The sequence below is a fragment of the Neovison vison genome, chromosome 1 (genome assembly GCF_020171115.1).
Source record: "Neovison vison isolate M4711 chromosome 1, ASM_NN_V1, whole genome shotgun sequence".
Classification (NCBI taxonomy): Eukaryota; Metazoa; Chordata; class Mammalia; order Carnivora; family Mustelidae; genus Neogale; species Neogale vison.
Window position 1 is genome coordinate 130,825,202 of NC_058091.1, and position 72,089 is coordinate 130,897,290.

Sequence of the window (72,089 nt, forward strand, 5' to 3'; positions counted from 1 at the left end):
TTTACCCAAGTTGTCATTAAGCTCTGAGGTGAGATAGGCTGTGTCCTGAAGAGAGGACATCCTTGACCTTGGCTAATTTTTTTTAATGATTTATTTGACAAAAGAGCACAAGCAGGGGGAACAGGAGAGGGAGAAGGAGGCTTCTTACTGAGCAGGGAACCCCACATACATATTCATCTGTGGAGGCACACTGTAGTGAAGCAAATCAAAATTAGTCAAGGTCAAAAGGTGTCTGGGTGGCTCAGTTGGTTAAGCATCTGCCTTTGGCTTGGGTCATTATCCCAGGGTCCTGAGATGGAACCCTGCATCGGGCTCCCTGCTGGGTGTGGAGCCTGTTTCTTCCTCTCCCTCTGCCTGCTGCTCCTCCTGCTTGTGCTCTCTCCCTCTTTCTGTCAAATAAATACACAAAATATTTTTTAAAAAATCAAATCTTTTGATTCCATAATGAACAAGAAAGTGAATGTATGGTAGGGATGCCAGTTAACAAATATAGAAGCCATGACAGTATCAGAGAATCATCAATTATGACCCCTAACGTAACGACAGGTTCACTGAAGGATTGTGAGTTTGTTGGGGACAGGACATTCATATGGCCTCAAAGTATCATCCCTCAGAGGGAAATGGCCTACGATGGAGTGATGTAACCATCTACCTTTACCTAATGATCAAATTTAGCATTACTAATAGGAACATTTTTGATATGTGTTCTGTATGAGGTATAATAAGGTCACACACATCTTGCAAAAATGCTTGAACAAAACCTAGTCCTAAGGGGGAAAATGTTGTAAGTTCAGAAAGAGAAACATTCTACGAGACAACTGGCTGTAGCTCCTGACAAAATTCAGTGACTTAATTTGAAAAGGAGGGTGGGCAGATGTTCTAGGTTAAAAGAGAAAACAGCCCATTACAGCTCATGGGTTGAAAAAACTCATAAAGAAATGGATATAAAAGGAACTCAGGGGACAACTGGGGAAATTTGAGTATAAATTGAACATTGGATGATATGAAACTATTAGTTCTCTCAGATTTGACCATGTATGGCAGTTACGTAGGACAATGTCCTTATTCTTATGAGATGCATGCAGACGTATTTGGGGGTTGAAGCAGCTGCAACTGACTTTCAAATTCTGGAAAAATAGTATGTGGGGCTGTGGTTTGTGGAGAGAGAGAAAGAGAGAGAACGCAAACGTGGGCAAATGTTAACAATTAATGAGCTGGAGGATGGCCATGCAAATACTCTTTAAACTTTTCTGTAGATACAAACCATTTTTTTTTTAAAGCTCTGCTTTTTATTGAACCTGTTTAAAGACGTTTAGTCAAAAAGACCAAAGCCCATGTCATCATGAGACTCATTGGGTTCTTCTTTCTTTGCTTCCCGTTTTTTCTCAGCAGCGCCAGACACTGGTGGACAGGGCAGGGCCTTGGCTGGTGCAGCGTGAGCCACTGGGGCAGGTCCACCAGCCCCTACATTGAGATGAGGCTCCCAATGCGACCATCGGCCAGGGCCTTTCCAAAGAAGCCTGGCCGGAAAGGTTCAGCATTTAATGAGAGCATTGATCTTATCCTCCGTGACCGCCACCTCATCCTCGTGCAGCAGGAGGGCCAAAGAGATGCAGGCGAGCTCCGAGGTGGAGGCCACGGTGCGCGGAAAGCGGCCGGCGGGAGCTGCTGCAAGCCGGTGGCTTGTCGCTGTTTGGAATGAAAACCTAATCTCAATTGAAGCGAGTGACTAGCTTCATCGGAAGGACCGAGCATCTTAGCGGCAGCTGAGGCAAGGGCGATGTAAACCATTTCTTAAAAGTTCTGGGGGCGGGAGGGAATGCATTTCAGGGAAGCCCGGGCTCGAACGCACCGGGGAGCAGTTGCACCAATCGCAACTTCTGGAAGACACGGAAGACCCCTGGGAACACCGCTCCAAATGACAGCTCCGCTCTTCCCGGGCCTCTCCCTATAGGCGGTTCCAATCACGTGGCAGCCTGGTCCCGCCCACAGTTCCCAGAGGCCCGCGCGCGGCGCCGGCAGTTCGACTGCTTCCTTCTGGCGGGCCGGGTGCGGCCATGGAGGGCGAGCCGCCCCCAGTGGAGGAGCGGCGGCGGCTACAGCAGGAGCTTAGCGCGTTCGTGGAGAGCTGCTGCCGGAGGCTGGAGGAGGTGACGGCGTCCCTGGGCTGGAGCCTGGATCGGCTGGATCCCGGGGAGGAGGCGGCACAGGTGAGGGGGGCTTGAGCCCCGGGTCCTTTGGGGGCCCTCAGCCTGCGGTGTCCTCTGCGGGGGAAGGAATCCGCGTGGGAGCCCCCTCCGGTCCGCAGAGCGGTGGTGGGCGCCCGGGACCGGGCCTGGAGCGCCCTTGACGCCTGCGGGCCTCGGGTGGGGCGCGTGGGCGCCCTCGGAGCGCTCTGCGCGGGTCGCGGGTGCGGCGCTCCTGCGGAACTTCGGTTCTAGGAGACGGTGGAAATGCGGTGGGTGAGGAGGGGTGGCAGGTCTAGGGTTTATCTAGAAAATACGGGAATCGGCCCTCGGAGTGCCGCTAGCGGAGGTGTTGCCCGTTTGCTTTGTCATGTGTCACATGGATGCCGCAGTTGCGCCAGATTTGGGGTCCGGAGAGCTTGGGAGTTCACTTCCCCCTTTTCTGCCTTAAAATTCTGCACTTCTGATGGGACAGCATCGATGCTAGGATTATTAGAGGGTATCACTAAGAGATGGTGGCGAACAACTCTTTTGAACATTAGAATTGCCTTAAAAAATGTAGGTAGGTGTATAAAAGTGAACAATCCTGATTGTTTGTTTCTGTTTTGGGGTGGGAGGAGAAGAAGCGCTTCAGTTTGGGGTCATTCATGATCTCTGATGCTCTTTCTGGGTTCATCACGCTGTAATAATTTCTCCCAGCTTTCAATTACATGACTTATTCCGTAAAGACACCTAAGGCGTGTTTGAACTATACACAGGCAATTCACATTTATTGTATTAAAGGCGTCGTGGAAATTTTAAAAATTTGTTTAGAGTGATGTTTGAAGCTGTGAATTCCGTTGAGTGGGGCCTTCCATGCTCTTACTTAACACTGTTTACTCAGCATCCTACTAGCCTGAAATTTCTTGGATTAACACTTAAATAGCACTTTGCTTATGCCACTTACTGTACCTTAGTTACTTCGTTTAATAGTTATAATTACCCTGTGAGTACTGTTAGCCACATTTTACAGATGAGAAAACAAACCCAGAGAAGTGGTAATTTGTCCAAGGACACACTGCTAGTAAATAGCAATTGGGATTTTGAACCCAGGCATTCTGGCTCCTGAGAATCTCTGTTTAATTGCTATGCTGCCTCTCTAAAACGTCTTTGTAAAATTCCAAAATTATGACAAATAACTCTGAGTGTACATCTAAATGCTACAGAACTAAACGTCTGATATTCAAGAGAGTGACTAGTTTAAAAATCCTGGTAGGTGACATCCATCGTTCCTGGGATAGTCTGCAGAGTTAACGAAGCCTCACTTTTCTGCTGGAGGGTTTTTTTTTTTTTTTTAAGTTTATTTATTTATTTTGACAGAGATCACAAGTAGGCGGAGAAGCAGGCTGAAAGAGAGGAGGAAGCCGGCTCCCCACTGAGCAGAGAGCTCATGCGGGGCTCTATCCCAGGACCCTGGGATCATGACCTGAGCTGCAGGCAGAGGCTTTAACCCACTCAGCCACCCAGGCGCCCCTCTGCTAGAGGGTTTTAATACTGAAGTTTAGCGAAGAGCAGTCGCAGGTTCTATCATAGAGCTTACTGTGTGGTCATAGTGAGGGGAAATCTAGAGAAATCAGCCTACATTACAATGTGATAAAGTCTATGAAGGTGGAATAGCTGTTTATTATAGGCTGCAGTAGGACATTACAGGTTTCCTGGATAAAGTGAATTCTAAGCTGATTGAAGTGTGCAGAATAGCTAGGGAAGCACAGAGAAAGTGTCAGTGGTAGGGAAGTCCAGAGAAAAGGGTGTGACCAGATCAGGAAACCTAAGGTGGTTAAGGATAGCTAAGCATAGACTGTAGAGAAGAATGACGGGTGGGAAGGATCCAGATCTTAAAGGTCCTGTGTCAGCTGTATTAAAGAATCTGGGTTTTTGTTGTTGTTGTTGTTTAAATGAGGGCAGTGGGGAAGCATGGAAGTGTCTTAAGCCAGACAGTACCATATTTGCCTTTTAATAAACTCGTAATTGCTTACATTGGAACACTTGCTATGTACCAGGCCCTGTTTGATTGCTCTATATGTATAAACCCATGTCTAATTTATTTAATCTTCACAATAGCTCTGTGAGAAAAGTTTTTCCCATTTTATAAATGAGGAAACTGAGGCAAAGAAAGGTAAACTACCTTGACCAAGTTCATACAGTTAGTGGCAGACCTGGGATTCAGAGTAGCCACAGTGTGGAGAATGAGAAGGCCAACAGGTCTGGAAGCAGAGCAGTTAGGCAATGGCTGTTGTAATCCAGAACGATGTTGATGTCCTGAAGTGGGGAAGTAACAGTGAGGATGGATTTTGTGGAGGGATTTCAGAGTTACTTAGGGGTGAAAAGGGCTGGGTATTGATTAGATGTCAATGACGAGGAAGAGGAGATGGCTTTCTGCATGAGGAAACTGGGAGACATAAGAGGAATGGGTTTGGGGTTAGGAGACCAGGACTATAATGAATTTATTTTTGTTATATTGAGTTGTTAGTGTTTTTAGTATAAGATACTTAAAAGAGAAACAAGGTCTAAAAATCTAGATTTCGGGAGCCATTACTCTGTAGTGAAAATCAAAGCCATGAGATTTTCCAGTAAGTGTATATCAAATGGCAAAACGTCACTGGTTTGACTTACATGAAACACCAACATTTAAAGGGGTACAGGTAGAACAAGGAAGACCTCTTTAGAGAAGACCAAGTAGAAGAACTAGAGAGGTAGAACATGAAGACTGTATCTGGATGACAGAAATGGGCAATTGGATTATGACCTTCAAAGAGTGCAAATATTGTAAAGAGTCTGACATGTGCTTTGACACATCTTTTTTAGTAAGAAGATTGTTAGTGACCTACTGACTGGTAGTTTGTAAGCAAATCTTTTAAAGTTGGGCTTTGGAGAGGTGGAGAGGGGGCTATAAAGGAGAGAGAGATTGAGGGAAATTTTTTGTTTTTTGTTTTTTTAAATATGCACATACATCACACTGGGTGGGGTTGGGAAAGAAGCCTCCAGAAGAGGAGATAAATGGATAGTACTACTTGATCAAGTAGTAAACATTTAATGATTTAATCATTTGAATATTGTATTCCGATGGGGTGCCTGGGTGGCTCAGTTGGTTAAGTGTCCGACTCTTGGTTTCGCTTCAGGTCAGGATCTCATGGGTTGTGGGATCCAGCCCCACCTGGGTTCAGTGCTCAGCAGGGAGTTCACTTGAGATTCTCTCCCTCAGCCCCACACACGGGCTGTCTTTCTCTCTCTCTCTCTTTATTTCCAATAAATAAGTCTTAAAAAAATGTTGCTTTGTTTCTCTTTTTTATAGGATGAAGTTGTGATATGTCCCTATGATTCCAATCATCACATGCCTAAATCATCTTTAGCAAAGCACATGGTGTCTTGTAGATTGAGGAAACTGGGCTACACCAAAGAAGAAGAGGTACCATATATTTATTATGTATATGTCATGTAATTCATACATGAATAAATTCAGAAGATTTGGTGGGTATAGTGTGAAGTGTTCTGACATAAATACTAGTCACTTGTGGGGTAGAATGGTATTTGCCTAACTGCTAATTTTTGTAAGAAATACTGAAATGATAGTAATCCTCTTGTTTGTTCATGTCAAATCTTAAAATGGGCAATTATTGGTTACAAATACTAACTTCTTTGTTTTTACTGTTTAGGATCAAATGTATAATTCTGATTTTTTCTATGAGAATGTGAAGATACCTTCAATTACTTTGAGTAAGTATTAATTTAATAGATTATATTAAAGATAGTATAAGCATTGATATTTCATTTTTGAATTATCAGAAGAATGGACTCTTTATAAGTATGCTTGTGATTAAGAAGGACATTTCATACTTTAAGAGAATGTAAGATTAATTAATGTGTAGTGAAACTAGTTTGCTTAATCTGGAATTTAGAGACCAGGCTTATATTAATAGGCAGTGAAAACCCTTCAAAGCTTTGTGCAGTAAGACAGATACCTTCCTTCTTGGATATAACAAAAATCTGGCCACACAACACAGTTTGCAAACGGAGGCTGGAAATGTGTTCCAAGTGTTCACAGCATATGGGGGGGTTAAAATTCCAGACTCGAGAATCGAATGCCCTGCTTCAGCTCCTGGTTTTATCACTAGTAGATTTGCGACTTTCAGCAAGTAATTACACCTTTTTGTTGCCTGAATTTCTCCATGAAATGGGATGATGATAATGCACCTTTGTGCTGATTAAATGTTGTAGTATACGTAAAATGCTTAGAATAGTTCCTGACACTTAGCAGGATTCAAAAAATGGTAGCTGTTACTGGTTGCTAAAATTTGCAGCAGCTACTGCAGTATGCTGATGGTAATGTTTTCTAGACTGCCTGAAATCTAGTTGCTTATTGGGTTCTAGCTAGGTCTGAAAAATTTCTGCATTCAAATTACCTACGCAGCAGTGTAGGTTTTTTCACTTTTCCGATTCTGGAGATTTGTCAGTGTGCCCAAAGAGCTTGGATTGGAAACAAGTTAATAATATGATTGTGGACACTGATGATTCATACTGTGTTTATGGGTGCTTTTTTGACAGATAAGGACTCACAATTCCAGATAATTAAACAAGCTAGAACTGCTGTTGGAAAAGATGGTGATGGTTATAATCAAAGTAAGTGGCATCATAGTTTGAGCTAATTAATGATTTAAACTATTTTTGTCCCATAAGCAAATGTTACTAATTTTTAAGAAAAATCTTGTGGAAACAGTTGCATGGGGAAAGTTACATTTTATATTTAATATTATATCAATGTGTTTAGTGTCAGCTTCATTTGGTAGATATTTTCTGCTCAAAACAGCAAAGTATTTAGCTAGTGTCTTAGCTAGGGATTCATGCTTTGGAATCACCTGATAGGTGAGATTACCTTGTAAATAATTTTTATTATGATTACTAGGTAACTAAATTGCATTGAGAGCGTCTTACCCTTAGATTTGCTCTCTCTTGAGAATTAGTCCCTTGTTAAATATAAGAATGTTGAAATGCAGTGTAAAAGGACAGGCTTATGCTAAAAGAGAGCCGTCTTCACAGCTGGCCCTTCAAATAAAGCCCAAACACAAAGTTTTACATAGAGTGTCAGAAAGTTTGTGGATCCCTTCATACACAGCTTTGGAGCTGGGTTAAGAGTTTCTGCCTGGGACTTAACTTCAGCAGAGAACAGGTTAGAATTTTTAAGTATGAGCTTTTAGGAAATGAAAAGAAAAAATAAGCCATTGGAATGTTAATAGCATTAATAGATTTATTAACTAATAGAGTTAATAGATTTAATAGATGAGTAGATAGTGTTAATAGATTTCTGAACCTGGGGATAACATGTAGCCAAAGCATGACTTTACTTGTCTTACAAGGACTTCTGAGTTGTCCTTGGACCTTCTGAAGGTAGCGTTCTCTGGACATCTTACCTTTTTTTCCTCCTCTCGTTATTCTTTCTAGCTGAATTCTATTCATTAAATTAGTCCAGAGTTAGGATTTGTTTCTCCCTTGTTGAAATTCAGTCTTTACCCATTGTTCTAAACCAGTATCTGGACTTCATCTTTTCCCAAGTTGTACTGTGGCTTCAGGAGGAGCTGTCTTACCATTGGTGTGCGTTATAGTGGTTCCATACCACAGACAGAATAATCTTTCCTGTATTTCCTGTTTTAAAGGTCCCATTTTTATGTACTTTGTGCTAAATTCTGGGTTGTTGTTGTTTTCTTTGAGGGAGACATTTGGCTCTTATTTGAAAAGATTACTGAGCTGTGATCAGTCAGTCCTTTTTTGGGTTCCTCTTATTGTTCTGCCCCCTACTCCTGTTTAGTTAATGAGCCAGAAAAATGTAGAAGATTTTTGCTATTGATTTTTGGAGAGGTTAATAGTTCGAGGCCTTTTTTGACCTAACTAGTGAGGTAGATTTACTAGATGTACTTTGTAGTTGAAAGAGAACTGGGAGATCATCTAATCCAGTGTCTTTGTTGAGGAAGCACACCCTATCTGAGAGGAGTAAAAAAGTTCTTGTGTGTTTATTCTGAAGACTATCAATACTTTAGTTTTTTTAAAAGAGATTCTTTATAGTTCTTTCATGTATTCATTTCTCTTTCATAACACACTTACATAGGCTGGTCAACTACTTTCCCCTCCTATTAGGTGAAGAAATAGATTAACACTCCTTTGCTAGATGATCTCAAGGCTTACTAATGGCCGCACTGGATTGAGAACTAAGTTTTGGATTTGGTACATACTCTGAACTGAGTTATTCTGTTTTCTGAGAGGAATTGCATTTAAGTGAAATTTATGGACTAGGAATCAGTGCTCAAATATATTCATTATTTATTATGTCTTATAATTAAGTAGAAGAATACCACAAACTGTAAATCTGTACCTACTCATTGCTTGCTATTCTTAGCACTGTTCTTTGTTTATTCTGGTTTGTGTAAGCCTGCTTTAAAGAAACTAGTTTCTTGGCCTGGTACAAATGACAGCTTTTTTGAGGTTTTGTCTCCTTGTCTCTGGTATGAAACTATCTTGTAGTGTTGTTTAGGGTAATGGAAATAATGAATGCTAAACTAGCCCGGGCTCTAATAATTGGCTGCTTATGTGTAAGCAATTTAATTTCTAAGCACATTAATGTACAGAAAGTGATTTTTTTAGATAATGAAATGGTTGAGAATTTTATATATTTGTGTAGAGAATGTTCTCAAATTTTTTTATTTATAAGACTAAGTAATAAGGTAGTTTTGGACCTTGAGTTGAGTTCTTTACAAAAGCGAAGAATTATTTTGAATAAGTAGTTCCTTCAGTAGAAAGTTAAGAGGAATTTTTGTTTTGGCACTCTCTTAAATTAAGATTTAACTTAAGAATTCTGTTATATGATATGATCCTCTTTTTAAATTTTTTTTTCATATTGTATAGAGTTCTACTGTTTCTCAATAGACCTTATTTTTGTGGCCCACTTGTGTGTTAAGAGATTTTAAAATCTAATAGCCAAGAACAGAATCTCCTAATATCTTGCTAATTTATTTACTTTGAAGGAAGAATGACTAATACGAGCAATTTTACATTTTCCCATTTAATTAATATTTTGTTTGTCACATACTAAATTATATGTTTTTTGATGAGTTATATTTATGTTGCCATTTTATCACTCATACTAGGTCTCCACCAGTGTATAGAATTCTAAGTTCATTTACCTTTGTGAAAGCTTGAAACAACCGTTAGCTCTACTTACTTATTTTCAGATATAATTACCTTTGTTAATTTTATAACCAGGATGCTAATTTTAATCATAAACAGTCATTTTATATTTAGTAGTTTATCTTTTTCCTTCATTATTATTTGCTGTACTTCAGTCTCATGACATATATTTGAATCATGGCCATACTTTGAAGATCATGGCCATGATTTGAAGACGAAGTAGTGCATTATACTAAAAGAACCCTCAAGAGACCTAAGTAACTGATTAGGCCTAATCTGTTCCTACCACTTGTGAGACTTGGGCAAGTCATTTTACTTCTGTGGGCCTTAATTTCTTTTTCTGTGATATTTGGAAATTGACTCTGTATGAATTCTCTGTAAAATTCTGAATTTGTAGCTTTGAACCAGTAATTTTTATGAATATTTAGTATTATATGTCATATGTTTAAGATGCTCTGTCGTGGCAAAGGTGGTAAAACAAGAATTAGAGTTATTAAAAAGCTAGATTAGAGTTTTAGTTTGGGTGATGAAAAAGTTCTGGAGATGGATAGAGGTGATGGTTGCAAAACAGTGTAATGTATTTAATGCCACTAAGCTGTACACTTAAAAATTCTTAAATGGTACATTGTATGTAATGTGTATTTACCACAATTTTTAAAAAAGCTACTACAAAAAAAATAGAGGATCATAGAATTTAATATGGTTACAGCACATTCAGATATACTTCTAAATCTATAGAAGCTTATATTTGAAAATTTACTTTTTATGGAAATGTAAGCTTATTTGTGTTTTCCTTTTTTTTTTTTTTGGTCAGAAATATCTATATGTTCTCAATGATTTGAATGCAGTCTGTTGTTTAACTTTTCCTGTACTTTTTCTTTTTCAGTAATTGGGGTGAGTATAAAGAGGAATTAGGAACCTGAATATACTCCTTATTTAAAGATATGCAGTATCCTTTTTGCAAATGATATCCTTTTAAAAGTATCACTCAAATTTCTAAACTTTATCTTAACCACTGTCACAATATTATAATCTTTGGAATTTTAGTTCAATTTCAAGGAATTTAAGTATCCATCTTCACCATACAGAAATTTCAGATGAATAAAGATGACTCCAGTATATTTTAAGGAGGAAATTATATTTCTTTGTCTAAAAGTAACAGGCAAAGGTTTATGTGGAGCTTGTTTATAATATATCAGTATTTTCTAATCTTTGTATTTTTCTTCCAGTTTTTTATAGCCTATATTCAAAAGAATTAGGCTTATCAAAGCTAAGTCAGTTTTATAGTACAAAGTTAAATGTTTTAACACTTACCTGCATAAAAAGGCTTTTCCAAGTGTCTACCAGAATTAGAGTGAAATTGATCTACTTGAAAGGAAACCCTTCTCCACTAATTCAGAACCCTTTGACTAATACAAATGACCATGTATTGTTATCCATGGCTATTCACAAACTCATATTCAATGTAGCACTCCTCTTAATTTGTAGACACATGTAAAGTCACCTCTTTTTTTGTGTGTTGTAGTTCTTAGTTCATAGTTTGTTCCTATTTTAATTTTTCTTTTGCCTCTTTACTTAGGAAGTCAATGAGGTTAGGCTTTATCAGATAAAAGTACTGGGAAGAGCTACTGATCTTACCTTGTTCTATGAACCAGAGTTATTACTTTAGGGTAACTTGGGAAACATTAGTAGCTCCTGTTCATTGTTTTCATCAGTGATTAATGAAGGCTAGAAAGAATTGTTTTAAAACAATTGCTTTATTTACAGTTATAATTTTTTTATTTCTTTGAGAAAATTTGAATCTCAAAAATTTTCTTCAATGTTTAATACATCATATCAAGGTATTGTATTTACTTTCTTTCATTAATGAACAGATTTTAGAAAGTTCTGTGACTATTGGGGGGACAATCCTGTTAACTTTTTAAAATGAATTTGGTTATGCCAATATGCTTCTTCAGAAAATTAAAAGTTTGGTTTTAGTTTAATCTGTCATTCTCTGGTCTGGGGAAGTTTGGGATTTCTGCTACTTAAGTGATTGTGTTTTGGTTCCTAACTCTGAATCATTGTACAGTTGGGATATATTTTGATTATGGAACACCTAACATGATGCCTCATATAAAAATACATTTTTTACACATTTTTCATACTTCCATAATTTATTTTCAGAAGGACTACAATGTGTACTACATTTTTTCTCTCTCCTTTTATGGGGTAAAGCATATAAACAGAAAGAAGGTTAATATCTACTTTTATAGTATTGGTAGCCTTCTAAAATTGTTACCCAGGAAGTTTTACGAGCAAATTATCACATGGTTATTACTGCCTGCCTTCATGGGATCTGTCCTAGCATTGTTAAAGAGAATAGCAAAGAATCCACATACATCTTTACTGTGGATATAGCATTGAGGATAAAGTTACTATTTACCATTTATCACATAGATGAATATTTTGTATATTAAGGGATTACTATGAAAATAGTTGTGTTAATGTTGCATTATTACAGCGCATGTTTAAAGATAAGGAGTAGATTTTAAGTCCATAACATATTCATGCTTCATGTATTGTTTATTCTTGTGGTTTTATTTTTACTTTAGGGATTTATTCTTCGTTACCTGTTGAAGTTCCTCTGAATCACAAACGGTGTGTTTGTGATCTGACCCAAGCCGATCGTCTTGCCCTCTATGATTTCGTAGTGGAGGAGACGAAGAAAAAGCGCTCTGATTCACAGATTATTGAAAATGACAGTGATCTGTTTGTAGACTTGGCTGCCAAAGTCAATCAAGGTTTGAGATGAATGCCATGTTTTATATTTCTTAATAGTCATTTCATTCTTTGTGTGTTACTAAGATTTAGTTGTCAGACCACTTTGAATAGAAATAGGATGGTTTTGCATTATCTGATATTCACATATATGTTAAGATGTTTACTTAGTGTGTGAAATTTTGCTCTCTGTCTTTTATATTAAGCGTACCTTCCTTCTATAAAATTGTTACAACTGTGCTTGTGCTTTAATCTTTGTACTTTAACGGTCTTAGCTTCAACTAATGGCTAGAGAAAAGGAATAATATAAAACAGCCTATTTCTGTAATATGGAAATTTGGGGGATTTTTTAGATGCATGGAAACATGTTGAAGTATGGGATTATTGTGGTCTTTCTTCCTGCTAATTCATAAGAATTTAAAAGCTTCCAAAGATGTAATTTATTTTCTTCTTTTATTAGATAATAGTCGAAAAAGTCCAAAATCTTACCTTGAAATCCTGGCAGAAGTGAGAGATTATAAAAGAAGACGCCAGTCCTATAGAGCTAAGAATGTTCACATAACCAAGAAATCATATACGGAGGTAAGTTTTACATACTCTTTTAGAGCTTTGTTGAGAACAGAAATTTCCCTTAGATAGTTATGTAAGTCTGCTCTGTGGGTTTCCACAGTTCCTTAGAGGTTCTCGGGAAGAAGGTATCTTCACGGCGGCCACACCTGATTTGTATTTGCTCCATTCCTTTCAGATCCATTGTGCCAGGCAAAGGCTTTTAGGGTACAAAAATCTTACGTGAAGAGGCTGTACAATCTTAAAAAAATACCAACTTTTGAGAAAGTAGCATATCACGATAAAAGCATAGATTTTGGCTTTAGACCTGTGTTAGGAGTTTTGATCCTGCTGTTTATCATTGCCTGTTTGACTTGAACAGCTTATTTGAACATTTTAAGTGTCAGTAATTTTCATTTTAAACATTTTATGTAGACTTTGTAGGGTTGTTACACGAATTGATTGAGAATGCATGTGGACACAGAAATTGGTCAACAAATAGACTTTCTGTTTTCCTTACAGAAATTTTAGCATGCTTTTGTGTACTCTGTTAAGTATTTGGGCTTAAAAAATGTCTGGCATAAATTATTTATACTTTAATCTCTTGATATAGATCTAGACTTATTTTCAGAGTTTCTTTAGTGGATAGAGCTGGTGAATTTTTTGGTACATGACTTACCTTACCCAGACTCTACAAATAATTTCCTCATTGAATCTCTAAATTCTTACCACATTATTTCTTACTTCTTACTTCTATGATTTCTAAGACTGTCCATAAATCTGGCCTCATTTTACTGAATATTTTCTTTTGCTCTAGTCAAGAGTGTCTCTTAAACTGTATCTGATTACACACATTTACTCTTTTCTTTGTAAAGAAAGGATAGCAAGTTGTTTGCTCACCTGAAATGCTCTTTGTTGTTGCTCTTTTAAATCTCGATAAGTTTAAGGTCCACTGTCACCATGAAGTGCTCCTTCCCTGGTTGATTGCTGTTATGCTCTCTGTACCCCATAGCTTGGTATTTAAATCTTCTGCTGTTCCTTTTACAATTAAAATACATGTTCTAGGCTTATCTGTTCCAGTGGATGTCTGGGACCATGTCATACAGCCTAAGTATTCTTACAGTCCCTCAAGTACTTGGTGGTTCATCAGTGTTTCTTCTCCAGTCTCATTACCTTATAATCGAGTGAAAATGTTGTTACTAGTGTTCTTCACAATTGTATATTAACTTTTTGTTATGGAAATACTCAAACATATACTAAAGTGACTGCAATAGTCTTATGAACCCTTTTGTCCCTGTCACTCAGCCTCAACAATTATCAATTTATGACTTTGTCATTTTATTTATATTCTCACTTACTACCTCCCATTCTCTCCTTCCTCCACATTGATAATTTTGGAAGCAGATGTGAAATACCTTTCATCTGTAAAAACTTCAGTGTTTACAAATCTTTCAGTGATTTATCATATTTCCGGTCATGGCTTTGTCAACATTTTACCTCCTAGTTTCATTCATATCATCTAAAATTTTTGTTTGCTTTGGATTAGAACCTAAACTTGGTTAGATTTTAGAAAAAAAAAATTATTGCTGCCTGTACTCAGTATGCATAACACTGCTGTTGGGTAGGTAAAGATAAATGGCACACAGCCCCCAGCCAGCAGAAACTTAGTATAGTTTAACAAGTGAAACTTCTTTCAAAATACAGATTGCATTAAGTGATAAAGTGAGATCAAAGTATGTGGGAGAAAATAGCAATTCTTCTTTTAAAATATTAGATTGGTATACCATCTTTCTATGTTTTCTGAAAATAAGCTGGTATACCAGCTTTATAGAGAAGATAGCAGTTGAAGGAAAGGGAGAAGCAGGAATGGTAAAACATGTCCGTTCATAGGCTCTTTCCTGTGTGGTGAACTTGGAAACTATCCAGTAACGTTCGGGCCTCGTGGAGCTCATGTAGAGCTACTACTCGTCTGGAGTCATGTTGGGCTACTCTGGAAGTGCTAGAGCTGGGAGTGGGAATTTAGGGGTGTGTGTGTGACTCATGTTACATGTCTTAGATTTTCACAAGAGAGTATGGTAGAGGAGGGGAACTCGTGGGTAGGGATATTCCAGGTCAAAGGGCTAGTGTTCCTAAAAACATAAAAGAGCAGGAGTTTTCCAGAGACCCATCAGTAATCCAAGGTGCCTAGAGCTTAGGGTTTCTGAACTATGCAGTAAGAAATAAGGCTGGTTTCAATTACGTGATGTAGTAAAATCATGAAAGGCTTCAGAGGCTCTATTAAGGATTTTGGACATTGTTCCATTTTACTTTGGGAGCCATTGAAAGTTTCTTTAAAGTGGGGAGAAACTTTCCCACTATATAGTGACTATATAGTGTGTGCCTTTGAGATTGCCCATTGTCCCCCGTACCTTCTGTCTGTCTGTCTATCTGTCTGCAAGAGATCATGACCGGCGGTGGGGGTGAGGAAGGGGTAGAAGGAGAAGCCAACTCCCCACTGAGCAGGGACCCTGATACTCAATCCCAGGACCCTGGGATCATGACCTGACTGAAGGCAGATGCTTAACTGACTGAGCTACCCAGGTGTCCCCCCGCCCCTTTTTAAATTTAAATTCAGTTATCCCCTGTACCTTCTTTTTTCCCCCTATACCTTCTTCTTCTTCTCTTTTCTTTTTTTTTTTTTTAAGATTTTATTTATTCATTTGACAGACAGAGATCACAAGTAGGCAGAGAGAGAGGAAGGGAAGCAGGCTCCCTGCCAAGCAGAGAGCCCGACTGGGACTTTGATTCCAGGACTCTGGGATCATGATCTGAGCTGAAGGCAGAGGTTTTAACCCACTGAGTCACCGAGGTGCCCCTCCCCCGTACCTTCTTAAAACACTTCCTCAGTAGGCATGAGGGAAGTGTAAGCTGTTTTAGTTTCATCTGTGCTCCCAGGTGACCAGCCCTATGCTTGTTGTTTGCATGGATAAATGGGAAAGAAGAAACTTGCAAGTTGTTCTGAGAAATTAGGGGTTTATATAGTCTGTTAGGAAAGTATCTGTGAAGTGACTGAGATGTTTTGTATTTTATCGGTCATCTTGATTTAATTATAAAATTTAAAAAAATTTTAATTATAAATAATATCAAATATACAAATAAGTTGCAAAACTAAAAATAGTATAAAGAACTCCTGAATATCCTTTACCTAGATCACCTGTTGTTAACATTTTGTCCTATTTGTTTATCATTTGTACTCTGTACGTTTTTCTCTTTTGATCTCTAACTGTACATTATTTTTTTTCTAAACTATTTGAGAGGAAGTTATCCCATGATCATTTGTCACTAAATACTAAGTATGTACTTCTTTTTTTTTTTTTTTTAAAGGTCTTGTTTATTTATTTGACAGAGATCACTGGTAGGCAGAGAGGCAGGTGAGGGCGGTTGTGGAAAGCAGGCTTCCTACTGAACAGAGAGCCTGATGTGGGGCTTGATCCCAGGGCTCTGGGATCATGACCTGAGCTGAAGGCAGAGGCTTTAACCACTGAGCCACCCAGGCGCCCCTAGTATATACTTCTTAAGAACGGGGATAGTTTTCCTAACATAATCATAATATGTTGGTGGTCAACTAGTGAGTTTATCAATAATTACAGTACTTTCATCTACCATTCATATTCCAATTAGACCATTGACTTTTTTATGTTCTCTAAACTGCTTATGTCCTATAGTCCATTCTGATTATTAATAGTGATTTTTCTAGCTTTGTATAATTTTTTGAAAAATCTTTCTTATCTGAAATTGGGTGCTTCTCTCCCCTCAGGTGATTCGGGACGTCATAAATGTGCACATGGAAGAACTCAGTAGTCATTGGCAAGAAGAGCAAAGAGCGGAGGATGATGCTGAAAAGTATGTCATGGTGTTTACTGGTGAAAATACTCTCTTTTTAATCTGTTACATTATAATTATTTAACTAAATTTTAGCCTTTCCAAGACCATTAATAATAGCACACCATAATTCATTAAAATGCTGAAATTGTTCCATGTTGTCATTGCTCAAGATTATTATACCAGAGTTTTTCTGTTGACATAGCTCTTAGACAGTTTTGGAGAGACAAATATATTAGTGAGATAGAAAAGACATAAAACACAAGGGCTATATTTCTTTGCCCTCTCATATAGAATATAAGGTTATACCTATTTATATTGACTCAATCATTGTTCTGATACAGAATATTCAACTTTAAGCTAGTGGATCTGTGTGTGTTTGGTGGAGACTAGTGGTTAAAACTAACTGTTCTCTGTTTCAGGAATGAAGAAAGACGATCAGCTTCAGTAGATTCCCGGCAGTCTGGTGGAAGTTATTTGGATGCTGAGTATTCACGACATAGAAAGGATCGGAGTAGGAGCCCACATAAACGGAAAAGAAATAAAGATAAGGATAAAAGCTGGGACTCGAGAAGAAGGAAGGACAGGTAAGTCTTAACACTGCATCATCTGATGTTGAATTGTTTACTCTTGAAAGGTAAATAGATCCTTTTGTTGTAGACAACGTTGAAAAAATGAGTTGTAAGAGTAAATTACAGTAAGGAGAGTAAGTTATTTGTGAGAATTCTTATGATTTGATTTTAGTTCAAGTAATCATAGCTCTGGTGGCGTAGTTCTCTATATGCCTGATTCGATATGGGTTTCCCTCTTTTACTCCTTGTTTCCTAGCAAGGACTTAGGGAAGTAATGTCTAGGTAGGAAGGTACGTAGGAGGTTAACTCTATAAATTAGGTGTTTGCCTAGATCTCTTTTTTTTGCTCCTTCCTCCTTTTTCTTGTCATTTCTTTCTCCTGCTAATTCTTGAGTTAAAGGGTCTGTAGGGTCAGAGAGAAGATCCAAGCTTTAATATCAAGTCAGTTTTGTCCTTGTTAATACTGCTGATAGAATTTTGACAGCTGGAAAGTTATGAACTAATGGTAAAATAATAAATTTATATCACTTGCAATCTATTCCAGTAGTCCAGCTGCTTACAGACATCTGCGTGGATCTCAGTGTTAGTCAGAACTCTTTCTCATACTGACCTCTTTCCCCAGCATTCCCTATTCTGGTTAATGGGACAGACATCATCTATTCACCTAAGCCAGAAATCATGGAGTTATTTTAGTTGCTCCTTTTTTAGTCCCGCCATCTGGTTAGTTCCTCATTGCCGTCAATTCTACCTGAAGATGCCTTTACGTGCACCTCCTTATTGCTGTCCACCTGGGAAGTAATAGTTTTCGTAATTGTTCTAACCATTTGTAACCTTGTGCCGTGTGGAGTCATCCCTGCTTTACTGCCTGAGTGAATTTTCACTCTTACAGTTCTTCAGGAGCAAAATCCACATTGTTTAGAATGGCCCACAAGACCACCAGCTTCAGGGCTTTTGGCTACCCATCCTTGTTTTTGCCACTACCCCATGAAATTATGCTTTAGCTAGCCTGAATTGCTTAAATAAGTTTCTCATCTGTACTGTGCCACATTTATGCCTTTCTGTGTCAGGCTCTGCTGCCTAATTTTTATTTTTAAAGCCTGCTTGGTCTTTTAAGACCCAGCTTAGTCATTTCCATGAAATCTCTTATCACTCATTGAGGCAGAGCTAATCTCTCCGATTTTGTCAGCATTCCGCCTACCACGCATTTTTTATTGAACTTAAGTTATTACTCTCCCTAGTAGACTGAGCTCCTTGAAGGCAAGTCCATGTCTGATTTAGTAGTATATGCACAGTATTTGTCTAATAATAGCTTCTCAAATGGTATCTTGTCCCTCTCCAGGGCCACTGGTGATCACGAATTAGTAATGCTTATTGATTTAATAATTTTGTTCATGATACTGTCCTTCAGTTCGTAACCTTAAAGCTGGCTGTGATTTAGTCCTCTTATAAAAATGAAATATTTCCTTAGTAATCCCTTTGATTCATATAATGAATGATATTTTTTAATAATTATATACAGATTAACTTAATTATCAGAGTTATTACGCTCTTTTACTACTTTCTGGTTTGTTAATGCTTCTTCCATTGAAGTAATTTTTGGCATCTCTGAGCAGTTTTTATTGACTTAAATACATTAGCTTCAAATGTAAACATGAAATAATTTGCTTTTAGAGAGGATATATTTAAAGTCTAAATAGTATTAGTGGAAAATACTTCTCAAAAGTACAGGGTTGGTCTTAATGAATGGCGTGGACTTGATAGCAACCAGCATAAGGATATCAGACAATTTTTGAATTCCGTCTATGACTTTATGACTTCAATATTTTATTTGGAATAAATTCTCTGGTCCTCATACATATGTATGTATATATATATATTCAAAGTCAATTTTAAAGCAGAATTCTAAAATGCAGTTTAAAAATAATTCTCATTTTGCCTATCCCCATGTCAATTTTGTCCTTTAGTTTTAATGATCCATTTTCCATATTTACTCTTAAAAGAAATTCCTGTTTAGTGTATCTGTTTGTCTTAGTTGGCAGAGCATGTGACTCTTGATTCCAGGCTCCTGATTTCAAACCCCACAATGAGGTAGAGCTTACTTAGTTAAAAAAAAAGTATTCTTTAGTTCTGACTGTATCTTTTAACTTGTTCTGAAGTACATTACTGGTGAATCACTATTTTAAAATTCTGATATTAAGATGTCCATCATTTGTAATACCTTTTTTTTTTTTTTTTTGTAATACCTTTTTTTTCTACTCCTGTCATTTCAGGGATGGGGAAAGACATCATAGTCATAAAAGGAGAAAGCAAAAAATATAATGAGGTATTGGTGCGTGTATTAATTATGCTTATGTCATGATAACCAGTATGACAGCATTTTAATTGCAATTTCTTTGAGTAGAAGAATGTTTATATGACTTGTTTAGTGCTCAGATCATTAATTTTCAGTAAGTACTTATGTTTCAAACCATGAGTATACTATTATGTCCTTTAACTTTGTTTTGCTTATATTTTAATAGATGATTGCTTCCTATTACAGATTTTGTTTCGTTCTTTGTGGTAATTTATGTATCAGAAAATTCTTTAAAGTCAGTACTTAAACTGTATAAATAATACACGAACACATTCTCATTTTTAAAAATGAGACCTTATAGCTAAGGTTAACATCCCCTTGGAACCACAGTCTATAATTCCTGTGGCCACCTCAGTAACTACGACTTAACCACTGCACCGGTGAAATATAGTAGGGAAAAAAACACCTAAATATCTGTCAGGAGGGGAATGGCCTGGTTAAATAAAATATGGTATAGTCATGTGATAGATTACTCTATTGGATTTAAAAGAAATAAACTTTATAATAACATGGATAGATCTCAGAAGCATAATGCTAAGTGAAAATAGCAAACTGCAGAAAAATATGTACAAGTTATATTTACGTACAATATAATACTGTACATTTTCTGTGACCATGTATGTATGTAAATATATTTTTAAAGCTTCAGAAGGACCAATACCAATCTCATAACAATAATTATTTGTGGAAGGAGGTATGGCTGGGAGAGATATGGAATGAAAACCAGGATTGATAGGGTGGTCAAAGAAAACTTCAGCTTTATCCACAATATGTTAAGTTTTTAAAGGCATTCATCTTTCACTTGTTAATTAAAAGTAGATTTTAATTAAAATTAAAAATATACTGTCATTTTCTTTTATGTAAATCATCTTTATTGAGGTACTGTTTATATGAAATAAAATGCACCCATTTTAAGTGTACGTTTCATTTGATTTTGACCAACTTAGACCCCAGCCGATGAAGTCGTCACTGTGATCAAGATAGAGAACATTTCCATCACGCCCCAAAATTCTCATATACCCCTTTTACCAATTTCTCTAGGCAACCAAGATCTGGTTTTTGTTGCTGTTGATTAGATGTATCTTTTTCAGAATTCATATAAATGGAATACTGTAATATGTACTTTCTTCCACCCCACGTATTTTTGAGATTGACCCATGTTTTGTGTGTCAGTTGTCTCCTTTTTGTTTGTAGTATCTTTTGTTGTATGATAGGTCACTCAGGTGAAAGTTGGCCATTAAATGTTAATTACCTCCTGTCTAGTTAACAATATTTGGAATCTTAAAAACTCAGGGTGAAGATTCCAAGGTGGGTTTCAGATAGAAATGAAACTTAAAATAAGTAACCAACAGTGACAGAAAGGTTGACTGGCTTTAGATCAGAATGGCTCTTGGGCTTTAGGTATAAAAAACAGCTCTCAGATTTATAAGTTGGAAATCAACAGTTTACCTGCCAATACGAAATCTTACTACTGCTATTGTACTTAATTTCTAAATATATGAAAATTCAGATTTAAAAATCTTAAGGACTTTGGTGTTACATAATGGGGAACCATGCGGAATCACTGCTTTTGTAGGTCAAAAGCTATTTGAATTCATCAGCAGTTTTATATGTTGTAACTTAATTTATTGTTTTGTTTTTCAATGTGATTTCAATGATTTTGCTGAGTGGAAGAAACTAAAAAGTGAAAGGCATACTTGGGTTTTCAGTAGAAGAGAGAAATAAGTGGAAAGAAGTATGTTGGTCGACTTAACGAAAAATAAAATAGGTGGGGAAAGGAGATCATCTAACCGGAGTGCTCGCTTCAACAGTATATGCCCCAGAATTGGGAGGGTACAGAGAAGATGAGCATGGCTCCCGCACAAGGAGGAGAAGTAAAATGTAACCAGAGTTCTTTACGGATTTTTAAGTATAATACCAGCTACTGCAAACTATCCAATAAAATAGATTTAGATGGAAGGAGGCTTTGTTTGACACTTGCACATATTAATTTTCCATGCTTATCTATTTGTGTTTTAGATTCCTTCACTGGTTTATGAGCTCTTTGAGAGAAGGTTTTATATCTTTATCAGTATAACCCCCATGCCTAGCACAACAGCTGTCAATTTATCATTTTAAGTTTTGGCAGAAGGATTTGCAAGCCCCTGTCACTTAACATCTAATTTTTGATTCACAAAATACTGATATTTATAAGTACTATAACTGCTGCCCATCTTATCCATATTAAATCCTACCTCAGGTGGCACCTTCATGCGTACATTTATGATCTACTGGCCACAAACAATTTTCTCTGCTGAACTCTTTTAAAAGCACTAAGGATAGTTAACATTCATTGAGCACTTACTATGTAGCAGGCCGAACTTTTTAAAAATATACATATATAAAGTATACATAGCAACATTGACCATTTTAGCTGTTTTTAAGTACATAGTTCAGTGGCATTAGTAATCACATTGTTGTACAGCCATCACCACTATACGTCTCCAGAAGGTTTTCATCATCCCAAACTGAATCTGTCTCTACCCATTAAACAGCAGCTCTCCATTTACCCCTTCCCTCAGCCCTTGGTAATCACCACTCCACTTTCTGTCTCTATGAATTTGACTATTCTAGGGACCTCATAGAAGTGGAATCAGAATTGTGTGTGTGTGTGTGTGCGCGCGCACGTGCACGTGCACGCGCTTGTGTGGCTTATTTTACTTAGTGTTTTCAAGGTTCATCCATCTTGTAGCATGGATCAAAAACTCATTTCTTTTAAGGCTGAATAATACCCCATTGTGTATATATTCCATATCTGTTCGTCCATTCATCTGTCAGTGGGCATTTGGATTATTTCCAACTTTTGGCTGTTGTGAATAACGCTACTGTGAACATGGCTGTACAGAGATCTGTTTGAGTCCCTGTCTTCACTTCTTGTGGATGTATGTCTAGAATTGGAGTCGTTCAGTCATAAGGTAACTCTGGGTTTCATTTTTTGAGAAACCTTCGTAGTGTTTTCCACAGGGCTTACACATTTTACATTTCCACCAGCAGTGCAGCAGGGATACAGTTTCTCTATGTCTCTGGCAATACTTGGTATATTCTGGTGTTTTTTTATGTGTGTTTTTGGTAATAGCCATTCTTATGGGTGTGAAGTGGTATCTCTTTGTGGTTTTCATGAGCTCTTTGTAATAAGCATATTTAGTTGTCAGGAAACACTCTGAGGTGTAAAGACTAGTATTTTCACTAGTATTTTCTTCAATGAAGAAATTGAGGCTCAAGGGACTAAATAACTTGCTCTCGTTCTCGAAGGGAGTCTGGGCACTCTTGGCCCAGGGCTCCTGCTCTTTCAGCAGGTCCCTCTTGTATTATGATTACTTACTCACAATTGCTTGTTTCTCAGCTAGGTTTTAAAATTTTTTGAAAGTAAGATATGTTTATCTGAGTCCCCAAAGTGCTTAGTATGATTCCTTGAATGATCTAGGTGATAAATGTTTATGGATAAGAAAATTCAGGCATAAAAATGCTTAATTATCTTCCCAACGTCCTACAAACAGTGCAAAGATTGAAATTAGAGCCCCTGCTCTTAACAACTATACAGACATTTATTTATTTATTTATTTATTTATTTATAAGGGTGTTTTTGTTTTGTTTTGTTCTTTTGTAAGTAATCTCTACACCTGTCGTGGGTCTCGTACTCACCCCCAAGATCAAGAGCTGCATGTTCACTGACTAAGCTAGCCGGCGCCCCCATACAAACTATTATTAACTGTGGACACGTTTGAATGGACTTATATCGTGGTAGTGTCTACCATTTCATAACAATCTCTGCATTATCCACCAAGTTTTCTGAACTCCTTTATAAAATCTGAAAAAAATGAACATTTCCCACCTATTATTTTGTTAAATTCAAACTGATTCATAAATAAACTTGCCTTATGTCTTGATACCTATTAATTATATACCAGAGTTCATTGCAGTGATCAATTTTACCTTTCACATGAAGACCTAAAAAGCAAAATCTCACAGTACCTTGTGAAAGATTTTATTTATTTATTTATTTATTTGTTTATTTATCAGAGAGAGAGAGAGAGCGTGCAAGTGCACAAGCAGGCAGAGTGGCAGGCAGAGGCCGAGAGAGAAGCAGGCTCCCTGCCGAGCAAAGAGCTGGATTCAGGACTCGATCCCAGGACCCTGGGATCATGACCTGAACTGAAGACAGCGGCTTAACCAACTGAGCCACGCAGGTACCCCCAAATCTCACAGTACCTTCAAAACCAAGAGTGCTTGACAGTTAAATGTGAGGTTTTTGGAAGAATCTTAGCCAACATAAGGAAGTTGGAAGCAGCTGAGGAAAAATTGAAACCTGCTCTGTCCTCCTGCCCACTGCCTCCTCTCTCTCCTACTCTTAAAGAGGATGTGGCTACGGTTTTTTAATCTGCCACAGGAGAACAGCACTTGCGCTGAAGTTTAAGGGAGAGGCATTTGTGAGCAAAAAGAAGTTAAGGCAACTTCTCAAACATTTAGACTGGTCTTGGTTGCTTTAATTTACATGTTGTCAAGGTGGCTACTGTGCAGAGCCCAGGGCACTGATTACATTCAATGGGAAACTGAACCTGTCACTCAGATTTATTAATTAGATCAGTGGGGACGCCTGGGTGGCTCAGTTGGTTAAGCGGCTGCCTTCGGCTCAGGTCATGATCCCAGCGTCCTGGGATCGAGTCCCACATCGGGCTCCTTGCTCGGCGGGGAGCCTGCTTCTCCCTCTGCCTCTGCCTGTGCTTGCTCTCTCTCCCTCTCTCTCTGACAAATAAATAAATAAAATCTTTTAAAAAAAATTTAATTAGATCAGTGATCTCCAAGTCTTTGTCACTGTGGAGTAAGGCTGATGGGGTAATCTTGAGCCTTTTAGTGAAAGTTAGTTGTCAAATGGCAAATTTTACATAAAATGTTTTAAGTTGGCTTCGAAAAAAAATATTAAACACCTATATATTATGTTGCATAGAAAGATTAATACCATGAAAGTGTGTGTAAGGTCTTTACTCCTATCTGAGGACACTTTCTTTTTATGTTTAATGAATTTGTGTAAGTCCAAGAGTTCTGGTGTGAAGCTTTGTTGCATTGAGTGTAAAAAAAATCTATTTGTAGTTTTTGAGTATGTTTATGAGGTTGATTTCTTTTTATGTAGCCTGCTTTTGAGTTGTTATAACTGAGCCGGCAGGTGTGTTAATTTTGAAACTAAATCTCACTTACTACATTTGCGGTTGTACTTCCTACTCTGGTCATAGATTTGGGAGTTTGGTCTCATGGAAAGTCCTCACAGCTTTTGGATATTTGGATTGACACCAGTGATTTCTATTGCTCCTTTTCAGGAAAGAAAAAGTGTAAGATTTGTCAGATTCAAGGGGCTGCAAGTTGGATTCATCTTTACTGAGCAAGTTGAGTCAGTTTCCCATCCAGAAACCCAGTATGGTCACCTAAGAGAAAGGATGCCATCATAAAATAGAATATAAACTTCAAACTTACTTTTAGTCCTTTGGTGTAGTAATAAAAGGCAGGAAGCACTTCCAGTTTAAAAAGTCGCTAGGCGCCTAGGGGGCTCCGATGGTTAAGCGTCTGCCTTCCGCGGAGGTCATGATCTCCAGGTCCTGGGATCTAGCCCTGTGTCAGGCTCCCGGCTCACTGGGGAGTCTGCTTCTCCCTCTCCCTCTGCCTCTCCCCTCGCCTATGCTCTCTCTGTCAGATGAATTAAAAATAAAATAAAATGTTGCTATACCCAGCATCTGGACAATGTTAAATTAAGGAAGACCGCAGGCCCCCGAGAGGCCATGCCTTCTGAGGATCATACTTTGTGGCACCAATTAAGGGATTTGGGGTTGGGTTGCTTGAGTGCTATGTTTATGAGGCTAATTTCCCATAATCATGGAACTTTGGTAACCCCTGTTTTTCCTCCAGCTCCAAGGCATGATTCCTATTCTAGAATGAGAAGGCTAATTAAGGGGAGCTTTCAGGATTCCAGAGAGTTGAAGCATGAGCCTGGGCTTTATTTGCTATTGCTGACACTATTTCACAGAAATGAAACACTTGTGGGTAACAAATTCTTCACATAATGGAAGGAATAGCCTTGATCAAAGGGGGTGCTGGGATGAGTGAGATGGACACAATACAGGTCTGCCTTGCACTGTGGGGGGGAAGGGGTAGGGGGGATGGGGGGGAGTTAATCTTCCCGTGCCTCCTGTTCCTCATCTGCAGATTAGAATAACAATATGCTCCGAAGGGTGGAGGTGAGGTTTAGAGATCATGGATGTGACTTGCCTCACACAGTGTTTGATCGATAGCAAGTACTAAATACCTGCCATTATTATTTATAACACACTTGTGAATATTTTCTTTCTGCTCTGCCTTCTTCATTGTACCAACCTAGATACCTGTCTCATGCCCTCAGAGAATTCCGTCCTGCTGTAATGTTAGCACACAAGCCATACATCCTTGAGGGCTCCGTAGAGAAGCATTTATAGGGAAGTGCTTCACATTCCGTATCTCCAGGGCATGTACACAGCTGCACGCACCTGAATGGCTGACCAGCATAAAAATACTGAAATTCCTCTTAAGCCTGCTGGATAAATAACTGCTGTCCCAAGCCCCACCTCCCATCTCCCCTTCTTTGCCATGGAAATTCCTGACTGTTTCCTAGGCACCACCATGATCCAGCAAAAAGAAAGGGATGATGTCTGGCACAGCTGGAGGCCTTGGAGTACCTAAGGCTGGTTGGTGGCTGATCAACTGGTGACTGTGCAGTCAGCCTGTCCCCAAACAGTGAGATCATTGTTAACACGGATGTATTACTCCATTCCTCACTTTGCCCTATGCAGTGGGCTCTGTGTGCAGGTTGCTATATGGTGGGGATACTGATCGTGGGCGTGGTTACACGCGGTTGAGTCAGCCACAGCTCCCTGTAGACGACAGTAGTACAGGTGTGGAAGGAGGAATCAGAAGTTGTAAGGGTTTCACACTATATATGTATAATATTCGAATATGATTACGGTAAGTGAATATATAAAATAAATGCTAGAGAAGCCTCTAACTAAAACAGGAATAGCTAATAAGCCATAGTAGAGAGGAAACAGAATCATTAAAAACCATCCAAAAGAAGAAGGTAGGAATAAAAAGAGAAGCAAAGAACAGATAAGATAAAAAATAGCAAGAAGGTGGATTTAAACCCACCCATATTGAACTTATTAAGCATTAAATGTAAATGTTCTAAGCGCTCAAAAGGGAGAGATTGTCAAATTAGATAAAAAGGCAAGACCTAGGTGTATGTTGTCTGTAAGAAACCCATTTTTAAATATGAAGATACCAATAGATTAAAAATACAAAGATAGGGAAAATGTGTCGTGCTAACACTAAACGATCAAAGTAGACTTCAGAACAATTAATGTTACCAGAGATAAAGAGGAACATTTCACAACATCACAGAAGTCAGTTCATCAAGAGAACATAACAACCTAAATATATGTGCACCTCATAAGAGGTTCAAAATACCTACAACAAAGGACTGAAGGGACAACAGGGCAAGTTAATTACGGTGGAGATTTCTCCCATCCAAGTACTAACCAGGCCCGACCCTGCTTAGCTTCCGAGATCAGACGAGATCGGGCGCGTTCAGGGTGGTATGGCCGTAGACTACGGTGGAGATTTCAACACTTGTGCCTTATCAATACATAGTGTGAGCAGATAGCACTTCAAGAAAGAAGTGTTGCGCAAGTGACATTTGTAGAACACTCCACCTGGACAACCAGAAGAATATTCTTTTCATACACACTTGTGATAGTGACCAAGTGGGCTATAAAACAGCTTTCGATGCATTGGAGAGGATTGAAATCATACAAAGTATTACTTTGAACACAAAAGAAACTAGAAATCAATAAAAGATATTTGAAGAATCCTTAAATATTGAGAAATTAAACAGCTTACTTCTAAATAACTCATGGGCCAAAAATTATAAGGCGAATTAGAAAATACTCTGAACTGAATCAGAGCAAAAACATATGACAGCATATCAGAATTTGTGGGATGTAGCTAATGCAGTGCTTAGAAGGACATTTACGATATTAAATGCTTGACTAAGAAAAGATGAAAGTGTTAAATTAATGACCTAAGCTCCCATCCTGAAACTGTATAGATAAAGATCAAATTAAGCAGAAGGAAGGAAACAACAGAAATCAATGAAATAGAAAACTGAAAAGCAGTAAAGAAAGCAAACAGAACCAAAGGCAGATTTTTTTGAAAATGTCAAGGGGCATTTGGGTGGCGCAGTCAGTTAAGCATCCACCTCCTGGTTTTGACTCAGGTCACGATTTCAGGGTCCTGGGATAGAGCTCTGCATCAGGCTCTGCACTCACTGCCGAAGTCTGCTAAAGTTCTCTCTCCTCCACTGTGCTCACTCGCTTGCTCACTCTTAACAAATCTTAAAAATTTGTTAAAATGATGAATAAAATCGACCAGCCTCTAGGCAGGTGGATCCAACCAGACTCCAGCCAGGAGGAAAAAGAAAAAAAAAAAAAAAAAAAAAAAGACACAAATGATTGATACCAAGAGTGAACACAAAAAAGAGTGAACATGGACAAGTTGCTATAGGTTCTAGAGACTTTACTTTTTTGTGTTTGTTTTTAAGGTTTTATTTATTTGTCAGAGTGAGCACAGGCAGAGAGGCAGGCAGAGGCAGAGGGAGAAGCAGGCTCCCTGCTGAGCAAGGAGCTCGATGCGGGACTCGATCCCAGGACACTGGGATCATGACCTGAGCCGAAGGCAGACACTTAACCAACTGAGCCACCCAGGCGTCCCTAGATTCTAGAGACTTTAAAATGATAAAAAGGGAATGTTACAATATCATGTCAATAAATCCAACAACTTAGATGAAATGGATAAATTCCTTAAAATACACAAATCACCTAGACCTACTCAAGAAGAAGCAATCTGAGGGGCACCTGGGTGGCTCAGTGGGTTAAAGCCTCTGCTTTCGGCTCTGAGTCATGATCCCAGGGTCCTGGGATCGAGCCCCGCATCGGGCTCTCTGCTCAGTGGGGAGCCTGCTTCCTCCTCCTCTCTCTGTCTCTGCCTGCCTCTCTGCCTACTTGTGATCTCTGTCTGTCAAATAAATAAATAAAATATTTTTTAAAAAGAAGCAATTTGAGATACTCATATCCAATAAATATATTGAATTCAGTTAGAAACTTTCCCACAAGAAAACCAGTCCCAAACAGCTTCACTGGTAAGTTCTACTAAATATGTAGGGAGGACTAATACCAGTTCTAAACAAACCCAGATAATAGAAGAGGGAGGAAACTCCCCGCTGTGCTCTTGATACCAAAACCAAAGATATTATAAGTAAACTTTAGACCAACAGCGTTCATGAACATAGATACCTTAACAAAAATTTGGCAATGTTTTGTGAACAAATCCAACAACACATTAAAAAAAAATGTCTTATGATCATATAAGTTTTATTCCAGGAATTCAAGGATGATATAACATTAAACATCAGGGTAATTCACCATGTCGATGAAGAAAAATCCTGTGATCCTCCACAGATGCAGGAAAAGCATATGATAAAATTCAATACCTATTCATGGTTTAAAAACAAAAACAAAAACAAAATACTCTCAGCATCTAGCAATGGAAGGAAACCTCAACCCGGTAAGGGACATCTACAAAAAATCTGGAGCTAAGATTGTATTTAACAGTGGAAGAATGAATCATTTCTTCTGATTGGGATCAAGGCAAAGACGTCTGCTTTGCCACTTCTGTTCAACATTGTCCTAATTCGTACAATAATGCAATAAAAAGAAAGAAAATGTATACATTGGAAAGTAATACTGTCTTTATTCACAGATGACATAATCATCTGTGTAGAAAATCCTAAGGAATTTACAAAAAATACAATTAGAACTAATAAATTTAGCAAGGCTATAAAACCAATATACAGAAATCTTGTAATTTTTATATGCTAGTAATGAAAATTGGAACTAGCATCAAAGAACATAAAATATATAGGGGAAAATTGAACAAAACATGTGCAGGACCTGTACACTGAACACTATAAACCTTGCTGAGAGAAATTAAAGAAGATTTAAATAAATGAAGAGAGATGTCATACCCACCAATCAGAGAACACTCTTTTTAAGGCACCAATTCTCATTAGATGGAACAACAGATTCTATGCAATTGCAATAAATTACCAGCAGGCCCTCCTAAAAAATGGCACAATATGTTTTTTATTGTAAGATATGCATAACATTGACCATTTTAGCTCTTTTTAGACGTACAAGTCCGTGGCATGAAGTCCATTCACATTGCTGTGCAACCCCCCACCACCATCTACCTCTAGAACTTTTTCATCTCCCCAAACCCATTAAACAACTCCCCATTTCCCCTCTTCTGAGCCCTGGCAACCACCATTTCATTTTCCATGAATTTGGCTACTCCAGGAACCTCGTGTAAGTGGAACCATAAAATATTTGTACTTTTGTGTTTGGCTTATTGCACTTAGCATAATGTCCTGAAGGTTCATCTATGTTGTAGCCACCGGCAGACTGGCTAGTCTGCTTTCTTTGTTTCTTTGTACCTTTCCTTTCCCTACCCCCTTCTCCTTCCCTCCCTTTCTTCCACCCTCCTTCTCTCCCTCCCTTTCTTCCACCTACCCTTCCGTCCGTCCGTCCTTCCTTCCTTTGACAGACTGATTTAAAAATTATATGCAAATGCAGTGGACTTAACCAGAACATTTTAGGAGGAAAAAGAACAAAGTTGGAAGACTTACACTACTTGATTTCCAGACTTACTATGAAGTTACAGTAACCAAGACAGAGTGGTATTAGCAAAAGGATAGACATGTAAATGAGTAAAACAGAAGAACAAATCCAGAAGTAAATGCACAGATGTGTGATCAGTTGATTTTTGACATGCTGCGAGATGATTCAGTGAGGAAAGGGTGGTACTAATATGCTGGAACAACATGATATGGTAAATAAGTACATGGATGGTAAATAAGTACATGAAAAGAAACTCAACAGAATTACTAAGGGAAATGCAAATTAAAACCACAATGAAGTAACACTGCGCATCCCAGAATGGCTGAAAGTGACAGACTGACACTACCAAGTGCTGGTGAGAATGCGGAGCAACCAGAACTCTCGTTTATTGCTGGCACGACTGTATCGTTGTACAACCACTTTAGAAAACTTAAGGGTGTGATTTTTTTCTTTAATTTTAAGGTTTAACATACCGTACAATCCAGCAGCATTTCTCCTAAGCTATTCCTAGATTGCCTCTGTGTTACCAAAGGCAAAAGGAAACATGTCCGCACTCTGACCTGCCCACAGATATTTAAGTGGCTTTATTCATAGTAGCCCCAAAACAGAAACAACTGAAATGCCCATCCGCTGGTGAATGCATAGACAAATTATCTATCCATCCAGTGGGAAACCACTCAGCCATAAAAAGGAGTGAACTATTGAAACATCAATGGATGAATCCCAAAAGCATGTTAAGGGAAAGAAGCCACACATAAAAGACTATATACTGCGTGATTCCACTTACATACAATTGTAGAAAAGGTAAAACCTAGTGACAAATCAGTGGTTGGTAGGGATTGGGGAGTGAGGAGAGGGAGCTATAAAGTAACACAAAGAAGCTTTCTAGGATGATGGAAGTGTTCTTTATCACTATTGAGCTGGTTGCAAGACTGAATACATTTGTTAAAACTTACCAAATCATACACCTAAGATGGGTGAGTTTTATTATAGTAAAATTATACCTCAGCAATGAAAAAAGAACAAAAGGAAAGAGAGAATAAAGAATATGATGGCTTCTTCCCTCCAGGAATTCCTCTATGTAGGGAGTCAAGATAGCCTGGAAAAAAAACTTAAGACGATGAATGATTAGGAGTCTGGTATAATTCACTTGAACATGTTCTATCACACCCGGGATTGGTCGTTGTAAACCCATGCCCTGGGCTGGTGATCACTAATGCTCGGCCATGCCATGGGAATGAGGGAAGCAAGTCCAGCTTCCTTCAAGGAAGGAATTTAAAACAGAGGCTTTCTCCTTAACAAGTCAGCGTGGACCTTCCCATCTTTTATCCATCTGGAAGGACTCTGGATTCTGCCCTGTGTAAGGCAGCTGGGAGCAACTGTCCTTTAACTGGAACACACTGTGTCTAGCCTGGTCTTGGGACTATGAAAGAAACAAGACTTCAGGGTGATCATTGGGAGAATAAAAACCAACACCTGGGAAGTACCGGAAGGTTGAGAGTAAACGGGAATACATAGACTGCAGAGTATTCGTGGACATATCCCTGTGGATCATGGGTTTTGAGAGGCAGATTATTGGAGATGAAGTACTAAACCTAGTGGTTCTGAGAATAATCCTAAAGAAGCAGGAGAAGAACTCAGACCACAAAGGAAAGGGATCGAATTTGAGATAGATGCTGAGTCCTGAAGAGGAGAAAGGAAAGATTTTTCTCCCTCTTACAGAAGATCCATGTGGACAACCTACTTAAACACATAACAGCAACCCCACCTCCCCCAAAAAATACTGCTACAGGCTTAAAGAGTTTGATTTCTTTGGAGAAAAAGTAGAAATTTGGAGTGAAGGAGGCAAAATTGATAGCTTTTTTTTAAATAAAGATTTTATTTATTTATTTGACAGAGAGAGATCACAAGTAGACGGAGAGGCAAGCAGAGAGAGAGAGGGAAGCAGGCTCCCCGCTGAGCAGAGAGCCCAATGCGGGACTCGATCCCAGGACCCTGAGATCATGACCTGAGCCGAAGGCAGCGTCTTAACCCACTGTGCCACCCAGGTGCCCCGCAAAATTGATAGCTTTGTTGAATTATGGTTTCATGAAGCATAGCTACACTTCCCATAATTTTTTTGCCAAGCTAGAGTGTGACTCTATACACAAGGCAAGTTATTCCATGAGATGCATGAAAAAAAGGTTCTGCACCTTAGTTCATTTTATGAGAGTGATCATTAAAGATGATGGTTGGGGGGGGTCAACAGCTGGGGAGGCTGTGCACATGGTGAAGGGGTCGGGGATGTGTAGGAGCTCTGTACCTTCGCTCCAGTTTGCTGTGAGCCAAAAGTGTTCTAAAAAATAAAGTTGGGGTGCCTGGGTGGCTCAGTGGGTTAAGCCTCTGCCTTCAACTCAGGTCATGATCCCAGGGTCCAGGGATCGAGCCCTGCATCGAACTCCCTGCTCAGTGGGGAGCCTGCTTCCCTTCCTCTGTCTCTGCCTGCCTCTCTGCCTACTTGTGATCTCTGTCTGTCAAATAAATAAATAAAATATTTTAAAAAATAAATAAAGTCTATTTTGGGGGCGCCTGGGTGGCTCAGTTGTTAAGTGTCTGCCTTCGGCTCAGGTCATGATATCAGGGTCCTGGAGTTGAGCCCCGCGTCAGATGGGAAGCCTGCTTCTCCCTCTCACTGGCCCTGCTTGTGTACCCTCTCTCACTGTGTCGCTCTCTGACAAATAAATAAATAAATAAAATACTTTTAAAAATAAAGTCTATTTTTTAAAAAAATATTGGAAAATGTGGCTTTGTCTGACAGGGTAAGAATCAAGATTTGGAATTTTCAAAAAATTCTAGGAGGTCAGAGTTTCTGGGTAATACGTGGCAGTGAAAGCGGCAGTGTGCCACATTTTTCTGGCTCCAGACTGGCTACTGTTTGAATGGAAGCACATTCGAAGGCAAAGTGAAGAAGCAAGTCTAGGTTTCAGAGCATCGGCTTTTCTGAATTAGGAAAAGCCGGTGAGTTGGATTCTCTGACGAAGGGAATAGCTGCTCCCATTCCCCTGCCATTCTCGTCCTGCCTTACCTGTCTCGTTGTCAGTGTGGGGCCGGAGGGGGGTGAGCAGCACCAGGCATCATCCGGGTGCCTGAGGGAATTGATGGAGGGACGGGGGCACGGGGGAGTGGACAGCAGCTGACACCCTCTCAGAGAGCAGGCAGGACAGGCAAGCCTCCAGACTTGGCATCCCTTAGAGGGGCGTGCAGGTGTTAACCAGGAAGCTGCAAGGAACTCTTCAGTTCCCCGAAAATTCTCTAGCTGTGGAACATTCCAGAAATGATGTCAGGAACGTCACTGAGACATAACATCTGGACCGGAGGTGGCAGCTGGTCACAGAAGCAATGACACCGCACTCATAACAGCTGTCATTTTCTGGACACCTGAACTGTCCGAGTTCAGTGCACCTGCCACGCATCATTTCACGGCATCTCCACAACACCCAGGTCTTGACCCCAGAGCCCGCGGACTGCACTATTGGCAGCTCAGACTGCATTCTTTGGTAAGAAAGAAAGAGGGAGGGACGCCTGGGTGGCTCAGTCACTTAAGCATCTACCTTTGGCTCAGATCATGATCCCAGAATCCAGGGATCAAGTCCTGCGTGGCTCTCTCTGCTCAGTGGGGAGTCTGCTTCTCCGTCTGCCTGCTGCTCCCTCTGCTTGTGCTCTCTCTCTGACAAATAAATACATAAAATCTTAAAAAGAGAAAAAAAAGTAAGAAAGAAAGAGGGAAATGTGTGTGTCCAGCCCTTGTAAGAATTTTTACCCAGAAATGCAGAACTAGCAAGGACTTCCTGCCACGGTGATGCAGTGGGGGCAGCCAGAGTAGCTGACTGTTCTGCGGTGTCCGCAGTCTATGCCTGTGTTTTCTCTTCTGACCTCATATGTTTGTGAGGTGCTGGAGGATGTAGGCTCAGTCCCCATTTTAGAGGTGAGAACAATGAGGCCAGGGAAGATAGCTCACCGAGAATCCTGCAAAGGCGTGACCTGATGACAGATGTGTCACCTAGTCCCTGCGCTCCCCACATGGATCCCAGTGGAGGCATCTTTTTTTTTTTTTAAACTTTTCTCCAAAGATTTTGTTTTTCAGGAATCTCTACACCCAACATGGGGTTCGAACTTACAACCCTGAGATCAATAGTCCTATGCTCCACCGACAAAGCCAGCCAGGCCTGCATCTCCCAGTGAAGGCTTCTTAGCAGAAGGGTGAGATGTTGTCCCCTTTACCTCTGAGGTGAGTCGGGCAGATGATGCTTAGAGGAACCCCTGGTCTCCTCACCTGCTTGCAGAAACAGATGTCACCAGTCTTGAAATGGTTCATGAGAAGCAAAAGTAAAACATTTCAGAAAAGTTCTGAGATTTCTAGAGCTTTGTTGGCTTAATTAATCATTAAGAAGGGGCAGTGTATTTGCAAGGAAATAAAGCTTTTCAGTGAACCTACTGCAAAAGTCATAAAGGCATCTGTCTTCGTTGAAGGGAGCATTCTTTTACTTTATCCAGGAGTTTCACTTCCTCGGCTGCTTTGCAAACCAACTCCTTCAAAAAAAAAAAAAATCTGTCTTATTGCTGGGTAGATAATAGTGGGAATCATTCTGGTGTGGGGACAAAAGTCACCCAGAAGAAAAGAAACAGGTTAGCGTTCCCATTCTATTTGACTCTTCCCTATGCGAAGAGGGAAGACATGTATCAGTTTGCATTGTGTGTTTCTAGCTGGAAATGTACTGGGCACTTTCTAGGTGACAGGCACAGTGCTGGGCTCTTTAGGGAATTTCCCTGGGATGGATGGGGGGTTGCTCATTCTACTCTCCCAGTTGTTTGTTTTCCTGCACTAAGAGCTGTGCTTCTGGGTCCCAGCAAGGGTTAATGAGGTGGCAGGCAGCCAGTCCAAGGGTCACACGTGAGTGTGGCCTCAGCAGACCTCCCAGGCAGGGAGCAGGGCGTGGATTCTGTAGGGGTGGTTCTTGGGGAGATTTCGTGGTGTTTCCTGAGCCGGGGGCATGCCTGGAGCTTTCTCATCACAAGTCTCCAGATCTTTGTCCCTCAGAAGCCTCCAGACTCCCAGCTCCTGGTTGGGACAGAGGCGCCAGTTTGAAGCGGGCCAGGTCTCAGGTGTTGCTGTGGGATTTGTTCCTGAAAGCCCAGCCTAGGTCCAAGTCCTCCAGCCCTTCCAGTGGTTTTGTGAGCTCCTAATCTCTTAATGAACACACTTTGAGGCTGTTCAGGCTGCAGGAACAGAATATCATAGGCCGGCTGGCTTCTACAACAGACATTTAGTTCTCAGAGTTCTGGAGGCTGGGAAGTCCAAGACCAAGTGCCAGAACGTTTGGTGTCCAGTGAAAGCTTGCTTCCTGGCTCGTAGACAGCTGTCTTCTCACATGGTAGAAGGGGCGAGCAGAATGCACCACTCTCATGACCTAATCACCTCCCAAGGCCCCACCTCCCACTACCATCACATTGGGGGTGAGGTGTAAACATACACACGTCGTAGGGGACACAGACGCTCCATCTACGGCAGGCGTCTTGTGACTGAGGCTTCCTAGACTTGAAATGTGGCAGCTTCCCTCTCTTTGAGTGGCCAAGAGGCCACCTGTTTTTGTTGTCTGTGAACTAAGAATGTTTTTTACATTTTTAAATGGTTGGGAGAGAAATCAAAAGAAGAAGAATATTTCATGACACATGAAAATCATATAAAATTCAAATTTCAGTGTCCATAATGGTTTCTTGGCTCACTGTTGCCCCTGATGGTTTACATATTGTCCACGGCTGCGTGGGAACTAGACTTGCAACCGAGACAGGTGACCCAAAACACTCACTATTTGCCCTTTTTTTGCAGAAAGTTTGCCCACTCCTCCTCAAAAAGGCTGACTTTTGTTCTCTTTTCTAAAAGAATGACTAATCATGTGTGTGTGTGTGTGTGTGTGTGTGTGTGTGTGTGTGTGTGTATGTATCTTTTAAAATAAGCAACGGCATCTTCCAATGTTCCTTCTGACTAGTTTCTGGATGCGTAGTGTATTCCTATAATCCTAACGCTCTTATGGGGTCAGCCTCAGGGATGAGACCCTGAACCCCATGCTCAGAAGGGGAACCTGTGCTTGGGGTTCTATACTCTGTCATTGCCATTCTGAAATTCTTAACAGCTATTTTATCTTTGAGTTTGTGTCTTTTTGTGGGGTTCTTTGGGACCCTGGAGCACGTGATAGGGTTTAGAGCCTTGGTCCCCATGTGGTCTCTGTCACCTCCCGTCTTGCTAGGACAGCCCCTCACGCCCGTCCTGGCCCTGTGGGGGCTTGGATGCATTCACCTCAGTGTTCCTACCACAGTCAGCGCTTGACCTGTGACCATCCTCACTCCTGGAGGAAGCATGACATCGAAAGCAAATAAAAACAACCTTGACAGGTCAAGAAAGAGATCATGAAAGAGGAAAAAATCATTTTTGTTTTCCCACTCTATGGACAAGGAGCTCTGCATTTTTATTTTTCTCAGGGTCTTGCAAATGATGTAGCTGCTCCGCTCTTATGACTTATAGCCTAGTAGTTTTATTAAATATAAGGAACTATTTGTCCAAATTAGAGAATGTTGTAGCACATAAAACAGGAGATAAATTACACTTGTTTTTGCTCTTTTATTTCCATTCCCAATATTAGCATTTTAAAATAATCACTCTTTTGATTTACTAACATTCTTTAATATTTATTTGGCAATGAATAAAGGCATTCATGAGCAAATGAAAGACTAACATCAAAAGTTAGGAATTTTCCTTTGGGTGCAGAGGTCAGTCATATTACAGATACTTAATAAGTGTTTCTTCTTATGGTCTTTCCATTCAATAATGATCAAGTGTTATATGACTTTACTATTTTGAGAAAAAAATGCGGAGAAGTTTAAAAATACTTAGTTTTGATTAAATGAATTATGCATAACTTAAAGGGCAATTTTAAAAAATTTTTAATTATTATTTTTATTTTATTATTCTGTGCCCACCCTGGAGCCCAACTTGGGGCTTGAACTCACAACCCTGAGATCAGGACCTGAACTGAGATTATGAGTTGGACACTTAACTCACTGAGCCACACAGGCACCCTAGCAATTGTTTTTAATAACAATTTTGGTATATTACAGATCAAATAAATGTCCCAAACAGGAGCATAGTGCATTTACACATTTATATAATAATCCTTCAGAATCTCATTGTCACAAAGCCCCCAAAGCAATTCTGATGAAAATTCTGATCATTCACTGGTTCACTGGTTGGCATTGAAGAACTACTGCTCGATCCACAGATCATCGGCCTAAAGCCATCACTGTATTGCTTTTGTTTTTGTTTTTTAAATTTACATATAATATATTATTTGCTTCAGGGGTACAGGTCTGTGGATGGTCAGGCTTACACATTTCAGAACACTCTCCATAGTACATACCCTCCCCAATGTCCATGACCCAGCCACCCCAACCTCCAGCAACCCTTAGTTTGTTTCCTGAGATTGTCTCTTATGGTGTGTCTCCCTTCCGCTCCCATCTTGTTTCATTTTTTCCCTCCCTTCTTCCCGTGACCCTCCACCCTGCCTCTCAAATTCCTCATATCAGGGAGATCATATGATAAGTCTTTCTCTGATTGACTTAATTCGCTCACCATAATACCCTCCAGTTTCATCTACATCATTGCAAATGGCAAGAGTTTATTTCTTTTGATGACTGCATAGTATTCCATTGTATATATGTACCAGATCTTCTTTATCCATTCATCTGTTGGTGAACGTCTAGGATCTTTCCATAGTTTGGCTATTGTGGACATTGCTGCTATGAACATTCAGGTGCAAGTGCCCCTTTGGATCATTACATTTATATCTTTAGGGTAAATACCCAGTAGTGCAATTGCTGGGTCATAGGGTAGCTCTGTTTTCAAATTTTGGGGGAACCTCCATACTGTTTTCCAGAGTGGCTGCACCAGCTTGCATTTCCACCAACAGTGTAAGGAGGGTTCCCCTTTCTCCGCATCCTCGCCAGCATCTGTCGTTTCTTGACTTGTTAATTTTAGCCATTCTGACTGCTGTAAGGTGGTACCTCACTGTGGTTTTGATTTGTATTTCCCTGATGCCGAGTGATGTTGAGCACTTTTTCATGTGTCTGTTGGCCATTTGGATGTCTTCTTTGCAGAAATGTCTGTTCATGTCTTCTGCCCATTTCTGGATTGGATTATTTGTTCTTTGGATGTTGAGTTTGATAAATTCTTTATAGATATTGGATACTAGCCCTTTATCTGATATGTCATTTGCAAATATTTTCTCCCATTCTGCCAGTTGTCTTTTGGTTTTGTTGACTGTTTCCTTTGCTGTGCAAAAGCTTTTGTTCTTGATGAAGTCCCAATAGTTTATTTTTGCCCTTGCTTCCCTTGCCTTTGGTGATGTTTCTAGGAAGAAATTGCTGCAGCTATCGAAGAGGTTGCTGCCTGTGTTCTCCTCAAGGATTTCGATGGATACCTGCCCCACATTGAGATCTTTCATCCATTTTGAGTCTGTTTTTGTGTGTGGTGTAAGGAAATGGTCCAGTTTCATTCTTCTGTATGTGGCTGTCCAATTTCTCCAACATCATTTGTTGAAGAGACTATCTTTTTTCCATTGGACATTCTTTTCTGCTTTGTTGAGACTTGGGGTCCATTTCTGGGCTTTCTATTCTGTTCCATTGATCTGTGTGTCTGTTTTTGTGCCAGTACCACACTGTCTTGATTATTACAGCTTTGTAATAGAGCTTAAAGTCTGGAATTTTGATGCTGCCAACTTTAGTTTTCCTTTTCAACATTCCTCTGGCTATTTGAGGTCTTTCCTGGTTCCATACATATTTTAGGATTATTTGTTCCATTTCTTTGAAAAAAAAAAGTTGATGGTATTTTGATAGGGATTGCATTAACTGTGTATATTGCTTTAGGCAGCATGGACATTTTCACAATATTTGTTCTTCCAATCCATGAACAAGGAATTTTTTTCATTTATTTGTGTCTTCCTCAATTTCTTGCATGAGACTTTATAGTTTTCTTAGTACAGATTCTTTGCCTCTTTGGCTAGGTTTATTCCCCAGCGTCTTATGGTTTTGGGGGCAGTTGTAAATGGGATTGACTCCTTAATTTCTCTTTCTTCTGTCTTATTGTTCTGTATAGAAATGCAACTAATTTCTGTGCATTGATTTTATATCCTGACACTTTACTGAATTACTATATGAGTTCTAGCAGATTTGGAGTGGAGTCTTTTGGGTTTTCCACATAAAATATCATATCATCTGGAAAGAGTGATAGTTTGACTTCTTCTTTGCTGTCTCAGTTGCCTTTTATTTCTTTTTGTTGTCTGATTGCTGTTGGTAGGACTTTAGTACAATGTCAAATAGCAGTGGTAATAGTGAACAGCCCTGCCATGTTCCTTACCTTAGCAGAAAAACTCTCAGTTTTTTCCCATTGAGAATGATATTTGGTGAAAGGTTTTCATAGACGGGCTTTGATTATATTGAGGTATATACCCTCTATCCCTATACTTTGAAGAGTTTTGATCAAGAGGGGATGCTGTACTTTGTCAAATCTTTTTTAGCATCTATTGAGAGTATCATATGGTTCTTGTTCTTTCTTTCATTAATGTATTGTATCACATTGACTTGTGAATGTTGAACCAACCTTGCACCCCCGGAATGAATCCCACTTGGTCGTGTTGAATAATACTTTTACTGTACTGTTGGATCCTATTGGCTAGTATTTTGGTGATAATTTTTGCATCTCTGTTCATTAAGGGTATTGGTCTATATTTCTTTTTTTTGATGGGGTCTTTGTTTGGTTTTCAGATCGAGGTAATGTTGGCTTCGTAAAATGAGTTTGGGAGTTTTCCTTTCATTTCTATTTTTCAGAACAGTTTCAGGAGAATAGGTATTAATTCTTTAAATGTTTGGTTGAATTCCCCTGGGAAGCTGTCTGGCCCTGGGCTCTTGTTTGTTGGGAGATTTTTGATGACTGCTTCAATCTCCTTACTGCTTATGGGTCTGTTCAAGTTTTCTATTTCTTCCTGGTTCAGTTGTGACAGTTTATATGTCTCTAGGAATGCATCCGTTTCTTCCAGATAGTCAAATTTGCTGGCGTGTAGTTGCTCATAATATGTTCTTATAATTGTTTTTATTTCTTTGGTGTTGGTTATGATTTTTCCTCTTTCACTCATGACTTTATTAATTTGGGTCCTTTCTCTTTTCTTTTTGATAAGTCTGGCCAGGGGTTTATCAATCTTATTAATTCTTTCAACGACCAGCTTCTAGTTTCATTGATCTGTTCTATCATTATTTTGGTTTCTATTTCATTGATTTCTGCTCTGATCTTGATCATTTCTCTTCTCCTGGTGGGTTTAGGCTTTATTTGTTGTTCTTTCTCCAGCTCCTTTCGGTGTAGGGTTAGGTTGTATCTTGAGACCTTTCTTGTTTCTTGAGAAAGGCTTGTATTGCTATCTACTTACCCTTCAGGACCGCCTTTGCTGTGTCCCAAAGATTTTGAACAGTTGTGTTTTCATTTTCATTTGTTTCCATGAATTTTTTCAATTCTTGTTTAATGTCCTGGTTGACCCATTCATTCTTTAGAAGGATGCTCTTTAGCCTCCATGTATTTGAGTTCTTTCCAACTTTCCTCTTGTTGTTGAATTATAGTTTCAAAGCACTATGGTCTGCAGGGAATGATCCCAATCTTTTGGTACTAGTTGAAACCTGATTTGTGACCCAGGGTATGACCTATTCTGAAGAATGTTCCATGTGCACTAGAGAAGAATGTGTATTCTGTTGCTTTGGTGTGGAGTGTTCTGAATATATCTGTGATGTCCATCTGGTCCAGTGTGTCCTTTAAGGCCTTTATTTTCTTGTTGCTCTTTTGCTTAGATGATCTGTCCATTTCAGTGAGGGGGGTGTTAAAGTACCCTACTGTTGGTGGGGGACAGATGGCGGGGAAGTAGGAGGAGGCGCCTTTTCAAACTATACCCTAAAGTGAGCTGATTACCTACCAAAGAACTCCGATCACCCATGAAATCAGCCTGAGATCAGAATTATACACGCCTGGATCTCTACATGGGCAGAAGATGCCAGTGGGCAGGTAAAGCGGAATGGGAATGGCGGACTGATATCGGAAGATAAACAAAAGGGGGAGGGAGCCACCAGGGGTGACCGGTTGGAAAGTAATACCCCCAATACGAGCGAGAGTGCCCTGCGTGAAAGGGTCCATGGACAAAAGGACTAGACTGATACAAAGCGAAGGTCAAGCAAAGCTTTATTTCGCGCCAAGCATCGAGAATCAAACTGACCGGCCAGGGCCGTCTCTTGCAAAGAGGCGACCCCTCCCAGGCTCACAGACTAACTTTTATAGATTAAAGGTGATGTGGTTGAGTCTGGCCACACACAGGTGGCCAATTGAATTACAATTCACCCCATGATAGTCATTTAATTCAGCCTATGACCTTGACTGGAATCGGCAACTTTGTCTGGCACCTGATAGGCGGGGCTCACACTCCTTGGTGGGTAATACGTGCGCTTTCCCTTGATTGGACGTTTCTACCTGGCCTGGCTCATCCTTGGCGGATAGGGAGGTGATATGTGCGCTTTTACTGATTGGACGTTTGCACCTGGCCGGACACGTCCTTGTACGTGGGCTACGTTATCAGGGGCTGGTCAGGCATATTTCACCAGTTCTGTTTCTAAGCACTTTCCTCTTGGGGGGAAGGGGCAGGTTCAGTCTAAGTTTATTGCATAAACAACAAAATGTCTCGCTCTGGCTAAGTAGACCCTTACACTGCGTCTGGGGGCCAGCATTAAGTTGGAGACTGGTTGAAAGCACTCCAAAAGAGCAAAGGATCACCGGGGGGGGGGGGATTGTGGGAATCGGGATGGCTAGGGACAGAGGCTTAAGTCCCCAGTCCCAGGACAGCCTCCCCTGGCACTGAGCCAGAGAGAGTGCGGCGGAGAAACCAGGTCTTGGTCCCTAAGCCGCCACCGTCCGGCTCCTGTGAGGGGATGGGAGCCTCGCCAGACGGCAGAGTGCTCAAGCCCTGCTATAGAGCCTGAGATGCGCGCACCCCTCATCCTCCCCTGAAAGAGGTACACAAAGGCCCAGCCGGCGCTCTTTGACCCACGCCATTGTTTCAGAGCTTAAGACGCACGCCCCAAACTCTCCCCTGAGAGAGGTGCGCGAAGGCCCAGCCTGGTGCTTTCGGACCTGCACCCCGTTCTCAGAGTCTGAGATGCGTGCGTGACCCACAGCCTCCCCTGAAATTGGTGCATGCAAGCCAGGCGCTCTTAGACCCAGAAAGACCAGGCAGTCCCAGCCCAGCCCAGCAGGAAAAATCTCAGTGTGCGATTGCTGCTTGGAACCTCTCTGGCAGTCTGGAGCTGCCCAGACAGCTGCCGATGCCATGGTTTTGGGTATAAGCAGGAGATCCTGCATCCCCAGGAACCGTGACTAGGAACCTGCTCTGCCAGCGGCCAAGGGGGAACTTATTTGGACTGTGCAGCCAGACTGAGGCTTCTCTCTGAGAGGGAGGTCAGGGTGTAGTTTGTTTTCCTCTAAAACTACAAAAACCATCAAAAGCAGTCAAGGTGAGAGAAAAAAAAAAGTGAACAAACATAAAAACCTCCAGAGAACAAAATCCTGGAAAAACCAGTTTCCTCAGAGCCCAGCCTCTTGAGGGGGGCTGGAGGACTTAACTCAGGTAACATCTTTGACTGAAAACCCACGTGGCAGGCCCCTCCCCCAGAAAACAAACCAAGAAAGGGAAAAAAAAAAAAAAAGACTACAAGAGAACAACCACCACTACTTCATAGGACAACTTTTATTTTTAGCTCGTTCCCACTATTCTGGTATATTTTTTTTTATATAGATAATTTTTAACCTATTTACTATCACAGTGAGCTGTCCAGTACATCAAATTCCATAATAACCTTCTAACCTGAACTTTTTGATACATACACCTGTGTTTTTCTTTTGCATTTCTATTTTTTGACTTTCTTTTTTGTTGTTGTTTTTTTTGTTTTTTGTTTTTTGTTTTTTTCAATTTATTTATTTTCAGAAAAACATTACTCATTATTTTTTCACCACACCCAGTGCTCCATGCAAGCCGTGCCCTCTATAATACCCACCACCTGGTACCCCAACCTCCCACCCCCCCACCACTTCAAACCCCTCAGACTGTTTTTCAGAGTCCATAGTCTCTCATGGTTCACCTCCCCTTCCAATTTACCCAAATTCCCTTCTCCTCTCTAACGCCCCTTGTCCTCCATGCTATTTGTTATGCTCCACAAATAAGTGAAACCATATGATAATTGACTCTCTCTGCTTGACTTATTTCACTCAGCATAATCTCTTCCAGTCCCGTCCATGTTGCTACAAAAGTTGGGTATTCATCCTTTCTATGGAGGCATAATACTCCATAGTGTATATGGACCACATCTTTCTTATCCATTCATCCGTTGAAGGGCATCTTGGTTCTTTCCATAGTTTGGCGACCGTGGCCATTGCTGCTATAAACATTGGGGTACAGATGGCCCTTCTTTTCACGACATCTGTGTCTTTGGGGTAAATACCCAGGAGTGCAATTGCAGGGTCATAGGGAAGCTCTATTTTTAATTTCTTGAGGAGTCTCCACACTGTTCTCCAAAGAGGCTGCACCAACCTGCATTCCCACCAACAGTGTAAGAGGGTTCCCCTTTCTCCACATCCTCTCCAACACATGTTGTTTCCTGTTTTGTTAATTTTGGCCATTCTAACTGGTGTAAGGTGATATCTCAGGAAGAATCAAAACAACCTTCCTCGGCCACACTGAGAATTTATAACCACTCTCCCATCATTTTCTTCCACAAGTGTTTCTGTGTTTTTGTGTTTGTCCTGATAGTATATAAATCTTACACTTGGGATTCTTTTTGACAAGGTTCTTCCTTTATTTGCATATATATATTTTTCTCTTGTCATATACTTTTATCAGTCTTTTTGTTTGTCTGTTTTTGTTTGTATACTCCATAAATCTTACCTTGGGGTCCATTTGGGCTGAACCTTCTCTTTCATCTTCCCTTTCTTTCCTCTCTCTCTCTCTCTCTTTTTCTTTTTCTTCTTTTGTCTCTCATTTGGGTGGGGAATCCTGATTGCTCAGAAGTGTTCCAGGGTGCATCTTGACTGCACCACGGTCGATACATCCAGCTACATCTGTTCAGTCATCTCTCACCAAAATGACTAGGAGGAGGAATGCCCAATAGAAGAAAAATACAGAGGATGGACCTTCTGCAACAGAGCTAAAGGCTATCAACATAGACAATATGTCAGAAAGAGAATTCAGACTAACAATTATCCAGGCAATAGCTAGGTTGGAGAAAGCCATGGATAACCAAACGGAATTGATTAGGGCTGAGCTGAAAGCGACCAGAGATGATGTTCATAATGTTAGGCAGAGCTAAAAGCTACCAGGTCTGAGGTTCACAATGCTCTCAATGAGTTCCAATCTAATCTAAATTCTCTCAAAGCTAGGGTAACTGAGACAGAAGATAGAATTAGTGATCTGAAGGACAAACAGTTAGAGAGAAAGGATCAGGAGGAAGCCTGGAACAAACAGCTTAGAAACCACAAAACAGAATCAGGGAAATAAATGATGTCATGAAACGTTCCAATGTCAGAATTATTGGAATCTCTGAAGGGGAGGAGAAAGAAAGAAGTCTAGAAGATATAGTGGAACAAGTTCTTCATGAAAATTTTCCCAATCTCGCAAATGGAACCAGTGTTCATGTGCTAGAGGCTGAACGGTCTCCACCCAAGATTATAGATTCCAAAAAAACATCAAGGCACCTGATAGTCAAATTGAGGAATCATAATTGTAGGTATAATCTCTTGAAAGCCACTAGGACAAAGAGGCTCCTTACTTACAGAGAAAAGCTCATCAGAATAATGTCAGACCTGTCCACAGAGACCTGGCAAGCCAGAAAGGGCTGGCAAGATATATTCAGGGCATTAAATGAGAAGACATGCAGCCAAGAATACTTTATCCAGCAAGACTGACATTCAAAATGGATGGAGAGATAAGGAGTTTCCAAGACCGGCAAGGCTTAAAAGACTATGCAACCACCAAGCCGACACTGCAGGAAATATTAAGGGGAGGCTCTATAAAAGAGGAAAAATCCTAAGAATAGCATTGAACAGAAATATAGAGACAATCTACAGAAAGAAAGACTTCAAAGGTAACACGATGTCAATAAAAACGTATCTATCAATAATCACTCTCAATGTGAATGGCCTAAATGTACCCATAAAATGGCACAGGGTTGCAGATTGGATAAAACAACAGGACCCATCCATATGTTGTCTACAAGACATTTTGAACCTAAAGATACACCCAGACTGAAAGTGAAGGGATGAAGAAGCATCTTTCATGCCCATGGGCCTCAAAGAAGGCTGGGATAGTGATTCTCATATAAGATAAATAAGATTTTAAACTAAAGACTGTAGTCAGAGATACAGAAGGAAACTACATCATTCTTAAAGGGACTATCCACCAAGATGATCTAATAATTGTAAATATCTATGCTCCCAATATGGGAGCAGCCAATTACATAAGAAAACTGTTAATCAAGATAAAGAGGCATGTTGATATGAATACATTAATAGTAGGAGATCTTAACATGCCTCTCTCAGAAATAGACAGATCATCGAAGCAGAAAATCAATAAAGAAACAAGAGCATTGAATGACACATTGGACCAGATGGACCTCATAGATATATACAAAACATTCCACCCTAAACCAACAGAATACTCATTCTTCTAAAGTGCACATGGAACCTTCTCAAGAATAGACCACATACTGGGTCACAAATCAGGACTCAACCAATACCAAAAGACTGAGATTATTCCCTGCACATTCTCAGATCACAATGCTTTGAAACTGGAGCTCAATCACAAGGAAAAGTTCCGAAGGAACTCAAACACCTTGAAGCTAAAGACCACCTTGCTTAAGAATGCTTGGATCAACAAGGAGATCAAAGAAGAACTGAAACAATTCATGGAAACCAATGAGAATGAAGACACTTCGGTCCAAAACCTATGGGATAGAGCAAAGGCAGTCCTAAGAGGGAAATACATAGCCATCCAAGCCTCTCTCAAAAAAATTGAAAAATCCAGAACACAGAAGCTATCTCTACACCTTAAAGAAATGGAGAATCTACAACAAATCAAACCAACTCCGCACATAGGAAGGGAAATAATCAAGATTAGAGCTGAGATCAATGAGGTAGAAACCAGAGATACAGTAGAACGTATCAATGAAACTAGAAGCTCGTTTTTTGAAAGAATAAGATTGATAAACCATTGGCCACACTAATCCAAAAGAAAAGAGAGAAATCCCAAATTCATAAAATTATGAATGAAAAGGGAGAGATCACAACTAACACCAAGGAAGTAGAAACAATCATCAGAAGTTATTATCAACAGTTATACGCCAATAAGCTAAGCAACCTAGATGAAATGGATGCATTCCTGGAAAACTATAAACTCCCAAAATTGAACCAGGAAGAAATTGACAACCTGAATAGACCAATATCTAGTAACGAGATTGAAGCAGTGATTAAAAACCTCCCAAAAAACAAGAGCCCAGGACCTGACAGATTCCCTGGGGAATTTTACCAAACTTTCAAAGAAGAAATAACACCTATTCTCCTGAATCTGTTCCAAAAAATTGAAGCAGAAGGAAAACTTCCAGACTCTTTCTATGAAGCCAGCATTACCCTGATCCCCAAACCAGGCAAAGACCCTACCAAAAAGGAGAATTTCAGACCAATATCACTGATGAATATGGATGCTAAGATTCTCAACAAGACCCTAGCAAACAGGATCCAAAAGCACATTAAAAGGATTATCCACCATGACCAGGTGGGATTCATCCCTGGGCTACAAGGATGGTTCAACATTCGCGAATCAATCAATGTGATAGAACAAATTAATATGAGAAGAGAGAAGAACCACATGGTCCTCTCAATCGATGCAGAAAAAGCATTTGACAAAATCCAGCATCCGTTCCTGATTGAAATGCTTTGAAGTATAGGGATAGAGGGAACATTCCTGAACTTCATAAAATCTATCTATGAAAGATCCACAGCAAATATCATCCTCAATGGGAGAAAGTTCACAGCCTTCCCACTGAGATCAGGAACATGACAAGGATGCCCACTCTCACCACTCTTGTTCGACATAGTATTAGAAGTCCTAGCAACAGCAATCAGACAACAAAGAGAAATAAAAGGTATCTAATTGGCAATGAAGAAGTCAAACTCTCTCTCTTCGCAGATGACATGATTCTTTATATGGAAAACCCAAAAGACTCCACCCCCACACTACTAGAACTCATACAGCAATTCAGCAACGTGGCAGGATACAAAGTCAATGTACAGAAATCAGTGGCTTTCTTATACACTAACAATGAAAATACAGAAAGGGAAATTAGAGAATCAATTCCATTTACTATAGCACCAAGAACCATAAGATACCTGGGAATAAACCTAACCAAAGAGGTAAAGGATCTGTATTCGAGGAACTACAGAAGACTCATGAAAGAAATTGAAGAAGACACAAAAAGATGGAAGACCATTCCATGCTCTTGGATCAGAAGAATAAACATTGTTAAAATGTCTATACTGCCTAGAGCAATCTATACTTTTAATGCCATTCCAATCAAAATTCCACTGGTATTCTTCAAAGAGCTGGAGTAAAAAATCCAAAAATTTATATGGAATCAGAAGAGCCCCCGAATTGCTAAGGAAATGTTGAAAAACAAAAATAAAACTGGGGTCATCACGCTACCTGATTTCAAGCTTTATTACAAAGCTGTGATCACCAAGACAGCATGGTACTGGCATAAAAACAGACACATAGACCAGTGGAACAGAGTAGAGAGCCCAGATATGGACCCTCGACTCTATGGGCAAATAATCTTTGACAAAGCAGGAAAAAAATATACAGTGGAAAAAAGACAGTCTTTTCAATAAATGGTGCTGGGAAAACTGGGCAGCTATATGTAGAAGAATGAAACTCAACCATTCTCTTACACCATATACAAAGATAAACTCAAAATGGATAAAAGACCTCAACGTGAGACAGGAATCCATCAGAATCCTAGAGGAGAACATAGGCAGTAATCTCTTCGATATCAGCCACAGCAACTTCTTTCAAGATATGTCTCCAAAGGCAAAGGAAACAAAAGCAAAAATAAACTTTTGGGACTTCACCAAAATCAAAAGCTTCTGCACAGCAAAGGAAACAGTCAAGAAAACAAAGAGGCAACCCACGGAATGGGAGAAGATATTTGCAAATGACAGTACAGACAAAAGGTTGATATCCAGCATCTATAAAGAACTCCTCAAACTCAACACACACAAAGCAGACAATCATATCAAAAAATAGGCAGAAGATATGAACAGACACTTCTCCAATGAAGACATACAAATGGCTATCAGACACATGAAAAAATGTTCATCATCACTAGCCATCAGGGAGATTCAAATTAAAACCACATTGAGATATCGCCTTACACCAGTTAGAATGGCCAAAATTAGCAAGACAGGAAACAACATGTGTTGGAGGGGATGTGGAGAAAGGGGAACCCTCTTCCACTGTTGGTGGGAATGCAAGTTGGTGCAACCTCTTTGGGGAACAGTGTGGAGACTCCTCAAGAAATTAAAAATAGAGCTTCCCTATGACCCTGCAATTGCACTCCTGGGTATTTACCCCAAAGATACAGATGTAGTGAAAAGAAGGGCCATCTGTACCCCAATTTTTATAGCAGCAATGATCACGGTCACCAAACTGTGGAAAGAACCAAGATGCCCTTCAACAGACTAATGGATAAGGAAGATGTGCTCCATATACACTATGGAGTATTATGCCTCCATCAGAAAGGATGCATACCCAACTTTTGTAGCAACATGGACGGACTGGAAGAGATTATGCTGAGTGAAATAAGTCAAGCAGAGAGAGTCAATTATCATATGGTTTCACTTATTTGTGGAGCATAACAAATAGCATGGAGGACATGGGGAGTTAGAGAGGAGAAGGGAGTTGGGGAATATTGGAAGGGGAGGTGAACCATGAGAGACTATGGACTCTGAAAAAAATCTGAGGGGTTTGAAGTGGTGGGGGGGTGGGAGGTTGGGGTACCAGGTGGTGGGTATTATAGAGGGCACGGATTGCATGGAGCACTTGGTGTGGTTCAGAAGTAATGAATACTGTTATGCTGAAAATAAATAAAAAATAAATTTAAAAAAATGTAAAAAAAAAAAGTACCCTACTGTTATTGTATTACTGTCCTTGTGTTTCTTTGATTTTGGTTTATATAATTGGCTGCTCCCTTGTTGGGGCATAGATATTTAAAGTTGTTATATCTTCTTTTTAGACAGACCCTTTAAGTATGATATAGTGTCCTGCTTCATCTCTTATTATAGTCTTGACTTAAAATCTAATTTATCTAATATAAGGATTGCCACCCCAACTTTCTTTTGATGTCTATTAGCATGGTAAATTGTTTTCCACCCCTTTTAAAATCTGCAGGTATCTTTGGGTATAAAATGAGTTTCCTGCAGACAGCATATCAATGAGTCTTGCTTTTTTGTCCATTCTGATTCTCTGTCTTTTGGTTGGGGCATTAAGTCCATTTACATTTAGGGTAACTATTGAAAGATATGAATTTAGTGCCATTGTATTGCCTGTAATGTGACTGTTACTGTATATTGCCTCTGTTCTTTCTGGTCTGTTATTTTTAGGCTCTCTCTTTGCTTAGAGGACCCCTTTCAATATTTCCTGTAGAGCTGGTTTGGTGTTCGCAAATTCTTTTAGTTTTTGTTTGTCCTGGAAACATTTTATCTCTCCTTCTATTTGCAATGAGAGCCTAGCTGGATATACTATTCTTGGCTTCACAGTTTTTTCTCATTTATTGCTCTGAATATATCATGCCAGTCCTTTCTGGCCTCTCTATGCTTAGGTCTTCTGCCAATCTAATACTTCTACCATTGTATGATATAGACCTCTTGTCCTGAGCTGCTTTCAGGATTTTCTCTTTGTCACTGAGACTTGTAAGTTTTACTATTAGATTATGGGTGTTGACCCATTTTTTATTGATTTTGAGAGGGGATTCTCTGTGCCTCCTGATGCTTGTTCCCTTCACCAAATTAGGAAAATTCTCTGCCATAATTTGCTCCAATATACCTTCTGCCTCTCTCTCTCTCTCTCTTCTTCTTCTGGGATCCCAGTTATTCTAAAATTGTTTTGTCTTATGGTATCACTTATCTCTCAAATTCTCCTCTCATGGTGCAGTAGTTGTTTATCCCTCTTTTTTCTCAGCTTCTTTATTCTCCATCATTTGTTCTTCTATATCACTAATTCTCTTTTCTGCTTCATTTATCCTAGCAGTAAGAGCCTTCATTTTTTATTGCACTGCATGAATAGCTTTTTAAATTTCAACTTGGTTAGATTTTCATTCTTTTATTTCTCCAGAAAGGAATTTTATTTCTCCAGAAGGGGATTCTCTGGTATCTTCCATGCTTTTTTGAGCCCAGCTAGCACCTTGATAATCATTATTCGGAACTCTAGTTCTGCCATCTTACTAATGTCTGTATTGATCAGGTCCCTAGCTGTCAGTATTGCCTCTTGTTCTTTTTTTTTTTTTGAGGTGAGTTTTTCCACCTTGTCATTTTATCCAGATAAGAATAGATGAGTGAGAGAACAAGAACTAAAAGGGTAACAATGACCCCAGAAAAATATACACTAACCAAATTGGAAGAGACCTGAAACTGGGAAAGAGAAGAAAGGAGAGAAGGAAAAACAAAACAAACAAATATATATATATATATATATATATATATATATGAATAAGTGTTTATATTTATATATATATTATATATATATATATTACATATTACACATACATATATTAGACTGGTGAATAGAACAGATCCACACACTTGATTTGGGGTATATTTTGGTCTGTTAGGAGAAACTGCCTCCCAAAATGTTAAAGAATGAAAAACTCATATATATACAAAAATAAGAGTAAACACAATGAAGGGACAGAATATGATTATAAAGATGAAAATTTAAAAAGATTCTAAAAAGGGAATTGATAAGAAGTTGGTTGAAAAAATAATAAAAAGAGGAAAAAATGTGACCAGGCTGGAGACTAGGACAAAGCCATGTGCTAGATTCAGGGTATATTTTGATTTGTTAGAAGAAACTGTATCCCAAAATTTTGAAGAAAGAAAAACCTATATGTATACAAAAATATGGTTAAATACAATGAAGGATAGAATATGACTAGAACAATGAAAATCTAAAAAGATTTTTTTTAAATGTATTGATAAGATAAAATAGTTTCAAAAATTTAAATTAGGAAAGAGGAAAAAATTAAAAAAAAATAGAATAAGAGACCAACAAAATTTTTAAAATTTAACTTTTAAAGACTAAAGGATCATGGGGAAAAAGCCATGAATTCTGTGTTGTGTTCCCCTAGCTCTGGAGTTCTGCATTTCTCATTGATTGGTGAACTTGGTCTTGGCTGGATGTTCTTGCTGATCTTCTGGGGGACAGACCTGTTGCTGTGATTCTCAAAGGTCTTTGCCCGAGGCAGAATTGCACTGCCCTTGCCAGAGGCCAGGCTAAGTAATCAGCTTGGGTTCATTCTTGGAGCTTTTGTTCCCTGAACACGTTCTATACAGCTTTGGAGGACAGCAATGAAGATTGCGGCCTCCCAATCTCTGGCCTAGAGGTGCTGAGAGCTCAGGGCGCCCCTCCTCAGTGTACCCTCAGGAAAAAGCAGTCAATCCTTCCCATCTCCCTGGTCTCTGGCTGCACTCCAAGCTCACCCAGCCTGTGATTGAGCATTTCTATCTCTGGCAGATAGCCCCATTTGGAGTCTCCAAACCCAGCAGATTCCTGCCGTGTGATCCCATGCCACTCCCTCTGGTGGAGTAAGGTGAATCTCCCGTATCTGCCACTTGAGGGGACCCTGCTCGAACAGCGGTGGCCCAACTGTGCCTTGGATCACAGTTTAAGGTAACCCTGAGCTGAGAGCTCACTCTTTGGCTCCATCTCTGCTGCACGCTTCTCAGCTTTGATACCAAGGAGCTCTGCCACCCTCAGACACCCCCAGTCTTTCTGTAACCCTGTGGGTCCTGAGACCCCACTGTCCCTGCTAGGACTTCACCCCTGCTTAACCTCTGGAGCAACATCCCTCAGTGGAGCAGACTTCTAAAGTTCCGATTTTGTGCTCACTGCTCCACTGCTTTCTGGGAGTTGGCCCCTCCCCCCGTGGTCTATCTTTCTATTGTTTGGTATTCACTTCTCCGCACATCTTACCTTTGGGAAAGTGGTCGCTTTTCTGTTCCTAGAGTTGCTGCTTTTCTTCTCTTCAATTTCCTGTTGAGTTTGTAGGTATTCAAAATGTTTTGATAACTACCTAGCTCAACTCCTGGGACCTGATGATATTTAGCTCTCCTACTCCTCCACCATCTTCCTCCTCCCCCATGACCAACTTTTAATACAGTTCAGCCTTCTTTAGGGGTCTTAAAAATTATGATCTTTGAGGGTCATCTGGCTGGTTCAGTTCTTGGAGCATACAACTCTTGATCTCAGGGTCATGAGTTTGAGCCCCATGTAGGGTGAGGAGATTACTTAAAAGCAATAAAGTGTTTAAAAAGAAAACTGTGATCTTTAAGTCAATTGTTTGATTACAGGCTTGATTAGAGAGGGAGAAAGAAAAAGAATTATTCCTTAGAGGGGAAGGGATGTATAACAGGTAGAGTAGATATCTCTTGATAAAAGACTTAGATGAATAAACATAGTATGTTTGTGCTTTTAACAAGTACATGTTTAGATGAGTTTATTTTTAAAGAATTTTGAGTTTTACTTTCATATCAGAAACTCATATCTTTCTTTATTCATTGGTCTTCCAGGGAAGAAGGCAATGGTTCATGAGGATTCTTGGTGATTCTTAGTTAATAGGTAATTGGGCAATAATTCTTGATTAAGGGGCAATTGGGCAATGATTCTCCATTATTAACCAGTTCAAGATTTTACTAGTCAATTTATAGTCATTATATATTTCCTGTCTCTCCTCCCATTGCCTACTTCACCCTCATCAACATCTCCATCATAAGCAGGGGTAAGAGATTAGAAATGAAATACAAGTACATTCCAGTGTTGCTGTGATCAGCTCAGAGTATAATTTCAGGATGCATTTAATATACTCAGTGTCTTTGTGGGTATTAATTCTCTCTGACTTTAAAATGAAATGCAAAGCAAAACCCATAATCACATAGCAGTGAATCACATTCTAGGGAGAGTTTGCATAAATGTATTCCCTTTGCAGGGCTTTGAAATTTTGGAACATAACTCTCATAAAATGAAAGAATTTGCTTACCTTGAAGAAATGGAATTTCCAGGGGTGTCTGGGTGGCTCAGTGAGTTAAGCCTCTGCCTTCGGTTCAGGTCATGATCTTGGGGTCCTGGGATCGAACCCTGCATTGGGCTCTCCACTCAGCAGGGAGCCTTCTTCCCCTTCTCTCTCACTGTCTGCCTCTCTGCCTACTTGTAATCTCTGTCTGTCAAATAAATAAATAAAATCTATAGGGGGGAAAAAAGGAATAGAGTTTCCAAATGCTGATGATCATATAGGGATTTTTTTTTGAGGAGGGGAGTGGATGCTGATAAAATGCTTATCATACTATACTCTTGCTTAGGCTGTCTCTAATGTCTAATATCTCTTGTCACTCTGTGGTATCTAGGGGTGGTGGAGGAACTGGACTGGTTTCTTCTCTGTCACCTCTCTGTCTCTGTGAAAGGACCAAAATGGAAGATGGGGACACACTTGGTTGCTGTAGCATCAGGAAGTAGAAACCAGTTAAGGCTGGTACTGTGACCAAGAACAGCTTAGCCTTGGGCTATGGGTAAATCTGCAGGGAACTCTGAGTTAGAGGAGCTGGGTCTCTCCAGAAATGCATGTTAGCTACATGGCATTAAGAGATATTGTGGCTTTCTATAAAATATGCAGGCTAAACAGAAGATAAGGATTTAATTCCAATTCTTTCACCAAGTAGTTTGGCTTTAGGCAAGTAATATAACTTCTATGAATCCTACTTTTCTCATCTGTAAAATAGGGAAATCTCTAAGATCCTTCCTGATGATATTAGTTTAGGCCTATGAGCCTATTAGGAAAACCGTCATTATCATGACTGATCAGAAATACTGTAGGATTAAGGAGCATGAAGAGAAAGACTGAAAATGTGGTTTGTTTGTATGGTCTAATAAAGAATACATCTGGTGTTTGCCCTCAGTTCCAGAGCTTCAAGCACATATAGAATTTCCTGAATGACCACAGTGTTTGGTTATGCTGATGAGGCAACTTGGGGTAGCTCCTGAGACAGCTTCAGGATCTGGCCACCAGAAGGACCAATCACATAAATGTTGGAACATTGGGCCAGCCCAGCCTCCACAGAGAGGAACTGGAGATTGAGTTCAGTCATGTAGTCAATGATTTAATCAGTTGTGTGTAATCATGTGTAATCATGATGCCCCAATAAAAATCTCTGGACACTGAGTTTCAGTAGAGCTTCCCAGGTGATGAACACATTGGCATGCTGGAAGGAAGACATGGCTAGATTCCATTAGGAGAAGGCATCGCAGTTCTGTGCCCTTTCCTGTCTGCCCCTTCCTCCTGCCCCCAGACCTTGTCCTATGTGTTTCTTCATTTGGCTATTTTTGAATTGCATCCCGTATAATCAGCTATAATCACAGTAAAGCTTTAAGTGATCTCTGTGAGTAATTCTGGCAAATTATTGAACCTGAAAGGGTTATGGGAATCCTCAAATGTATCGCTGGTTGATCAGAGGTGCATGTGGCCTGGGAACCCCACTTGTGGCTGGCATCTGAAATGAGGGCAGTCTTGTGGGGGATGGAATCTTTAAGCCTATCTTAGTGCGATACTTAACTCCAGGTAGTTATATGAAAACTGTGTTGCAAGACACCCACTTGGTGTTGGAAAGTTGTTATCAGTTTGCCTAGAATTAATATGAATTATAATATTTTATATGAACTTCCCACCTTTATGCTTTATTTCAATAGAACCAAATAATGATTGTATTTGTAATTGAATATGTGAACTTATGTATTTAATATAAAATTATTTGATTACAGTCCCAGACTCTGTTCATGGATACTCAACCTTTAGTGAATATTCACTTATTTTGGTCATCTGCTTACATAGTATGTGCATGACTTAAAAAAGAATAAGGAAATAAAACTAAGAGAGTACTTTAAAAATTCTTTTTCTTTGGGGCACCCAGGTGGTTCAGTCAGTTGAACATCCGACTCTTGATTTTGGCTCAGGTCTCGACTCTTGATTTTGGCTCAGGTCATGATCTCAGGGTCGTGAAATCGAGCCCTGCATTGGAACTTGCTTAGGTTTCTCTCTCTCTCTCCCACTCCCTGGGCCTTTCCCCCTTGAAAAAAAATGGTTTTGCTTTTAAAAAAGATGTATTAAGTCATCAGGTATAAATTCAAGAGCACTAATTGATCATTCAGATGATAGATATCAATGTAGAACTAGAAGTTAGAAACATTCAGGGACAGAGTCCAGGTTCTCATGATTTGAGAAGGAAAGTATCTGTGACACAGACTAGATGTGTTCATCACATTTAATTTTTTCTTCACTTTCTTTACTTTCTGAGCACATGAGAAGACTTTCCAGATCCTTAGCAGTTATGTGAGGGCCATATGTTTTGGCCAATGGGTTGTGAGAAGGAACAAGGGTCATTTCCAGTCAGAAGGCCCTTAATGAGCCAATGGGAGTGCTCTGTGTCACATCAGACTCTGAAACTGTGTCAATATGGTGGCATCGCCAGCTGGCAGATCCTCTGTCCTCCTGGATTGCTGAGTGACGGCAGAGCCTTCTGCTGATCCATGTGGGCTATGCAGCATGAGGAAGAACTAAATATTTGTTATGTGAAACTACTGATAGTTCAGGATTAATTTGTTACCATAGCACATCATAGGTTATAGTAGTGACTTTGGGTACCTGTGACTTTAAATTCCTGTCCTGGGTTGAGCTCTTGAAGGGATCTCGAGGTTCTCAGTGGAAGATCTGAGCTGACGTAGATCTTATGGTGTGCACATGTTAGCAATAAGCACTGCTTAACCAGTGTTACATGTTGGTTTTTCACACAGTGACCAGACATTTGAGCTGCAAGGACCCTTAGAGATCATTCAGCTCACCAGCAGATGCCACTGGTTGTATACCTAATCTGTTCCTCCCCATTTTTTTCTTGCTTTCAGAGCCCAGGAGCTCAGGTAAGGTCTTCCCTGGGCTCCCTCCTCTGAGCTAGTCATGTGACCCCTCCTGCTTGGCAGTGATCTATCTTGGAGTGGTCATGTGACTCCATCTGGCCAATGTTAGGTAAGAGGCTGTCTCCTGGGGGCCTTCTGGGAAAGGCTTTCCTTGCTCTCAAACAGAGACATCTCATACAAAAGCACACACTTTTATACCTCAGCACATGGCTGTGTGAAGCATGATGCTTGGAACATAAGAGAATTTGGGTTGTTGAGACTCTGAATAAGCCAACCCCGGAAGGGCCCTTCATCTGGACTTCTCAGTGTGTGAGATGAGATGTCCTTGTTGTGAAGTCACTTGTGACCCCAAGCCTCCTGTCTGATGTGCCTGCTCCCATCATTTTGCAGGTGGAATCTGACGTGTGTTGACTTTAACTCTTTCACTGAGTATAAGTTCTAGAAGAAATCTGGGTGGCTCAGTTGGTTAAGTGTCTGCCTTAGGCTCAGGTCATGATTTTGACCTGATCTCAGGGTCCTGGGATCGAGTCCACCTCGGGCTCCCTGCTCAGAGAGGAGTCTGCTTGTGCTTCTCCCTCTGCCCCTCCCCCGCACTTGTGTGGACACTCTCTCTCTCTCACTCTTTCTCTCTCGCAAATAAATCTTTACAAAATCTGTGTATAAAAATGTTATCACTGCTTTAAAAACAGCTTTATTGCTACAATTTACATACTATACATTTCACCTGTTTAAAGTGCACAATTTGATGGTTTTTGGTTATTTGTGGAGTTGCGTGTCCATCACTGCAGTCAGTCTTAGAACATTTGTATTACCCTAAAAAGAAATTATACCCATTGGCTGTCACTCCCTAATGAGTTGGCTTTGGCTTCTCTAAGAAAATATCCCAGACTGGGTGGCTTAGAAATGGAAATTTATTTCTCAACAATTCTGGAGGCTCAGAAGTCCAAGATCAAGGTGCTAGCAAGGTAGATTTCATTCTGAGGCTTCTTCTCTGGGCTTATAGGTGTTGCCTTCGCTCTTTGTGCTCATGTGACCTTTCTGTGCATGCTCAGGGACAGAGAGCAAGCTCCCCGGTATCTCTCGGTATAAGGGCCCTAATCCTGTGGTGTAGGGCCCCACTCTTATGACCTCATTTAATCTTAATTATTTCCATACAGGTCCTATATGCAAATATAGTCACCCTGGGGGTTAACTTCCATCTATGAATTTTTGGGAACATTATTCAGTCCATAGTGCTCCCCATTCCTTCCTCCCTTCCCACAACCCCTGCAGCCACTAACCTGCTTTCTTTTTCCACAGAAACACTGGACACCCACTGTTTCATAATTGGTATGATTTATGATACCCCTTCCCCCTACCCAAATTCAAAACGTGATGGACAGGGGACTAGATGGAACAGCAATGTCAGCTTTACTAATGTGAATGCTCAGCTGAAGTATGGGGGATCCCGAAGTTCATCCTGAGAACCAGTGAGGCATTCCCCACTACTGTCTGCACAGCTGAACAAATGCAGACCCCTCCCTCGGGCCCTTGTCCTATGTGGCAGAGGGAGACCCAGCACACCTGCCTTCTGCAGGCTGAGAATCCCCAGCTCCTCCTCCCAAACTCACCCATCATCCAGGCCTGGCCCCAGGAAGAGTGAAGGGGGAGAAGGTGACAGAACTCCCTGTGGAGCCTTCACAGGAGCCCCACCCCAGCAGCGGGGGCTATGCCCTTCCATGCTGTGACTGAAATAATTTTGTTTCTAGAACTTCCTGTTGGTCTTGATTTGCAGTCATTCTAAGACTCTCTGGCCATGTTGCAGTAACATTTTTTCCTCCAAGGTGTTTGAAATCCACATTCCTAAAGCCAAGGTGACAGGTCAGTCTGGCCAGGACCCCCTTCCTTCATTGCCCGGGGCTCCAAGATACAGGGATCTCTTTCTCCTAGCAACAGCTTCAGCCAGTGGGCTGAATTCCATTCAGAGGCCTGGATTCTCTTGCAAGGTCTCTCTGTTCTCAGGGAGGATCCTGCTGCAGGAGGGTCAGGAGTTTGCTGCCCTCTGTCCCTCGCAAGCTCAGTCTCAGCAGGCCACTGAGTGGTTGATCCTCCTCCCTGCTTTATCTTGTTCCAGGGTTAGTGTTTAACCCATGCTAGGAAAAACCAGTCATGCTGATCTCAGATGACTGGACGAAAATCCAGAACTAAGAGTGGACATTGCCATACCTAACCCAGCCTGTCATGGTGGATTTTTTGTACATGGATTTACGTATGTGCACATAGTTATTACCCAGATCCCAGGTCATTCCTGCCCCAGTAGTGAGGGCCCTCCAGAAGAACTGCTTGGATAAAGAAGGGTGAGGGAGGTTAAAAAAGGAAATGATTTTCTCTCTTGAGGCAATAATCCCAAGGATTCTTTGTCTCTTGGGCATTGGAATCACGGTATTAATAATAGAAGCGAGGCACAAGAGAGGAAGTCTGGTTTATCTCTTACACACCTCATTATCTCCACACTTATGGTTTCCATAGTCACCCCCCATCATCTCCACGCTCCCCCACGTCTACACTCCCCATCATCTCCACACTCTACATTCCGCCCTCATCTCTACATTCACCTCCATCATCTCCACACTATCCCCATCACCTCCACACTCTCCCATGTCTACACTCCCCATCATCTCCACACTCTACATTCCTCCATCATCTCCACATTTACCCCCATCACCTCCGCACTCTCCCATGTCTACACTCCCCATCATCTCCACACTCTACATTCCTCCATCATCTCCACATTTACCCCCATCACCTCCGCACTCTCTCATGTCTACACTCCCCATCATCTCCACACTACCCCCCGATATCTCCACACTCCTTCCCAGTATCGCCACACTCCCCCATCTCCCATCATCTCTATATTCACGCCCCCTTTCTCCCCTCACCCCCTATGTCTCCTTACCCTGAGTTCTGGAATTGCCCATCCTATGGCATGAGCCAAAGAGACATCTTTCAGAGCCTGACTCTTCACGCAAATTTAAAAATGCAAGACATTGTGATAATTTGATCATTTTAACTTTTTCTGTTGATAAGTCATCTTCTTCCTGGTTTCCTGGAGCTAAGGAGCGTTCTTGAGGCCACTTCAGTTACAGTGCATGTTGCTTCCTGATTGAGGGACTTTATAGTTTGTACTCCGCCTTTATGTCTTACAGTTACCAAGACTATTCCTATAAATCAGACTAATTTCAAACTCTGTAATTGCTTGGTTTTGTTCTAATATTTAGTACACACATTACTCAGGATTAATGTGTGTATTAAATATTAAATGCTCGCCCCTTACTTTCAGGGTTCATCTTCCCAGCCTGGTACAAGGGGACCATGTCAGTGTGTGTGTGTGTGCATGTGTGTGTGTGAATGTACACACGCACATAAACACACTCACATACACTACTTGGCAGATTTATTGGAATCTTACAGATACAGGTTCAGATTGGATTCATGATAAGGTAACAGGCACATGATGATAAGGGAACGGATGCTTCTATTCTTCCTCGGACTGCTGTGTCACTTCTCTCTTTCTGCCTCTACTCACTTCCCAAAAACATTTTCATACCCACCATTCTCCCTATTCCAAATGGGCTGAGTGTGACCTGAGGAAAATGCCTCTCTGTCCTCCCTCCGATCCTGACTGAATAAATATGACTATCAGGAAATGTCTCCAGTACTGAAATGTAACTCTCCTGGAAGTGTCCAGGTCTCAAATGGTGCCTGATCATTTCGGCAGAGCCATTCCCTGGGCGGAGTCACTTCCTGTTTGTAGTGTCCTCACCACAGATGAGAATGATGTCTGAACAAGTCTTCATGCTCACGCTCTCAATACCTGTTTGGGGGATGATGGCAGGGATGTTGTCCCCACTGTACAGATTTGGTGCCTGCCTCTGTGTCTTGCACCATGATGATGCTCAGTTCAGATTTCCGCAAGAAGGAGTGACCTTGGACAGGTACTGTGTCCCCCAAGCCCCAGAATGAGGCAGAAGTCCCTGTTTGTGCCCCAAGGACCAAGGAGGTTGAGGATGTGAGAAGTGACTCAAATGCCAAGTCAGGGAACTGAAAACTTGGGTGAGCTCTCTTTGCAGGATCTCTCAAAATTTCATTCTTCTTTTTTTTTTTTCAAAAATTTCTTCTTGCACTGGTTTTATTATGCCACAGAAGCAGTTAACTGTGCAAACAGCCTTCTTTTGATTGCCTAATAGAGTTTTACATGACACAAACACATTTTCTACTTATTGTAGGAAATGCGAGAAATAGAGGCAGGCCAAAAAAAAAAAAATTGTCTGTGGTCCAATTCTACCACTCGGAGTTTCCACTACCATTTCCGGCGTGGTCTTTGTCATTCGCTCGTTCCCTCATTTGGCATCCCTACTGAACACCCACTGTGTCTGTGCCTTGTTCCAGGCGCCATTCTGGGGAGATAGCAATGAACAAGATAAGATCCCTGCTCTCATGAAACTCACAGTCCAGAGCGGGGCAAGGAGCAGATGGGGAAAGAGGAGAACTTTCAGTGTTGCCACAATTCTGTGCAGACGGCATGCTGTGATGGTGAGGGGCTGGGTGATGGCTCTGGTCACGAGGTGGGGAAGGCCTCCCTCCCTGAGGAGGGGACGTCTGAGTGAAGACCTGACTGATAAGAACCTGTAGAGTGAGCTGAACAGTCTTGAAGGGCCAGACATCAAAAGGCAGACTGTGACCTCACAGGCTATGGTCCTGAGTTGGGATTTGATTTAGATATTGGAAACCTTCTGGTCTCTGAATGGAGAATGAATGAAAGCCAGAGAAGAAGGATCAGAGAAAATCAGGAGAGGACTGCATTAACCCAGATAAGAAACTAAGGACCACTGTTCTTCCAGTGTTTTGAGCAACAACAATAACAACAACAACAGACATACTTTTATAAAATGTATTGTATAGATTTAATATAGTTTTGAATGAGATCATGCTGTATGTATAACTTCCAATCCACCACTAAGCTTAATACTCATGTTATGAACACATTTCTTTGTCAGCTGATAATCTTCAAGGCACCATTATAAATGGTTAGTCACTATATTGATATGGAACCTTGAAACACACTAGCCTCATGAACTGATTCGTGATGGCAAAGAGAAACTGTATGCTTGACTCTCGAGGTCCCAGAAGACTAGTAGACCAAGAGAAGAACAAGTAGATTTATTAAGAGTCTCAGTAATAGTCATCACAGTGATGCTAACAAGAGTAGTTACTATTAAGTGATTACTCTGTGTCAGCCTCTATTGCATGTGCTTCCCATGTATGAACTCAGCCTGTCCTCATCTCTCCTAATCTCTGGGAAAAAAGCCCTGTTATTCTCATTCTTACTGATGAGAAGAAGGAAGCACAGAGCATTAAGTAAATCCATGTGAGGTGTTTTATCTAAAGAAGCACAATAGCCAAAACGTGAAAGCAACCCAAACATCCATTGACAGGTGAATGGTTAAAGAAAATGTGATCTATTCACATGAAAAAATGTTCATCATCACTGGCCATCAGGGAGATTCAAATTAAAACCACATTTGAGATACCCCCTTACACCAGTTAGAATGGCCAAAATTAACAAGACAGTAAACAATGTGTGTTGGAGAGGATGTGAAGAAAGGGGAACCCTCTTACACTGTTGGTGGGAATGCAAGTTGGTGCAGCCACTTTGGAGAACAGTGTGGAGACTCCTCAAGAAATTAAAAATAGAGCTTCCCTATGACCCTGCCATTGCACTCCTGGGTATTTACCCCAAAGATACAGATGTCATGAACAGAAGGGCCATCTGTACCCCCAATGTTTATAGCAGCAATGGCCACGGTCGCCAAACTGTGGAAAGAACCAAGATGCCCTTCAACTGACGAATGGGTAAGGAAGATGTGCTCCATATACACTATGGAGTATTATGCCTCCATCAGAAAGGATGCATACCCAACTTTTGTAGCAACATGGATGGGACTGGAAGAGATTATGCTGAGTGAAATAAGTCAAGCAGAGAGAGTCAATTATCATATGGTTTCACTTATTTGTGGAGCATAACAAATAGCATGGAGGACAAGGGGAGATGGAGAGGAGAGGGGCGTTGAGGTAAATTGGAAGGGGAGGTGAACCATGAGAGACTATGGACTCTGAAAAACAACTTGAGGGTTCTGAAGGGGCGGAGCGTGGGTGGTTGCGGGAGCCAGGTGGTGGGTATTATATAGGGCACGGATTGCATGGAGCACTGGGTGTGGTGCAAAAAACAATGAATTCTGTTACACGGAAAAAAATAAATTAATATATAAAAAAAGAAAATGTGGTCTACATATACAATGGAATATTATTCAGCTTCAAAAGGGAAGGAACTTTGGACACACGTTACAACATGTATGAAACATGAGGATATGTTTTGAGGTTCAGTGAAGTAAGCCACTCACAAAAGGACAAACATTGCATGAGTCCACTTATATGATAAGGTCCCTAGAGGAGTCAAATCCACAAAGACAGAAAGCAGAAGGGTGGTTGCCAGAACGGGGGATGGGGAGTCAATGTTTCACAGATACAGAGTTTCAGTTTGGGGAGATGAAGAAGTCCTGAACAAGGTACTGCTTGCCTAACACTGCGAATGGACTTCCTGTCAGTGAACTACCCTGAAAAATGGCTAAAATGCTGAATTTTATGTGATGTATCTTTTGCCCCAATTAAAAAAAAATGCACATTTCTTTCTCCAAAGGAGTTCCCAGCCTTTTCAGTGTGAAGCCTTCAAATGTAAATTTAATAAATTTAATACCACATTTAATACGAGTGAAACAAATTTGTCTGGCTTCAAGGAGGATTCCTCAGTCCCTCCAAAGTTAGTTGGAATACACTCAGGCTCAATATTCTAGGCATGGAAATGTTTACCTTTAAGAGGAAATGTTTTCAGAGGGTACAGTTTGAAATTCGGGAATAAAAATGAAACGTTTCAAATGTAGCTATGTTGTTTGTTATTGTGAGTGAAGGGACACATAAAGGCACTTTTAAAGAACCTACACAAAATGCATAAAAAGCCTTGATGACTCAGAAAATTAGGTGGAGCTGGAGATTCTCTTCCTGATGAAACAACAAACCTGCTTTTAGGGTATGTGAATTTTGAGCTGTCTGGATGCCACATGCCCATAGCAGACACTCTTGGTGCCTGACCTACATCTCCCTGGCCTGTCCTTGAGGTTGACTGCCAACAGTCCTTGTGTGCATCCATGGCCTGTGCCCCTCTCTGAACCAGAGCATTGGCTGGCCTCTGGTGGGTGCTTTGCCTGGTGCTGGCAGGCTAGAAGTGTCAGAGAGTTAAATGCTCCTGGAGTAAGCATGGGACTGCAGGTGGTGGATAAACACCCTAGCTCCCTCACTCTCAGGGGGACCATTCTGAGGTGTGCTCTGCTCAGAGAAATGGTGCCCGCTTGCCTACAGTGGGAACTCATTAATGTACCCTAGATGGAATTTTTTTTTCTTCCCTTATGGTGCTTCCTGGGGTTTCCTCCTAAAGGAACTACTTGGATCCACATTCTTTTTATTTTTAAGAAATGATTTTTTTATTTTTATTGTATTATATATGTAAAATATCCATAACACAAAATTAAATCTTTTGACCATTTTTAAGTGTTCAGTTCTGTGGTATTAACCTTCTTCATATTGTTGTGCACCACCATCACTGTCCATCTTCAAAACTTTCTCATGTTCCCAAACTGAACCTCCATCCTCATTAAGCACTAACTTCCCCATTCCCATTCCCTCACCAAACATCAGCCCCCGGCAACCACCGCTCTACTTTCTGTGTCCATGAATTTGACTACTCTGGGTACCACACACAGGCGGAACCATACAGTGTTTGTCCTTCTCTGACTTGCTTGTTTCACTAAGTATCATGTCCTCAAGTTTCATCTACATTGCAATAAATGACAAGATTTCCTTCCTTTTTAAGGCTCGATAAGATCCCATTGTAGGTGTCCACCAAGTTTTGTTTTTCCATTCATCATCTAGGGACACTTGGGTTGCTTTGGATCCACACTCTTTCCTTAAGGTCTTTTTTGGAGAGAAACTAAGATATTTCGAATACTATCCAGGAGGGAATTCATGTGATGGTTACTGGAAGTTGGAACCAACTAGTTAAATGGAAGGATCCCAGAACTCCTTGTGATGGAGACCCCCTCATCTCAGCCTGAAGAGGCATCTATCTATACCATCAATATGCGGACAGTGGAAACAGAAGTTAAGAAACATGGGTGGCATTCAAAGATAAACCATTTTATCCCAGAGATTATAAAGACACAGTGGAAAATAAATGAGAATTCCATTTCAGTAAAGGTGATCATATCGGGGCTCCCTGGGGTGGTTCAGTCAGTTAAGTGTCCAACTCTTGATTTCAGCTCAGGTCGTGATCTCGGGGTCGTGAGTTGATCCCCAAGATAAGCTCTGTTTGGCGTGGAGCCTACTGGGATTCTCTCTCTTCTCCCTCTGCCCCTGCTCCTTCCCCCCCTCCACCCTACCTCACAAGTTCTTTCTCTCTCTCTCAAAAAAAAAAAAGATAATCACATTGATTTCATCCCTAAAGAAATTGAATTTTTAGGTTGTTAATCTGTTTTTTTTTTCGTGTTCCTTAAAAAGACTGGATGCCTTTGAAGAGAATTTCTTTTCTTTCTTTCTTTTTTTAAATTTTATTTATTTATTTGACAGGGAGAGAGAGAGATCACAAGTAGGCAGAGAGGCAGGCAGAGAGAGGCAGGGAAGCAGGCTCCCTGCTGAGCAGAGAGCCTGATGTGGGGCTCAATCCCAGGACCCTGAGATCATGACCTGAGCCGAAGGCAGAGGCTTTAACCCCCTGAGCCACCCAGGCACCCCTGAAGAGAATTTCTATTAACTCTGATGGGCATTTCATACTAAAAGGAACTGAAATGGAACACCATGGTTGGAACACTATATAAATGGTTGGAATTGTCAGTTCTAATGGTCTTTTGCTCTCATGAGAACCCTCCTGAATGACTGGGCTGGGCTGGCAGTTCCTACTGGTGGGCGAACTCCCTTATTCCAGACTCTTCCACTCCTGTGGTTGCATACACACACAGCCATCTTGGTGGGACGAAGCAGTGCACGTGCCAGGGTCAGAGAGTGGAGGAGAGAGTAAACCACAAAAAGGGGCAAGAGGTAAGAGTGATATTTATTATTTGCCAGGCTCCAGGGAAATCATTTGAAATAGTACTCCCCACCACAGTGGGGAAGGGCTCTAGATGGCCTGACATCACCTCCTGAAACATCCCTTCCTTGGTGTTTTCCATTTGCCTCAGAGCCAAGTACATATGTGCGGCAGGAATGTTTTCCATCCCCTTGGAACATTTGGGAGAGTTGAAGTCATTGTGTGGTTAAGTAGTGATTGGATCTGGCAGTAATAGGAAATTTGCTTTTTTAAAAATGGAAAGGAAAACTCCATTATTGGGAAGCAGCAAATCTATTCGAGCAGCTCAGTTCTGCCTGGTGAATTTCTCCAGAAGCGACCAGTCCTGAGATCCATGCGGAGATGGAAATGGCGGCCCACAGTCAGGGAGATTCAAGACCCACAGTCAGGGTAATTTGAGACCACTATTTAGAAACTGAGCCCCACACCTGTTTGGAAGTGCTTCCAATTGTCTTTGCACATGAAAAACAGTTTATCAAAGCATTTTACTTCTCATTAATGTTATGCAATCCTTCATTAGCTTCATAAACACTCCCCTCCACACCTACGATCTTAATCCTCTATACTAGGAATGAAAAAGTACACTATTTAAGCAGTTGGATTTAGGAGAGACACAGGAGACTTTCCTGTGAGCTCCCACAGCACTTACCCTATACTTTTTAAGGCTTTTTTCTTTTAATGTGGTAAAAATATAACAAAATGTACAATTATAACTATTTTTAAGTGTGCAGTTTAGTGGCATTAAGTACATTAAGTACATTGTTAATGTAGCCATCCCCACCATCTGTCTCCAGAACTTTCTTCATCTTGTAAAACTGAAACTCTATACTTATTAAAAATAACTCCCTATTCCCTCCTCCCCTCCAGGTCCCTGACAACCACCATTCCACTTTCTGTCTTTGTGAATTTGACTTCTCTAGGTGCCTCATATCAGATGAATCATATAGTATTTATTTATTTATTTATTTTAGAAGAGACTGAGGGAGGGGCAGAGGAAGGAGAGAGAGAATCCTCAAGCAGAATCCCTGCTGAGCATAGAGCCTGACATGGGGCTTGATCCTATGACCCCAAGATCATGACCAGAACTGAAATCAGGAATCAGACATTTAACTGACTGGGCCACCTGGGTGTCCCAGAATCATACAGTATTTACTCTTCTTTGTCTGGCTTATTTTATTTAGCATAATGCCCTCAAGATTTATATATATTATAGCCTGTGTCAGAATTTCTTTCTTTTCCAAGACTGATAATATTCCACTGTATGCTTTTTTAAATTGGGATTTAATTGACATGTAAGTTTCAGGTATACAACATAATGGTTTGATATGTGTGTGTATTGCAAAATGAATAAGTCTAGGTAACATGCATTACCACACCCACATACAGTTACAATTTGTTTCTTATAATGAGAGGTTAAGATTTACTCTCTTAGCACCTTTCAAAAATACATCTTACACAATACAATACACCAATATATTAACCTACAGTCACCATGCTGTACATTACATGCCCAGGACTTACTTGTTTTATAACTGGAATTTTGTACCTTTTGACCACCTTCACCCATCCCTCTCTCCCCTTACCCCTGGCCACTGGAGACCACCAATCTGTTCTCTGTATCTAGTAGTTCATTTTTTTTTCTTAAAGATTTCACATGTAAGTGAGATAATATCATATTTGTCTTTCTCTGTCTCATTTATTTCACTTGGCATCATACCCTCTAGGTCCATTCATGTTGTCACAAGTGGCAGGGTTTCCTCCTTTTTTATGGCTGAGTAGTATCCCATTCATGCCACATTGTCTTTACCCATTCATCTGTTGATGGACACTTAGGTTGTTTCCATGTCTTGGCTCTTGTAAATAATGCTGTCATCAACATGGCAGTGCAGATCAACTTTTTTTTTTTTAAAGATTTTATTTATTTATTTGACAGAGAGAGATCACAAGTAGGCAGAGAGGCAGGCAGAGAGAGAGAGGGACGCAGGCTCCCCGCTGAGCAGAGAGCCCGATGCGGGACTCGATCCCAGGACCCTGAGATCATGACCCGAGCCGAAGGCAGCGGCTTAACCCACTGAGCCACCCAGGTGCCCCGCAGATCAACTTTTTATTGAGTGTTTTCATTTCCTTAGGATAAATACTTGGAAGTGGAATTGCTGAATCATAGGGAGGTCCTATTTTTAATTTTCTGAGAAACCTTCCTACGGTTTTCCATAGTGGTTGCACCAATTTACACTCCTACTAACAGTGCACAGGATTCCCTTTTCTCCACATCCTCGCCAACAATCACATTTCTTGTCTTTTGGGTACTAGCCATCCTAACAAGTGTAAGGTGCTATCTCACTGTGGTTTTGCTTTGCATTTCCCTGGCCTGTATTTTGATATAGCACTTACCAACTGCTGTCTCTTTCACCCTATAATCTGCATGGGGACACAAAGACACTAAGGATTCCTACTTTGAATTCATTCACTTTGTCATGTGGCAGGGGAGTTAGCACAGTGTAGCAGCAATGTCCATGATAGCCAAACTGTGGAAGGAGCTGAGATGTCCTTCAATGGATGAATGGATAAAGAAGATGCGGTTCATATATACACAATGGAATATTACTCAGCCGTCAGAAAGGATGAATACCCACCATTTGCACTGACATGGATGGAACTGGAGGAGATTATGCTGGTGTATGGGACACAACAGAAACATACACATCCTCTAAGGAGATTTTTAAATTAAAACAAAATGTATTTCTCTGGTGTCTGACCTCTGATTGACATTGACAGAGGGAATTCCTATCTTGGAAACTTCTTTCCTCCAAGACTTAAAAGGGTGAAAAATGAAAGAAGGAGAGTCAGGAGAGGGTGATTGTCAATAACAAGGTAAGAAATGAGTATCCAGTAAACAGCTCAGCAACCTCATCCCATTCCCCTGAATGCCTAACTCTACGCTCTATAGAAACACTGAGAGAAATACGTATACAAAACCCTGACAGATGGCATGGCACAAATGACCTCCCAATTGTAGTGAGGCAGAAGAAAGGCTGCTGGATGGTGTGAGGAGAGCTGGTGATAACAGCAAGTGACCTAGGAGACCATCAGGCTGGATGGCGCAGGGAGGGTTGAGCTGGACAGATGCCACCATTTAGCTGTCAAGTGGAGAACTGGGCCAGCAAAGAAGAGAGGTCAGAGATGAAGGGGGGAAACCAGGGATGTGGAGACGTGGAGAGAAGAGAATATGGTAAATGCTCTGGAGAGGTGCCCTGGCGGGGAGCATGAAGCACTGTCCTTGGTTCTGGCAAATGGAGGCAAGAATTTCCTCACCCCGGGGCCTTTGAATGGTCAGATCCTCCTCCAGCTAATGACACTTGGGCCCCTTGAAAGTCACTTTGACCAGCGGGGTCCCACTGCCATCAATCGGCAGTAGCTGGTGGAGATGCCCAGGGACGGTCCATTGAGACAACAACACGGCACAATGCAGAGTCGCCGCCATGATGGTGGAATCGGTCCGCTGGCTGCCGGCAGGACACCAAGCAGCCTCATAACACGTGCCTCACAACCTCCTCTTCCAGTGCGATCTCAGTGTCTCCACGAAGTCCAGCTTCTATTTTCTGTTGCTTGAAAAAGCCGAAGATCTGAGATTAAGAAGACATGTCTGTATGGGGAGAAAAGTGCCAAAGCCCAGCACAGCGGGCAGTCATTGCCAGAGATGCGCCCCCGGGGGGCGGCGGGGGGCTTCTTTTGCTCTTCAAGTCCTCCCCTCTGCTTCAACCAGGTCTGTGAGCCTGAGGGCTTTGTCTGCCTTGAGTCAAGGATGCTTGCTGGGTCTACTTCAAAGTCACTCATGCAGCTGGAGGGTCTCCTGAAAGATCTTCTTCTCTGCCAGGCAGAATGTGAGCGGGCAAGTAATCCCTTTTCCTTTTGGTGCCAATATTTCTAGTAAGTTTTGTGTCTTGATTTTGTCATCATTTAAAAACACGAATTATTATTAACATGTCACAAAAATTACTCGGTATTGGTGGGATAATTCTGTAGCATTACTTTATGTTTTCCTTCCCGTGTATTTTTCTTTCTTTTCTCCCATTCAGGTAGCTAACAAGTTACTTGGGTGGAAAGACTTTCCAAGACTTTTCCCCCAACCCTGATTTTTATTTATTTATAAGTCTTTTTGGGTACTGCGTCCTTCTCCCAGAGGTGGCAACACCTCAAGGAGAAATTGGCTGTGGGATCCCTAGCCCTGTCAAATATTCCTGTGCCCTGAGCATCTGGGTGGCTCAGCTGGTTGAGCATCTGATTTGATTTCAGCTCAGGTCATGATCTCAGGGTCATGGGATCGAGCCCTGTATCCGTCTCTGCACTCAACTCAGACTCTGCTTGTCCCTCTCCCTCTGGCTCTCTCCCACCCACTCACACATGTGCACTCTCACTCTCTCTAAAATAAATAAATAAATCTTAAAAAAATATTCCTGTGTCCTAAGACCCTTATAGGCCTATCAGGGATGCTTGACATTTGGAGCTACGTGGACAAACAGGGACTTCCTGCCCTCAGTCCTCCAAGATTAGCAGAAATATCTTAGTAACTCTCTAGCACAGCCAAGTGACCTGAGGGCTGGGCAGTCGGTGTCCCAGAGGAGCTGATGACTGACAGAGCAGGACCCTTCCCTTGGCCTTGGTCTAGGTAAGACCCGGGCACATTTTCATTTCACTGGAGATAGGGAAAGAACCCTAAGAATGATTGAGGTTGAGTTTCCCTCCAGCCGAGGGAATGTAGGCACCAAGTCAAAATTAATTCAATTTAGAGAAATTTTTTTTTTTAAAGATTTTGTTTATTTGGCAGAGATCACAAGTAGACAGAGAGGCAGGCAGAGAGAGAGAGAGGGAAGCAGGGCCCCCGCTGAGCAGAGAGCCCCATGTGGGACTCGATCCCAGGACCCCGGGATCATGACCCGAGCCAAAGGCAGCGGCTTAACCCACTGAGCCACCCAGGCGCCCCTAGAGAAATTTTTTAATGCATTTTTTCCTGGCGCATTCGAATCTGAGGTCCAAGAATGGTCATACCCGTCTCACATTACATTAACCTGAAGACGTCAAAGCGCAACAGGTTCTGATTTTGTGGCCCATGGAAAAGAATGGCACATAGAAATGAAGCCCTCTGCTAATTCCAAACTGCTTTTCCTTATTGAAAGCCTTTTATTGATTTCTCATTAAACAACAGCAGGATGATTTTTCCTACTTTCTCCCTTTCCTCGCCTTGTCAGTATCATATACAGCCACTTTGAAAAGGAATTTGGCAGCTTCCTATAAAATTAAACATAGACTTACCACATGATCTGGCAATCCCACGCCTAGATATTTACCACAAAGAAATGAAAACATATGTCCACACAGAGGCCTGTACATGAATGTTCCATGTAGCAGCTTTATTCATCATCAAAAAACTGGAAATGATCCGAATGTCCAGCTGGTACGCGGAACCCACATTTGGTGTATCCATATCATGAAACGGTATTCAGCAAACTGAATGAATGAGTTACTGATAATGCAACCATAGGGAAGGAGCACAAAAGTATAATGCTAAAGGAGAGTGGCTGAACACAGAGGAGGGCATGCCCTGGGATTCCACCCATAGGAAATCCTCTGCAAAGCAAAAGCCCCAGGGATAGACTCTGCCTTGGAGTGATTGGCAGGGGGATGGGTGTGGGGGGTGGGGGTGGGAGGGGTAGAGGGAGGTGGTGAGGAGAGGGGATGGACTGCAAAGGGGCATGAGGGAGCTTATGGGAGCGCTCGCTGGAACTGCTCCATATTCTGATTGTGGTGATGGGCAATGTGACCATGTACATTTGTCACCACCTCTCAGATTGTAACTTCAAAAATTGGAGAATTTTATTGTAGATCAAAAAAGCTCAAAAAGGCTGACAAAAGTCCTAGGGAAGGAGTAAAGATGAAAGTAAGGAAACTATTGAATAAGGAGTTCCTGGATGCCTGAGAGACTGTGTAAAGCCTCCCCAGCTTGTTCATGCCCGTTTTTCCTTTTTTCTTTTTCCTTTCTTCTTAAGATTTATTTTTTTGAAAGAGAGTGAGCGAGAGAGAGAACACGGGCAGGGGGAGAGGCAGAGGCAGAGGGAGAAGCAGGCTCCCTGCTGCGTAAGGAGCCTGACGCGGGGCTCGATCCCAGGACCCTGGGATCATGACCTGAGCCGAAGGCAGACGCTTAACCCACTGAGCCA

General features: G+C 40.8%; 1 protein-coding gene, 1 non-coding gene and 1 pseudogene across 2 annotated transcripts; 2 read left to right on the forward strand and 1 right to left on the reverse strand.

Annotated features, from left to right (window-relative positions):
- Positions 1–1,312: 1,312 nt before the first annotated feature.
- On the reverse strand, positions 1,313–2,059 carry LOC122907713 (annotated as a pseudogene).
- SNRNP48 (small nuclear ribonucleoprotein U11/U12 subunit 48) lies at positions 2,050–20,404 on the forward strand. Its single transcript, XM_044258597.1, has 9 exons — positions 2,050–2,210; positions 5,518–5,631; positions 5,879–5,939; positions 6,768–6,842; positions 11,993–12,181; positions 12,619–12,740; positions 16,501–16,586; positions 16,988–17,152; positions 19,407–20,404. The coding sequence occupies exons 1-9, from the start codon at positions 2,058–2,060 to the stop codon at positions 19,453–19,455; spliced, it is 1,014 nt and encodes a 337-aa protein (XP_044114532.1). The 5' UTR covers positions 2,050–2,057; the 3' UTR covers positions 19,456–20,404.
- An 880-nt stretch (positions 20,405–21,284) lies between these two features.
- Positions 21,285–21,396, forward strand: LOC122898262. The gene has a single exon (XR_006382941.1). It is a non-coding gene; the product is annotated as a U6 spliceosomal RNA (small nuclear RNA).
- Positions 21,397–72,089: the final 50,693 nt, after the last annotated feature.

Bases quoted from the DNA above. Each gene is read 5' to 3' on its own strand.
- SNRNP48 (XM_044258597.1), top strand. From the start codon at position 2,058: ATGGAGGGCGAGCCGCCCCCAGTGGAGGAGCGGCGGCGGCTACAGCAG. The intron at 5,632-5,878 runs GTACCATATATT...TTTACTGTTTAG, and splicing joins GCTACACCAAAGAAGAAGAG to GATCAAATGTATAATTCTGA. The intron at 6,843-11,992 runs GTAAGTGGCATC...TTTTTACTTTAG, and splicing joins TGGTGATGGTTATAATCAAA to GGATTTATTCTTCGTTACCT.